Source organism: Fistularia commersonii, chromosome 34 (assembly GCF_037954325.1).
Source record: "Fistularia commersonii isolate RoL2024-O1a breed Wild chromosome 34, RoL_Fcom_v1.0, whole genome shotgun sequence".
In the NCBI taxonomy this organism is placed as follows: domain Eukaryota; kingdom Metazoa; phylum Chordata; class Actinopteri; order Syngnathiformes; family Fistulariidae; genus Fistularia; species Fistularia commersonii.
In genome coordinates this window covers 7,941,230-8,002,177 of record NC_141317.1, presented here as the reverse complement: position 1 = coordinate 8,002,177, position 60,948 = coordinate 7,941,230, and the positions used below count along the sequence as shown (strand labels likewise).

General features: G+C 43.0%; 3 protein-coding genes and 1 long non-coding RNA gene across 4 annotated transcripts; all 4 read left to right on the top strand.

Annotated features, from left to right (window-relative positions):
* Nucleotides 1-600: 600 nt before the first annotated feature.
* prpf6 (PRP6 pre-mRNA processing factor 6 homolog (S. cerevisiae)) lies at nt 601-11,304 on the top strand. The gene is made up of 21 exons (XM_086141421.1): nt 601-842; nt 1,331-1,493; nt 1,602-1,720; nt 1,812-1,890; nt 2,479-2,655; nt 3,325-3,453; nt 3,590-3,684; nt 3,773-3,929; nt 4,699-4,861; nt 5,868-5,986; nt 6,058-6,276; nt 6,656-6,778; nt 6,881-7,002; nt 7,193-7,331; nt 7,600-7,719; nt 8,372-8,548; nt 8,674-8,807; nt 8,965-9,056; nt 9,230-9,344; nt 9,496-9,622; nt 10,075-11,304. The coding sequence occupies exons 1-21, from the start codon at nt 655-657 to the stop codon at nt 10,225-10,227; spliced, it is 2,910 nt and encodes a 969-aa protein (XP_085997547.1). The 5' UTR covers nt 601-654; the 3' UTR covers nt 10,228-11,304.
* A 756-nt stretch (nt 11,305-12,060) lies between these two features.
* LOC147214467 (uncharacterized) lies at nt 12,061-15,980 on the top strand. Its single transcript, XM_086141897.1, has 5 exons — nt 12,061-12,144; nt 12,339-12,473; nt 12,716-12,772; nt 12,949-13,089; nt 14,575-15,980. The coding sequence occupies exons 1-5, from the start codon at nt 12,142-12,144 to the stop codon at nt 14,707-14,709; spliced, it is 471 nt and encodes a 156-aa protein (XP_085998023.1). The 5' UTR covers nt 12,061-12,141; the 3' UTR covers nt 14,710-15,980.
* Nucleotides 15,981-16,141: 161 nt separating this feature from the next.
* Nucleotides 16,142-22,084, top strand: aar2 (AAR2 splicing factor). Its single transcript, XM_086142007.1, has 3 exons — nt 16,142-17,269; nt 18,481-18,710; nt 19,271-22,084. The coding sequence occupies exons 1-3, from the start codon at nt 16,492-16,494 to the stop codon at nt 19,436-19,438; spliced, it is 1,176 nt and encodes a 391-aa protein (XP_085998133.1). The 5' UTR covers nt 16,142-16,491; the 3' UTR covers nt 19,439-22,084.
* A 1,837-nt stretch (nt 22,085-23,921) lies between these two features.
* On the top strand, nt 23,922-43,871 carry LOC147214465 (uncharacterized). The gene is made up of 3 exons (XR_015104352.1): nt 23,922-24,006; nt 24,090-24,212; nt 43,819-43,871. It is a non-coding gene; the product is annotated as an uncharacterized LOC147214465 (long non-coding RNA).
* The last annotated feature ends 17,077 nt before the right edge of the window (nt 43,872-60,948 follow it).

The window sequence follows — 60,948 nt, the reverse complement described above, 5'->3', positions numbered from 1 at the left end:
CACAGCCGGCGATTTCCAATGACAAATTTGCTAGTTTGCTACAAGAGTCATTATTTGTGCAACAGGTCCCTTTTTAACATTCCAACGGGCAAGTAAACAACTTAGATATAATGTGCATATTCCCCGATTAAATTCATTCAACAGGCTTAAGCATTATATCTAAAACCATGCTGCAATGATATAAAAAGACTCCTACTGTAAAATTATATTGGTATTGTGATATTAGAATAAAGCAACACTATAAAGTAATTTAATGGACTGATCATTAAAAATGGAGAAGCCCTGCATGTTGCACTCAGGCCACTGATGAGGCGCATCTCTATAATTCCATGTTGCAATGGCGCCTCCTTGTGGCCAAACGTGAAAAAAAGAAGAAAAAAAAAGGTTAGCTTACAATATTTGAGTCTTAACTCTTCTCAAATCTGAGATCTAAGATTCAGTCCCTTTTTTGACAAAATGGGCATTTTGAAACATATGCTCTTTTTTTAATTTTTTTATTAATACATACTTTGTGACGGAGGTGGTCTGGTCGTTGGGGGCGCTGTTACAAAAAACAGCGGATACTTCTGGAAGGACCGGGTCGCCGAGCAAGCTAGGAACGGATGTGCGATTGTTGTTTATCCGGCAGTTAGCGGGCGAGATATTGGAGCGAAAATGGCTAGCGGTGCGACAAAACAGGCGCCCAAATCCTCCTCTAAAGGGGCTTCGGGAGGCTCCGGGGCGGCGGGAGCGAGTGGTGGGCCCCCCATTATGCCCCTCGCTTCTCCGCTCATGGGGAAAAAGAAGAAGCCGTTTCTGGGGATGCCTGCCCCGCTGGGCTACGTACCCGGTCTGGGCAGAGGGTAAGCTAACTTGCTAGCTAAAAAAGGCATGTTGACTCCTTTAAGTGTGTGGAGAAGCAGACACCAGTGCTTGTTCTTTACATCATAATAAGTGCTTATTTATAATAAAACCTGTTATAATGCATTTTATATACGATTTGTTGATTGTTTACGCCTTCATTTTATTTATTTATTTATTTATTGCACATGGAATTGCCCTGTTGAAAGAGTTTTGTTCTTCAGTTAGCATTGCGTCGCTGTCAGTGTGCTATACTTTGAATAAGTAGTTCCCCACATTATTGTCTTACCAAGCAGAAAATACTTCAATTGTTTGTGTTTTATTCCATTTCTGTCCCCATTTGAATGTCAGTCTGGTCCCATTCTGTGAATTGCTGCAATCACCCTGTTTCCTCAGACTCAAACCACAGATTTACAAGAAGATTTTTAACCTGATTTGTGCTTGTGTGGGTGCCCATAATAGAACTTAAACAAATGACTTTTTCCCCCAGTGCCACTGGATTCACCACCCGATCCGATATTGGTCCTGCACGTGACGCCAACGACCCGGTGGACGACCGACATGCACCGCCAGGGAAGAGGACAGTTGGGGACCAAATGAAAAAGAATCAGGATGATGATGATGAAGATCTCAATGACACAAACTATGATGAGGTATGGCTCACAGATCGTCTCTGACTGTTGATATTGCAGTTTGATCCGTGTGAATTGCACTGAAATAACGAAATACAATCAAAAATCACTCATTGTGGTATCTGGTAGTTTAATGGTTATGCAGGAAGCTTGTTTTCAAGTGGACCGTATGAAAAAGACGATGAAGAAGCTGATGCTATATATGCAGCCCTGGACAAGAGGATGGATGAAAGACGCAAAGAAAGAAGGTTGCTTAAAGCACATTTATCCCTTATTGTTCAACCATATTTTATCTATTCTTTTGGATGCCAGTTTGATTTCTGTTTGATGTGCTTCTAGGGAGCTGAGAGAAAAGGAGGAAATTGAGAAATACCGTATGGAGCGACCCAAAATCCAACAACAGTTTTCAGATCTAAAGGTACGGGATCAGACAAGCTCTGTCAAATCTTTTACTCTCTCCTAACCATTGTACATCTTTTCCCTTTTGAACATACACATTTCTGACCGGCGTGAAAAACAAACACTTCCCAATTAAAACAATTCTACCAAAGACCAGTAAATGAGAAATGATGGATGCATAAACATTGTAATAAATAATTCCTAATAGTACCTCTAGCTTATATAACCTCAAGTTTTTCAGCACTTGACAGATTATATGATCATCCAAAAATTTCAAGCTGCTATAATTTTATAATTTTTTTTTTTAATTTTTACTTGTGAAGCGTCTTTGAGTGTCATGAAAAGCGCTATAAAAATCCCATGTATTATTATTATTTATTATTATAATCACTAATAACACGATTAATATAAATGCTAGAGGTATCCTTAAACTCAACCAATGTTATGAAAACACACCATGAGCAGATGCTAAGAACAAAACTACACAGCAACCACACTAATAGCAAATGTCATCTTTAACACACCCAGCACAAATTGGTCAATTTTATAGTTACTTCACTTTCTTCTGCACCCCTCGAATCCTTGAATTTTCTCCCTTTTGCCACAGAGAAAGTTGGCAGAGGTGTCTGAAGAGGAGTGGCTGAGCATCCCAGAGGTTGGAGACGCCAGGAACAAACGCCAGAGGAACCCACGCTACGAGAAGCTCACCCCTGTCCCGGATAGCTTTTTCTCCAAACATCTCCAGACAGGAGAGAACCACACCACTGTGGACCCTCTGCAGGGGGTCAGTATCCATGCAAGAGCCCTATTTGCATGCATGTAATTTCAGTTCAGACCAGCAGGAGTCAGAATATCTCACTTAACAAAGATAATAGTTTTACAATGCTATTTACGCCAGTAGAAAATTGTGCTTTTTTTTTAGTGTTTTTGAAGGGATATGGTGGAATCTGTGTAACAGGGCAACATTATGCAACATAATAATGGTGTGGTATTTTACCTTTCTTTTCCCTATAGGCCAATTATAAGCGCAGGTAAAAGCGTACAATACATACTCACAACTACGCTGCCAGCGCAGTTCGTGTGTATTTTAATATCATTGCAACCCATCGTAACTCCGAGTCATCGTTGACCGAGCAGTCATTAAGCGAGGACTATCTGTATCTGACTTTGCTAATTCTATGAAAAGGAGTAAACACAAATGGGCTTGGCAAGGGGAAAGCTAAGAAAAGCTTACAATTGAAAACAAATGTACCTGCAGAGTTATATCACGCTGACTTTTATGATTTTACAGTGACAAATTCGGCATGTATCAATGTAAAGTTCTTTAGTCCTAGTATGAAGAATTATCTATAACTAAGATATTAACTACCCTTAACAGGATTTGCTTATTGTAGATATTTGCAGAAAATAATAATTTCACTCTACTATCATCTTTTTTTCTTCTCGCAACAAGCTCGGCGGCTTGAATACACCTTACCCGGGAAGCATGACCCCGGGTCTGATGACACCAGGAACAGGGGAGCTTGATATGAGGAAAATTGGTCAGGCCAGGAACACACTCATGGACATGAGGCTCAGTCAGGTAAACGAATGCATCATCCTCAGACAAATTCAGTTGTGCGTTCTTCATTTTTTTTTTACTGAAGAACGATAATTTCACCACTGATAGATGTAATCGCAATAACAGCTCTCATATCAGATATTGTGATATGCTTCAGGTGTCTGACTCTGTCAGCGGACAGACGGTTGTGGATCCAAAAGGTTATTTGACAGATCTCAATTCCATGATCCCCACACATGGAGGAGACATCAGGTCGGCTCATACAGGCAACATATAAGGTCCAATATGCTAAAATTTATATTGAGAGCTTCATGGATTGTCTTTGCTTTACATCGTCCAGTGACATCAAAAAGGCTCGTCTGCTGTTAAAATCAGTGAGGGAGACCAATCCCCATCACCCACCTGCTTGGATTGCATCTGCCAGACTGGAAGAAGTGACCGGGAAACTTCAGGTGGCCCGAAATCTCATCATGAAAGGCACTGAAATGTGTCCAAAGGTAAAGATTCATGAAAAGAATCACAAATATTTAATGTGCTGTTTGAACCTGAGTGTCCATACGGCACACTTCAGCGTTTAGTTCCCAATGAGAGTTTACCGGAAACCCGGAACAGCCCACTGAAGTTGATCTGCACTCATACTGTACAGAAAGCTGTTCTGTTAAGGCCATCTAAATTGAAATTAGTGTAAGAAATAATTTTTTGCAATAGACACACGAATCCTTACATTCTCTGAAAAGTCTCATATGCGATAATCTGAAAATGTGGCCGTAATTAGCATGATATTGTCATAAATCTGGTTTTCAGAAGTATTACGCATCCGAAGTACGTGCAGCTACAAGCATCACTGGCTGAAAGGGCAACCGTAGAAAATTTATTCCAACTGTACCAGAAATACCAACTGCATTGTAAATCAGCATTTCCATGCATTAAAACTCTGGACGCCATATAATCTGAGCTGAATGTATCCCAACCTTATTTTCAATACATTGAAGGATATTGTAAAAAGATTTCTGAAGTCCTTGTTATCTTCTTCCCATAACTTTGTTTTTAAAGTTGGTTTTAAATCTCAAGTGAATTTATGGTTTTTGTTTACATTTATTACATTCTAGTGAAATTGTAGTTGTGTTTTGGCTACTTTTGTATCATACTTCATTATTAAGTACATATCACCTTCTACAGCTATTCATAGAAATTACTTAGAGACTCTTGAAGTTTGGAAAATCCTTTTCTTGCTAACATTGGTATATTTCTCTCTCTCTCCATCAGAGCGAGGATGTGTGGCTGGAGGCTGCCAGGCTCCAACCAGGTGATACAGCCAAAGCCGTCGTGGCCCAGGCTGTTCGGCACCTGCCGCAGTCTGTCCGAATCTATATCCGAGCAGCGGAACTGGAGACTGACGTCAGAGCAAAGAAACGAGTCCTCCGGAAAGGTAGGGGCGCCTATCTAAGTCTTAACGCACAACAACAGTCCTCCTGAAGTAACTTTTTGAAGTTTCTCTAATTTTCTTCTACCACAGCGCTGCTGTTTGTGCTGGTGATCTTGAGAAGAGAATAGCGAGACCGCATTTTCATTATCTAATGTATCATTTTTCACGGTTAAATACGCCAACATGTCGGATACCAACTCACACGACTTAGTTTCACTTTTTATTTTTAGAAATATCTGTACGCACCTTCCAACTGTATCCAAATGCCTTTCACAAACATTTAAAATGTATAGTTTGTCAGTTGACAGGGATTTTTTTTCCCCACAATTGTATTGCGGTTCATCATTATTAGGGGGATATTATACCAGTTTTAGATATATTGTTTACCCTGTTTCTGATTCTGAATCAGGGCATCAATTATGAATGATAAGTTGTAGTTTGGTCATGATAAATGAATGTATATGTAACATTCATTACAAAGTAATGGGTTTTCCGAGCCCTAGCAACCCACAAACTCCACTATTGAACTCATAAAGTTACAGAAAGTTTCCAAACAATTTCATCCCACAGCTGTGACTCTGGCTTTTGTTAAGGTCAGACGCCGCAGTGTCAATGCTCTGAACAAACCGAAACGTGTGCATGCTTATGTTTGTGTGCACAGACACACACACACAATCACACGCTCTCACACATACATAATATCCAACCCCTAGAGATAGATTTGCATCTTACTTGAGGGAAGAGCTCTGTCCCTGCATGTTCAGGATTATTGCTGTTCCTTTCTTCATTGACTGTTTTAACTTGTGTACTGACAGGAGCCTATGAAATATCCTCTTTTTTTTGTTTGCCATTGACCGCTGGTTTTTGTCAGCTTAAATGATTACTCTCAATTACTTCTCCATGTGTGACTTGAGAGATTCTGTAGCAAGCTACAAGTGTCCACTCACTGTACTTGAAATGGTATTTAAATTAAGTGATGTGTGGATTTACCTGTTACCCATTTACCCAGCTCTAGAGAATGTGTCCAAATCAGTTCGACTATGGAAAACAGCCGTTGAGCTGGAAGAGCCAGAAGATGCCAGGATCATGCTAAGCAGGGCCGTGGAGTGTTGCCCTACAAGCGTAGAGGTACATGGCGCCCCGTCATCACAATATTTGCTTTGACCGTCGCACTCACTTTTTCTGTTTGTCCTCCGTAGCTGTGGCTGGCATTGGCACGGCTGGAGACATACGAGAACGCTCGGCGTGTCCTGAATAAAGCTCGAGAGAATATCCCCACTGATCGCCACATCTGGATCACTGCTGCCAAGTTGGAGGAGGCCAACGGCAACACTCAAATGGTGGACAAGATCATTGACAGAGCAATAACATCTCTACGAGCTAACGGCGTGGAGATCAACAGAGAGCAGTGGATACAGGTCTACCCCTTTGCGTCTGTTGTCTGACTGAGCTTACAGGAGAGGGTGCAGTGCATCAGAAACAGGCCGCCCCCCCCGCTGGAAAATGATCCTTTTCCCTCCCTGACTCCCTAGAGCTGAAATTCAGATTCTATGTTCATCTGCTGCCTTCTTGTTTATGTAAATGATAGTAGATTTTAAATCTCTCACAACAATCATTTTTGTAAATTGGAATTTCCTTTTTTTGTTCTTTGAATCTAAGAAGTGTTGCTTGTCCATTTAAATTGGCTTATAACCAAGCAACTAAGATAAGGAACTCAGCCCATTATTGCCTTGTTTTCTTTATTTTTTAAACACGTACTACCCCTTTTCCTGGCTAATGTGCCTTCCTGTCCTGCAGGATGCTGAAGAGTGTGACAAAGCTGGCAGTGTAGCGACATGCCAGGCTGTGATAAGAGCAGTTATAGGAATTGGCATTGAAGAGGAGGACCGCAAACACACCTGGATGGAAGATTCAGAAAGTGTGAGTTCATGATTTTACCATGGGCGTTCTCAGACCTTTGCACCAGCGGGCCACCTTCACATTTATCGCCATTGGATTCAAACGTTGCATGTTGTGTTTCAGTGCGTGGCTCACGGAGCACTGGAGTGTGCCCGGGCCATCTACGCCCATGCTCTGCAGGTATTCCCAAGCAAAAAAAGTGTGTGGCTCCGTGCAGCCTACTTTGAGAAAAGCCACGGCACGAGGTAACCGTATCATTTTACATATATATGTAAAAACTATATATATATATATGTGTGTGTATGATGAGCAAAATTCTTTGAAAGTAGTTGTAATGCGCATTTTTGTTTACCCCTTTTTGTTACCCCTTTATTCCCCACTGGATTCATTCATTTTTTTTGTATATAATCATGACTTGTCTTTGTGCCTGTCAAGGGAGTCTTTGGAGGCCCTGCTGCAGAGGGCTGTGGCTCACTGTCCCAAGGCTGAAGTCCTGTGGCTAATGGGGGCTAAATCCAAGTGGCTTGCTGAGGATGTGCCTGCCGCCAGAAGTATTCTCGCTCTGGCCTTCCAGGTGATCCATTTCATTTACGGAAGTCAGACATGAGATGGTTATGTGCACAAAATCAGAGGTCTTTTGTTGAAGACCACTGAAACAGAGGTCTTCAACAAATGGTCCGCGTAGCCACTGCAAGGGGATTGTGTCAAATTTGGTTGATAAGCCTCTAGTCTAATTCTAGCCTGTGTCAGACTAATGAATTGAGTGCACTTGTGAAATGCAATATGCCACTACAGTTGTTGTCACCCATGTAACTCCATACTTGTGTCTGTATTCTGTTTAGGCCAACCCTAACAGTGAGGAGATCTGGCTGGCTGCTGTCAAGCTAGAGTCTGAGAACAACGAGTATGAGAGAGCACGTCGTCTATTGGCTAAGGCTCGCAGCAGTGCTCCCACGGCGAGGGTGAGTGTGTGGCTCACACAGTATGCAAGGAACAGGAGTTTCCTTGTTTCAGAAACATGGAGGGTAACAGCTGTTTTTTTTTTTTTGGGGGGGGGGGGGGGGTGACATTCAACACGAGCCCGGATTCAAACACTTGTCTCAGAGTTTATTAGATGAATTGCTTTGGTCCAGGATTATCCTTCTCCTATATGCTATTTTTTCTCTAAAAGTTGCTCCCCCTTTAATTTTTTTCTTAGTCTTCACGTTTTTCCCTTAAACCCTTGTCAGGTTCAGGCTCGCCATATCTGTTTTGAAACGCCTTGGGTGACAGATGATTTCAGCCTTGTTCATAAATTATCAACCTTGCTATCTGGTTGTCTGGCCCTCATTTGCCTGTATGATTCCTGTTGCCATATACACATAGAGCGTCTTCTCAAATATTGGCTCCACAGATGGTTCTGTCAGATAAGCCCTGTTTCATGCCAATGAGGCAGTTAAAACATTTGGTTATGCCATAGGAAGAAGGTATTTGATGATTTTGAAGGAAGGTATTCGGATTGCATGTTTTAATTTGTAAATGTCAGGAGATTGCTTAAGCACAGTGGCTTTTCAGAAGGAAGTCTATTTTATTTCTCCATCCTGCTGAAAAGTGTGCTTTGTTTTTATTCTGTAGGTGTTCATGAAGTCAGTGAAGCTGGAGTGGGTGTTGGGAAACATCGAGGCCGCTCAGGAATTGTGCACCGAGGCCCTGAAACATTATGAGGACTTCCCCAAGCTCTGGATGATGAGAGGCCAGATCGAGGAGCAGTGTGAATTCATGGACAAGGCGAGGGAGGCCTACAATCAAGGGGTGAGGAAGAGGAGTTTGTGTTTATATGTTGAGACTGCACTAAAATAAATGTTATTCCTTTTGCGCTTTGGAAGGAAATTAGTTCTCAATTGCACTGACAACCGGCTGCTGTCTTGTTACTGTAGTTGAAAAAGTGCCCCCACTCGGTGCCGCTGTGGTTGCTGCTGTCTCATCTAGAAGAAAGAGTTGGACAGTTGACTAGAGCCAGATCAATCCTGGAGAAAGCAAGACTCAAAAATCCTGAGAGCCCTGAGCTATGGTGAGAAAACATACACAACTACAGTAAAATGCTTTCTTCACTTATGAAACATAATGTTTCTCAATTGCATTTAAAAAAAAAAGAACATATTTCTCAAACTACCTCTTGAACCATGACATAAAATGTAAATTAGAAAACAAAATGCCTGATTTACCAGGTTGGAGTCGGTCAAGCTGGAGTTCCGGGCTGGGCTGAAGAATATTGCAAACACACTGATGGCCAAAGCACTGCAGAAATGCCCAAATTCAGGTGAGCACGTTACCATTTTCACCGAGACTGAATTTAGCAAAGCAAGTCCCTATTAAAATAGATTTTTATTTTTTTTTCCCATGCAAACATTCATAAATGTATCCCATGAGTAAAGACACTATTTCTGTTACTTATACTTCAGATTGGGCTAATTTTTTTTTCCTTTTTGCAAGGTATCCTGTGGGCTGAGGCAGTGTTTTTGGAGGCCAGGCCACAAAGGAAGACAAAAAGTGTGGATGCACTGAAGAAGTGTGAACACGATCCTCATGTCCTGCTCGCTGTAGCAAAGTACGGCCGAGCTAATGTTTTCACATCACCCTCTCAGCGATGCACCGTCTTTGTGCAGATTCGAATTCTATCGCCCCCTGCATTTCTACTCGTACCGTCTGCCGCGTTTTTGTTTTTTTTTTTCCGTTAACATTTTCTGTGCTCACTTCAGGTTGTTCTGGAGTGAGCGCAAGATCACCAAAGCCAGAGAGTGGTTCCTCCGAACAGTAAAGATCGAGCCAGATCTGGGAGACGCCTGGGCTCTGTTCTACAAATTTGAACTCCAGCATGGCACAGAAGTAAGAACCCATTGTTGTCGGTCTCAAACGGTGCGTGTCAATGCTCCAGTTTGTTTACTCATCAGTCCATATCTTAAAGAGGAGTAACAGGGCCTCCCTCTAAAAAAGACAATCATTTTGTTTTTAACCAACTTTTCCCACTAACCTGGACTTTTCTATTAAAATAGCTCCAGAAACAGGCAAACAAACCAAGGTCATGACAGCCAATACAAATTTCAATTTTCCTTTTTTTTTTTAAATATTTTCCCATACTTTGTATGCGACTGTGTTTTTAATGTATAATATTTATAACTTACCTACCTCCGCTGCACTGTCCACTTCTTGCCGTGCGAATTCAAATTTCCCCATTGTCGGGCAAATAAATGCACTTTCTATTCATTTTTTAAGAAACAAAGTCTCAAATTCATACCTTACATCACATCTCTCTGACCCCGCTGTCCTCCATTTGTCAGGAACAACAAGAAGAGGTACGGAAGCGCTGCGAGAATGCTGAGCCGCGTCACGGAGAGCTGTGGTGCGCCGAGTCCAAACATGTCTTGAACTGGCAAAAGAAGACAGGAGAGATTTTAGCGCAGGTAGCCAGCAAGATCAAGAACACATTCTGAATTTGGGGAGTCGGACAGACGCTTGACTAGTTGTCAGCCAGTGTTGCAGGGAACAGCCGTGGACACACACACACACACACACATACACACACGACTGCCGCGGACACAAGTATTTCAATGGAAATGTTGCTTTTCTTTATTTTTATCGTTGTTTTCATTGAGTAATTGCTGGGGTTAATTTCAGACATTTGTCAAAGACCCACTTTGTTTATCAAGCGGTAACGGAATTTGAAACAACAAATCGATACACATTTTGAGTGATTAGAATCGAGTCGTCGACCTGATCCTGTGGTCTTTGAAAGCTCCTTTGTATGGTGTCCGTGAGAAGCACAGATTCGATTCTCTTGCCAAGCTTTGTAGCTTTTAAGAAGTCCTGGTGCTCTGTGAATATTTTCTTTCTCCTGTTTTTTAATGAGAGTAAGGCCACAGAGCCCCCCCACCAACAATTGTTACAATTGTTGCTTTCTGTCATAAACCGCTTTTTTTTTTCAGTTCTTACCAAAAATCTGTGGTTCCCATGGCTCCGCGTGGGGAAGGCTTCATGTTACTGTTTTATGCGAAGTGTGTGTGTGTGTGTGTGTGGCGTGTCAGGTTTGACACTGAAAATCCTGTCAGCTGATTAAAACCCTCCTGTACAACTTTAGTTTCCGTCTTTTAAAGCTGGTTATAATTCTAGTTGTTTGTGTTCTGACTGTCAGCGGCCATGCAGCTATGATTTTAGACACAAAACAATTTTACTGTGTTTGTCAAATAGAAGGAGAATAATGTTTTTTGGTTTATGTCAGAAATAGCTCTTGGTAATCGCAAGCAGCTTGTTTTGAGTTTTGCAGGGTGAGATAAAATTAATCCAGTCCTCCAAACCGCCGAGGACCAAGTGAGTTTTACAAGCCCGCTCGTAACACAAACCTATCCTGGTCTCAGTGTTAAATCTAACTTTGACCGAAATCAGGTGTTTCCAGAACTGATGTACAATGTTTTTCATATATTTGTACTTGATTCCTCGCAATCTCTGTTTACTTTGACATAGTTTGTTGTTTGTTTTTTTTTTTTTTTTACCATTAAAAAGGATAATGAGTGGTCTGTCTCATTTAACTCATTAAATAACCCAAGAACAAAAAATTAACAAAAGAACAAGTCCTGTAAATGTGAAAACATCTGGCAAAGTCAGAATCAAGCGGAGCGATCTGGTTTCGCCACCGCTTGTTTGACACCGCGGCTGTTACCAAACTTTTTGACAGATTTTCATTTTCTCTCATGTTGTAGTAATAATCTACAACTCGGTAAACAAAAGCTTGTTTCACAATTCGTGTGTCCCAACAATTTGCATTTCCAAGTGGAAAAGCAGTCTGCAATACTGTTGTAGTCAAGGATTTGAACCATCAACTGCAGTTCCCATGCATGCTTGCAACTGCAAGTTAGATTCCGTTATTACTTTTATTAATGCACTGAAAACTGTGCAGGCTACTTTTTTTTTCCTGTTTGTTTTTCTTGACATTTGTTCATTCAGTCCATCCAAATATAGTCCCAGTTTAAAAAACAAAGTTTTGCATTGAAAGTGCACCACTTGAACCCTCTCCTGACTCAGATCCTCAGCGAAACCGGATGAAGGCCCGTGATTGATAGCTGAAGATTTTTCCCTCGACTTGATACAAGTGAGAGTTGGGGTTTTTTTTTCTCCATTTTTTTTTGAAATCCTTACTAAGCGGTCAGTAGTCCATGACGGGCCGTGAAACAAGAGAGGCTGTGGTCTGGGTGATGCCGGGAAGCGCAGCGTCGGAAGGTTCAACCGATCCACAGGGGGGTGGGTGTATAACTGACCAAAAAAAAAAAAAAGGGAATAACTTGCAGCTGGATCGGATATTCACTGCAGAGATGGATTCAGTTGCCTGAGGATCCCGCAGCAGAACATGATAAATGGTAAGTGCAAACACGTTTGGTTAATGGATTGGAAAAGAAAACATTGGTGATCGATCGGTGACGCACCGAGATTTGTCGGTGAGCCGATATGTGGAGTCCTAAGCGGGCTTCCCGATGCCGTGGAGCCCTGAGAACCCTGTCAAAAAGTGTGTGTGTGTGTGTGTGTGTTTTTTTTCCATCTCTCCCTTTCGTAGTGTCTGAACGGAGCTCTTCTCCGTGGTGTCCTGGTGCTGCTTCTGCTGGACAACTCCGGCGCTAAACTCCGATGCGACTACGAGGAGATCCTGGACTCCTACGGCGCGGTCATCCTCGTTGAGCTGCAGAATCTGGTAATCGATTGTTTTCAATTTTTTGTTGTTGTTTTGCAGAGTTATCTATTGCTAGTGCTGTGTCCTGGCAGGTCTGCGCTCCTAAAGCGTGTTGTAGGCTGCCATCCAGCGTTGGCCACTGCATGAGTCGGGCCACAAGAGCTGATGCTTTTAAACGCACTTGCAATTCATTTATTTACCCCCAACACTAAAGTAACCACTTGCTCGTTTTTTTGTTTTTTGTTTTGGTTTTTGTTTTGCAGAATCTGACTGGCTCGGCCGGTGCACCCAAAGACAGAGACCGTTGTCCCTCAGGAAAGGTGAAGAGCATTTCAGCACTATGGATAGTGTCCACATCTTTACTTTGCAGTCGTTTTCACCTGAGCTTGCGTTGGGTTTGCATGCAGAGGGAGACTTTCCCGCAGAAATCCCCCCACACACACACCTCCTAAAACGCAGCCTCACTTTCCCTAAATTGTAACTGTTTGGATGGCAGGCACGGCGCATCCTCGGTTCCATCTATGCCATGACGCAGCAGGTGCAGTGTAAGACCGCTGGCAAACACCAGGGAGACCTGAAAAGACCACTGGAGAGCATGGAGCAGCTCATCATCCATTACTGCAGCCCTGCTTACCTGGTGAGGCGCAAGAAACTGGATAGTTTTTAATGTTTTTAATGCTTCTGGTTTACAGTTTCCCCTTAATAATCGTAGAAGGATGCAATAACACTTTATAGCCTTACTTTGACACTATATTTTATTCTCTCTCCTTCCTACTATTACCTAATATTGTTATGTTTTACTTGAAACTCTGGCACAACAATTTCCTTCGGGATGAATAAAGTTGTTCTTATTGTTATTCTTAACAAATAACAGAAAGTTAATTATGAGTTAAAGCTGTCTCCCAGTTTTTTTTTTTTTTGTTTGTTTTTTTTGTTTTTTTTTTGCATGTGTCGTAGCAGTGCTTCTCAAATAGTGGGGCGATGCCGGGGGGGGCGGGCAAGTGTGACCCCAGAGAACATGATTATGGTGGATCATCAGCTTTTTGGTGTCTTTTGGTGTTTGTTTTTGCACCGAGCACGCGTATACTCAGCACAGAGCAGGAGATATGAAGTGCAGTGAACAAACCTTCAAGAGACACCATGGGAAAATATTTCACAGGGATGATAAGAAAGGCAGGGAGAGACTGAGATGACCAGACAAACGAAAGTCGCCCAAAAGTTAAGACGAGGAAAAGCAGCGAAAACGTGCCGAATATTGCCAACAACCATCCCGCTTTGTGGAAGCTACTCCAGTAAACCAGCGAGCACTGTTATGTTAAGAAATGTTAATACAGTTATTCCTTGTCGTAAGTTGATTTATATTTCTTTCTTTTTTCTTTTCTTTAATGTTGATAAGGATGCAGTGTTGTGCAGAGATGTAGATAGAACATCTTTATCTCTATTCTAATTCTTCAAACTATAGTCTTTAAATTTGCAGATTGCCTTTTGAATTGAGGTCCGTTGTCCGTCAAAAAGGCTTTATTTCACATTCTGTCAGTTTAAGTTGGGCTCACTAATCATTAAATAATCAATTTCTGAATGAACATTTTGTTCTACAAGCATCACCTGAAACCTCACAAATATTTAAAGGCAAATAATGAACAGATGTTCACGATGTATAAACCAAATGTAACACATTGAGACTATAAGGGGAAGGCATTTTGCATACAGCATTTTAATGGATATAATTAAATATCACATTTTAAGAAATCCTAGATGTCAATGAGTGAACAGCATTTTCTCTGTATTTAGGAATTTCATTGAAATACTATTGAAGACACACATGTTGTAGTTAAGTGTTTTTGCATGTTATATATTCATATGTATGATCATATTTATAATAATTTTTACACTCTTCCTATCAGCACATATCCAAATGTACTGTGGAAAGCAAAGTAGGAATTTCACTGTACAGGGAAACACACTTCTACTCTGTACATGTGACAATAAACGCTTTGAATCTTGAATGTTATACTTCAGGTGTGGGGGATCTTCAACAGTTTGTGCCACATCACAATATCGCTGGATATTAGATGATGCTTTTCAGCCTGACAATACTTTTCCTCTGAATATGTGCTTTCAGGGGAAGAGAGCCTCTTGCTTGGCAGACCGGAAACTACAGGGAAACAAGAGAAAGAGGATTTGGTTGACCAAGGTTATCAAGGCACTGATTACCTGTTGGGAAAAACTTCGGAGTGTCTATATGCCAAAAGAGTAGGGAAAACCCGTGGGGGCTTCATTTATACAACTGTGAGGGAGGTTCATGTTATCAAAGTTGCTTACTTTAGCACATTAAGAAACACAGCGCAGCTGGTCCCACTTCACTTCCACAGCACTTTAACTTGCTCATTCACGATCTGGCCGGAGATGTCCTCCTGCAGATCATTCTTTGTTTCCATTCTTTGTATCTGGATTCAACGAGAGACAGTCAATGCAATGCATTAAATATCTACTGTACAACGATCAATAGTCATGATAATCTCTTTAAGTATATATAATGTTTAGAATTAAGATCCACGCTAGTGTATTTCAAAGCTGGCCATTTGAATAGTTTTTTTTTTTTAATTAAATCCATCAGATGCTACTTTCCAACATTGTTTTATAAAAGATTTATGTTAACCATATATAAGCTAAACTTGTTGAGGATGCATCTGGTAAGTTCAACAATGCGCATGCATTTAGAAGGTATGTCTTTTTTTGTTTTTAGTTTTTTTTTTATAATTGCATACGTGTTGTTTTAATTTTCATGATGTAATATCTGTGAAATATTAATGTGTCAGTTATTTTGCTGAACACCGTAAATGCTATATAATTAACATGTGTTTAGAATTTGTATTAGAATTTAGTATGCGCATGCGCACACACACACACACACACACACACACACACACACACACACACACACACACACACACACACACACACACACACACACACACACACACACACACACATATATGAGTGTGTGCGTGTTCACAGAAAAATTCACCTCTACTACTTTTGAAGAACAATTTCTGTTATTTACTGCTACTGCTATTATTTCCAGTACAACTATGAATGGTAGTTCTACAGCAGACATGCATAATGTCAGACTTTATGTTTTTAAATGACCTGCTAGAAATGTCAAATTGATTTTTTTTTTTCTATAAAACTTTCAAAATACTGTCCCTTGACATCTAGGTGGTGGCACACCTCCAACTCCAATCATGCTTTGTGACCTATGTGACATTTTATGCATCTTTATCGCTGCATAACTCAAAACAAGACATTTAAAGCTAAGTGCAGGAAAAAGCTGGATGGATGATGGATGAATTAAGTCATTTTTAAATTGAACATGAGATAAAGATTTAATCTGAGTGTCTGCTTCAGATATTACACACAAACATTTCGATGTTATCCAATGTGTAAGAAAGTTAGACTGATTCGGGTACACACACACATTTTAAAAAGAAAATATGACGTGTGTAATATGAAAAGAAATAAATTTGTAATGGAACAGTGTATTTGTATGGAAAGTTTATTGCTGAAAAATATCGGAGGGAAATCACACCACTTTTGTTGGAAATAAGTTTTGCGCGTGAGGAAGCGGAACTCTTCTACGCTGTTGTTTCCAGACGGAACAAAATAAAAGGTGCACAAAGACACCCGCCGTGACTTCCGGTTGAGGCACAACCGTTCTTTCCCCGCTTTCATTCTAGGGATTCACAAGCAAAACGTCAGACGAGGTAAAGTCGCGGGTAACAGTTTTAACCGGCATTTCGTTGTTAAAGTGATTTTGTTTGAAATGTTCTGTCATATTTAATATTATTATCAAGTCAAAGGCGCACGGAGGAAACCATGCTAGCCGAACGTTAAACGTCAACTGACGTTCACATGTGAGGGAAACTATTTACAAATTCTGAATATTCAGAATTTGTAAAGTGAAAAGCGACGGTTAGTTTGTTTATTGTTTTATTATTATTTCTTTTATTTTTTGGGGGGGAGTATTCCAAATTCAGACATGGCGAGTAGTAGTAGTAGCAGCAGCACCACGGACATGGATCCTGATGTAGCCCGGAGGCTGTTCGAGGAGGGGGCCACCCTGGTGCTGCTCGGGGTCCCCCAGGGCACACACTTCGGAATCGACTGCAAAAGCTGGCAGGTCGGTCCCCGTTTCAGGGGGGTCAAGATGATCCCTCCGGGTCTACACTTTATCAACTATTGCTCCGTCAATTCGCCAAGCTGCGGGGGAGAAATCGGCCCCAAGACGGGTCTCTTCCTCAACCTCAAACGCAGAGACATCCTGCTGGCCCAGTGGGATCCCAAAGAGGAAGACCTGGACTTCTCGGACTCCCAGAATGAAGAGGAAGTGAGCAAAATCAGGGCGAACCTCCAAGATCTGGACCCTTTCCTGGGACCTTATCCCTACGAGGTGATGAGGAAGTGGGTGTCTCTAACTGGCCATCTCAGCAATGAAGTGGCCACCAGCTTGCAGCCGCTCTCTGGTCGTGTATGTGCCTTCAGCGATGTCATTCCCGAGATTCCGTTCAGACACACCAAAGACCGGGAAGAGCATCCCAGAAACGACACGGCCTGCCAGAGCATGAAAGAGGGCCTCGAGAGGCTCCCAAAGATGAAACAAAGGGAGGGAACCGAGCTGCGCTTCTCTGTCATCCCTGAGCAGACCTACCCTCCCGGGGCTACTCCTGCAGAAATCACTCAGTGGAGCCTGGACCAGAGCTACGCCCTGGGAAATGTGCTGGAGAAGAATCACAAGCTGCAGCCCCTCAACCTGCTGGGTCAGTAGCTTTTATGTTTTCGAGTGTGATCGAAATGAGGCGACGAAACTCGTTCGGGCAGGTTGGAACGGGTGTCAGGTGTGATAAAACGGTATCAGCCGGAGTGAAAGGAAAGTCAGAGAAGATGGAGGCCAGAGCAGCAATGGTGGCTGATTTGGAGACACTGAGGAGAGGACAGATGCAGAGGTGAAGATGCGGAGGCTCACTTTGGGAATGAGAGGGATGGATGGGAACAGGACAGCACATGTTAGATGTTCTGGAGATAAAGTCAGACTGAGATGGTTCAGACCTACAGAGGAGGGATAGTGAAGCTCTGGGTAGAAGGTTGGAACTGCAAGGCAGGAGGCCTGGAGGAAGACCAGAGAGGTTTGAGGATGGAGGAAGCTAGTTGGTGTGAGAGGAGGGGATGCAGAGGAGAGGGTCAGATACAGTCAGATGTTTGGCTCCTGTGACCCCGAGCGGGATCGGGTGAAATTAAAAAGCCTAAATGAAGTTTATGATACAATTGACAAAATTAAACAATGCAGCGACTGCAGAAGCATCGTGAATTTTACTTTCCTGAGAAAACACAACAGATGGCGAACAAACAGTGTGTAACATCACTCACCTGCGTCTTTGATTCCCACAAATGTTCCATTACTGTAAAACTGTCCTGTTGAAGTCATTAAATGTCCCAGTAATGCCATTTAACATTCAGGCCACACAGGTGGAGTCTATGCTTTTGCTGGATATGTTTTAATGCCACTCAAGTGGGCTGCCAGTTTAAAGCAGTTAAAAGCAGTGACACAAGATGTATTTTTGGACATTTGCTGGTGAAAATGTTGGTTCTGTGACAAGAAGAGACTTTAGTCATTTTGTGAGCGTTTGTAAAAACAACTGCAGAATTCAACCTTGTTAGAGATAGCATTGTGAATGAATTTTTATGATCAGCTTATAGCTGAGTCTTGAATGTCCTGTTTTTATGCAGCTGTTTTCACAAAAATCCCATTCTAGTAGTCTGAATTATTGCCATTTTATGAAAATGAATTTGAGTGCATTTTTCAATTGTGTATCATAACAAGAAGGGCGAATTCCTACTCATTCAGTTTTCATTGCATAATGGCTCAAAATGCATCTACATCTGCACGACTACTGTCGTGTTATGACATACAAACCGTGACAGACACAAGATACAAAAGATTAACTTATATCTCTCCTTTTTCTTTTCCCAGGTGAGCTGCAGTTCGCCTTTGTCTGTTTCATTTTCGGGAACGTGTACGAAGGCTTCGAGCACTGGAAGCGCCTGCTGGCTCTCCTCTGCCGCTCCGAGACGGCCATGCGCGAGCGCAAAGACCTCTATCTGGGGCTCATCGTGGTTCTCTACCACCAGCTGGGAGAAATCCCCCCCGACTTCTTCGTGGACATCGTGTCTCAGAACAACTTCCTCACCTCCACGCTGCAGGTACATAAATCCGTACAGTCATTTAAATGTTGCTCATCGCTGTGATGATATGAAACATAACCAATACGAAATAGTCCATCAAAGATTGCATAATTAAATTTACATGATTAGAAAGTGGCGTGCCTTTTGAAAAACATCATTTGAATAATTTGAAAAACACATATTCCTGCTCGTTTTCTTTTTAAGTGCTTTCTAAAGTCCTAAAGGCTTTTTTTTTTTTTTTTTCCTTTTTTTATTACATTTTTTTTTGATAAGCCAAGGATTTGCACCTGGACGTTGACAAGAAAATCACAGCATGAATTTTTCGAACGTAATAAATCACAATGTCGTATCGCGGTCAGATGTTTGAAATCGTTCCCTGCCTCACACACACGTATAAACCGTAAGAGTCCAGACTGTTTTAAGATTTAAATCAAACAAAGAGCTATCTTGCTCTTAAAATGCTGCGAGATACGAGCGACTTGGTCAGCAAACGGAGCGTGTCAATGCATCACCACGTCGTTTCTCCAAAGAGGCCCAAACAGAACCAGCCTCACCGTCATCTCTTTATTTTCACGCAGGACTTCTTCCAGTTTGCCAGCGGACCCGGAGTGGACGGCACGCTCCGCAAAAGGGCCGAGAAGTTCAAGGCGCACCTCACCAAGAAGTTCCGCTGGGATTTTGAGGTAGACCTGGACGAGTGCGCTCCTGTCGTGGTCGAGCTGCCCGAAGGTGTAACAGTTGACTGAAATGGATCGATCTGGATTTAGTATTCGGAGCATTGAGGAAGGGGAGGTGGAGCAGCAGATTCTAATGTTTCATGAGAACGTCCCGGCCAGTCCTGTGACCCAGGTCTCTTAACAGATTTCATTTCAGGACGTCATTTGTTGTCTCACAAAACACATACGCGCACACACACGGCTCCTCTGTATAATCTGTGCTCATTTGTTATTTTAGATCCTAATAAACCTCTTACACTAACCTAAGTGTTGTCGCCTTTGGAAAATATTGTATTTGGGGCAGCGGCGCACTCTGGTGGTCACTTTCCTCAAAATTCATCAGACAAGTTCAGCCTGCTAAGAAGTTATGGAGAGCCGCAAATCCTACCTGACTCGTTGCATTGTAACATGTGTGGATGATGTGTCTCTTCAAGATTTAATCAAGTGTCATTAGTATTATGCATGAATGGACATATTGCCTTACTAAATGTCAAAATATTGTGAATTAATTGAGGAAATTTAATTTGAAATGGTCGCGGTACCTTATTCATCCTGAGTGCTGATAATTTTTCAATCAAAGTCTTCAAATGCCAAATTTTAATCCTGCACAATTTAGAGATTTTAGAATCTTTTTCAGGTTCTCGACCCCCAAAATAAAACCAATCCGTGGCGCCAGATGTGGGTTTTGATGCATGGAATATTCCCATCGTACCAAATGGTTTGGTGCCGTATGTAATACCGTTTCTCAAACCGCATGTAATTGATCAATTGTAATTGTAAGGGTCCTCTTATTTATTCATTCTTTCACGTGTTGAGAAGCAGGTGTTAACCAGGACCGGTCGCTAGTCGACTCTGACGTCTTACCAACTTGGTCTTCTATTAATCTATCGCGTGCTTTGGAACCGTGGGAGGAAACCGGGGAACCTGGAGAGAACCCAGGCATGGGCCTCACGTCTCCACTAGATGGGGGTCACGGACTTATCATCAGGATTTGCGACTTGATTTATCATTCTTTTTATTGAGTGTTTACAATACTCAGTGCATTAGGAATTAAGAGTTACAGCTCTCAGTGTTAGAAAGACCAAGGATCTTGTTGGACTTGGCCGCGGCTTTCGTTTCCAAGGTCGGGGAGTAAACCTTCCCTAAACTTTCTCTGATCTCAATGTGTTCTAATGCAAAGCAGCTGCAGCAGGCGAGCCCGAACAACAGCACAAATAAGATTTGTGAGAAATATTATTAGGGGGAACTTGAAGGATGTGCATACAACTGCTAGATCAATTGCACAACATAATTGCACGCAATTTATTGTGTGTGTGCGGGTGCCGGTGATGGATGGGACAAGCCTTGCATTTGTCCATCATTGCATTCACATGTTAATTACTCTTCTACCCCACCCAAGTTTTCTGCTTGAATTCTTTTTTTTTTTTTTTTTTTTTTTGCTCTGGTATATCCCCTGCTCCATCAACTTGTGCAAATTGTGTAAATAAAGCTGCGGTGAAAAGGAGCACAGCTAGTCAAAAGCATAGCATATAGCGGCGCAGATGGAGGGCCAAATACCAATATGTGAAATCCCCTCTCTGGCCAGGAGACTGATGGCGTTGTAAATTCGATGTTATCTCTCAGCTTTATCATAAGCTTCCCCGTGTGAAATAAATTCATCTCGTGACTATCTTTGTATTTGCGGTTCCCTCTGAGACCACGGAGGCGCTGTGCTGGTTGTTATTTTCCCCTTTGCATGCAATTAGATAGAGAAAAATGGCTTGGAACGCATGGCGGAAACTTATCGGCGCAACATGGAGGGAAACGCGCACCAATTATTCTGTGGACTCGTTTTTCCTTTCTATAGAAGTCCCAGAAATGACTCCCGGGATGTCCTTGGCGGTTCCAGCCCCTCCATTACCGCTGAAATTACAGTGAAAGAGCAAGTTAGCGGATGACTCATTAGATATCCGTACACGCACGTACTTACGCTAAACACCCCTGCCCTGTTTGCGGCATGGCAACCATTTTCTTTTAATCTCCCTCATTTGCTTTGGTGAGGCTGCCCAGGGGTCTGAGGCACGTTGGGAAACAGGCCGCGTTGATTTGTGCCGGACCACCAAAACAAGCGGTCCCTGTCAGTCATGCCGAAGCCGTGTCATCCATTAGATATGTGCCGGCCTTTTCCGTTGGGCAAACGCACAAACGCCGTTGGCGCCGCTCGCGCGAACGCTTTCTTCATCGCTCACCTGCTGCTCTCCGTCTTAACATCAGCAAGTGTGCGTGAGGGTGGGAGTTCTCACCAGAGCACTAAATCCAATTGTAATATTCAGATCGGATATTTTAGCACGCGCGCCCACTCTTTGTAGGGTTGCGAAATAGGCTTTCGCGCATGGCGTAGGGAAAATGCATCCGCCATGTTTCGTCAAGGTTTCTCCGAAAAAGGAAATGAGAAAGAGAACGCAGAATAATATTATTGCTGTTTTCTTTTTTTTTTGCCTTTTGAATGTATTCCTATCCCCCACCACCACCCAAAAAAAAAACAAAAACAATGCAATTCCTTTACTTGTTTGGAACCTCCTGGTAAGGATTCATTCAAATAGCAACAAGAGGCAACTGAAAGCTCTTTGTGCTGGAAAACACGCGGGAATTAGAGTGAATATAAAGTGACATTTTAAGTGTTCTTTTGATTGGATTTGGAAGAAGATAAATGATAAACATTCTTCGACAAAGAATTTCTCATCGTTTTGGTGCGTTTCATCTTCCGTTTCTTAGCTCAGATGTCGGATTGTGTCCGGGAGCAGCTGGGCGACGGGCGTTAGCGCCAAGAAACCGACAAGTTAGCTCTGAACTCTAGCTGGTTTTCTGCTTCTCTTACGATTATTGATCTCTCACAATGGGTTGATTCATTTGTACTTTTTGGGTGGAAGAAATTACTGATGAAATGAAGTATTTATTTGTGAAACAACAAATGATATGAAATAGTCTTATAATACAGTCATCAAACAAGCTAATCCGATTCTAAAATCATGGAAAACACAGAAAGCAGAATGGAATCCAAGTTTAGTTTTAATATAGACTTGTGTTGTTTGATACCAGATTTCTGTTTTCACTGCCCGATAGCAGCTTCCTCTTGATTTTTTTTTCTGGAAAACTCTTGCAAACCAATTCAGCGGTGACAGTTATGCGTTCACTGCCAGGTAACTATAACCACTTGAAGACGTCGGTTGGAACTGGTTTTGGCAGTTCTCGCGCCGTCTCGCTGGTGTGGGTGTTTACAAACATCTTGCAGCGCGGGTCAGTCGGAGGTGAATTTATCAGTGAAATAATTCTCCCCCTAAGTATGATCTCACAAATTAAATATGGTAGAAATAACTGCTGTATATCCAGCCGGGAGGGTTTCGCACCTCGCAGCTTCGGAGTTTCACGTTGCCGCGTGTGCCGGTGACCAGGTTTCTATTCCCTTTCTGTTTCGGTACCGGGGGGACTTCACATGTCTGACTCACATGACCCAAAAGTGAGGGAGGCACGTGTATTTTTCCAGAACGTGCACACGAGTGCGCACTATTTTTTTTTTTTTTTTTTTTTTGCGCGCATTTAGAAGTTCGGTGCCCAGACATATGGACGGGGTGGGGGTGGTGGGGGGATGCGTGTGCTAAAAGCGGGGATGGACGAAGTTAAAAATGCCTCCTGGAAATTTCATACACACTGGGGGAGAAAGAGTGTGTGTGTGTGTGTGAGCGTGTGAACAATATGTTCTGTTAAAGTGATCTGCTCAAGTGATTAAAAGCAGGAGCTAAAAACAAGGCGGTAGACCTTTGAGGTCTGGTCAGCAGGCGTGTTTGTGACCGCGTGTCCGCCTCCTTGATGGTGCGCGGCAGAAGGACACGGCAGCTGGCCGGTAAAATTCCAGATCCGAGCGATTGTTAAAGGTGAAACAAGCACGGGCTATGATTAGCTCGCACCAGGATAATAACCTCCGTCGCCACGTTCCCCTGATCTCGCAGGGCCGGTGAACCTGCGAGGTCTCCTCAGGAGGTTAACCAAACACTAGACGTGCACGGTTTAGACAGGACACATGTCTATTAGTCCCTATTCTCGGTCTCATCTATCAGATTTTTTTTTCGGACCCACCTGCCCGTCAGATGACTGAGCTGTGACTTGTATTTAACAATGTGTCTGTGCGCGCTCACGTTCACGTGCACATGCTGTGGCACTCATCGCATGAACTCCGATAGACCTTGTTACAGCAGAAAGGATGTGACCCCTGACAATATGGGCTTGCAAGCATGTGAGTACACACACACACACACACACACACACACACACACAAACGTACATTCCAGCTCTCACATGCTCACCATTTCTTACTACCTCTGCTCTCTCAGCTGTGTGTGTTTGCACGAGGGGTTTTGAGGTGAAAGCGGACCCGTTCCAGGCCCAGGGGAGACCCTCGCTGGATTGATGACGAGGAAGAGGAAGAAAGGGCTTGAGAGAAAACAAGAGCAGAACATACTTAGGAGGTTTTTGTTCACCGAATACAACTTTTGATTTTCATCTCTATTTTCCAGGCTACTCCTCATCCTCTGGCGCTTCACCTTGCGAACGGAGAAAAGCGGGTATTCGCGTCGGCCCCGTGCGTTTGCGCGCACGTTCTCGACACCTTTCTTAATAATTCAGTGATTTTTCTTGTATTATTCAGACAGCTTCTCCTCACATGCTGTGATGATGGTGATAAAATGGCGGAAACTCTTCCCACCCCACCCCCGTTCCCCAGTAGCATCTGGTGTGAGCAGCTGCTAATAGCGCCGCTGCAGAATTAACAGTAAGTGTTATTTCCTTTATGGGGTTTTTCTTGAAGCCAGTCCAAATGATCCTGTTTCACTAAATGACTTAATGTGTTTTTGCACTGTCAGAAAAAGGTAAGTGCAATGTATAATATCATATAATACAATGTAAAATCATATAGGCAAGGTGGTTAGCGCTTCCGTCGCGCAGCTGGATGGTCCCCGGTTCGATTCCGGGCCTTTCCGTGCGGAGTTTTCACGAGAGGGCGAATGGTTGAATGTCTCTTTATGCGGCCCTGCGGGTGCCAGGCGGCGGTGCACGGTGAACCCCGCCTCTCGTGCAAAGACAGCTGGTGCAGGCTGCAGAACCCCCTTCATCTGAGTGCAGGATAAGCAGTATAGATAATGGATGAATTGATCATCTGATATTATAATATAGATAATTTTGCCATAATAACTCATTTTAATTTGTGAGGAAACATTCTGTTATCCATTTTTATCCTTGCTGTTGTCTTGGTACTTCTAATTTTCTCTTATATTTGTATTTGTTGTTGTTGTTGCTCTCGTGACAAGCAAATGATCTTATTCATAATTATCTTAATAACAAAATGGAGGAAAACCCATGAACATTCCCTTTCTCTCCTCAGACAAAACAACACAACATCTCACATCGAAATGCGTTTCGAGCGATTCAGTATAATTGAATTTCAGCTCGGCATGTTGAATAACCGCGCGCCTCTAAATCAGACGGGCTTTTGAGGAGTTATCGGAACGGTTCGGGTTTTAACCTTGCAGGGAAAGATCGCCGATGACCAAACACGTGAATTCAGAACACCGCGAGTCCAACTTTACCCATGTGGGTTTTTATTCAGCCTCTCGTCGTGTCTTTATGACACCCCCTCCTCCCAGTTCTCTATTTTTACAGCTCCCTTGCTTTCCTCCCCCTCGGCAGGCGGCGCAGGTGCGTACGGTCCTCTCCCACAAGCGCGCGGGGGATTTCGTCGTGACACGGGGAGCTCTTAAAAAGCTGCAGGAAAATACCCACAACCCTTTCTTTTATTCCCACATCTCTCTAATACAACAGTAAATCTCCCTTTTCCTGTCTGCTCTGTGTAATGTTTCCACATCCCACTCTTTCCTACTGTATGCGCTCCCTCCATCGCCTCTTGCCTCTCCTCCGTCAAGGTTTGTTGAGCCGCATTTTGTAATAACAGTGCATTTTGTAATCGAATTTGCTGCATTTGAGAAGATTATTACAAAATGCACTTGCAACTTTTTTATTCTCTAGGAAATGAAATAACATGGAATTTATAGAATATTCTCTGTTAATGCAACCTTTGATAGTAATTGCAAAGTACTGCTACCAGGCTAATACAGTGATACTAATAATAGGCCTAGCTTTTACGAATACTTTAAAGCAAAATAAAATACAATTAACAATCAAACTATGCTTTAGAATTGTTATTACATAATGCACCATGTTATTACATTTCCTAGAGTAAAAAAGTTGCAAGTGCATTCTGTAATAGTCTTCTCGATATGTAATAACTTATTACATAATGTGGCAAAATTTTTTACAAAATGCGTTGGGGCAGTTTATTACAAAATGCGGTAGTTTATTACAAAATGCGGCTTTATTACAAAATGAAATGAAAAAAAGTTATTACATTTTGAACGTTTATTACAAAATGCAACGTTATTGCAAAATGCGGCTCAACAAGGTTTCGAAATGAGTTACAGCAGCGGCATCCAGAGAAAACGAGCAGGAAGTATCAGGTCTGATCTGGTTTGGGTATTCTTCTCCTCGTTTCGTCCTCCCGGTTCATCTTTCTCAAATGCGTCGTCAATTATTGGTATCAGAGCAGACGTCGACATCGGGCGGGGAAATGCACGGGCCGTACGTGGAATTTGTCCGCCCCTCTCGCTGGGGCGGCTGGCCAGAATCCCAGACGGTCCCTTATCGCCGTCTCCCGTCCCGTTCCGCAGCTGTCACCGCCGCAATTAAAAACGGCCTAATTGGGCCGGAGTCTGTCGGCGTGCGCGAGGGACACGTACGTCTGCGGCCCCGCGTTACGGCCAGTCTCGCTGGAGCCGCGGGCGACCATATGTTTCGATCAAAAGGGGTCGGCCGTCGGAAACAAACAAAGCCGTTTGAGTCTCGGCGCGCGAGGCTTAACGGAATGCCAAAGTTGGCGACAGATGCACGGAAAGATGGAAGCGGCGGTTTCGCCCGACAGAAAGCCTGGGTGCAGATAGCGTCATGACTCTTGAAAGTCATCGGCTTCGAATTGGCCGGCTCTCTGGTGTGTGGGTTGGGTCTCGACGATGACATGGGAGAGGTTTAAAAAGTTGGGAACGTAGAAGCCCTCATTACAGACAAACATGACACGACGTCAAATCATCCTATTCGGCTCCCTCGGCTCGAGTACGGACGCAGCGACGTGTTAGGTGTGGTATTAATCGTGGTATGTCGGTTAAAGGGGCTCGAGTCTCTCAACGCAAATCGCTAACAACTTGCAGGAGCCGCTGCTATGATGTCACTAAAGCAACAGATGATTTTTCATCCCTAAGCATTCCGGCAAACAATGGGCTCTGCAGTGAAACCCAGAAGGAGTGTAATGCATTTGTTTCCACAAATATAACTACGTCTCTCTGCCAGCCTCTTCTGCCCCCCTCCCTCCCCCCTTTTTATTCTCCGTTGTGGCTTTGTTCGGTGCCGCTGGTGATGTTTGCCTCTCTGACCCGCGGTGTCTGCCAGCAAACACACACTGGCCCTGTTTCTGAATTGGACCGGCCCCATGGATCTGCTCTGGGGTGTCTCCATATCCACATTACCACTGAACCACAGCTGGCTAATGAAACTCAGGCCTCGAGTATCCGACAAACGCCTGCGCACAAACTACCGGAGTGACCCGGGGAGAAGCCACGGGACTTCTACTGTGAATTTGCGGCCCGTCGGACGGGAACGGTGAAATATCGAGACGGCGTTCCGCTCAGAATATCAAAACACGTTCAGGACGGCTCGCAAATAAAACGTAGTCGTACAGAGAAAACATTATTTTAACATTAATATTCAACTACGTCTCAGACCGCAGCTTCCGGCCCGGCTCTATCCTCCCTTCAACTGTTATGTCTTCAGCCTTTGTATATGAACGTGATATATTGCTTTTAAAATGTCTACGCATGTATGATTTGTTATTTTGCATGTATGAGCAGGTGTGCTCGGAACATGCACTTTGGGAAACGTCCGCGTTGCCGGGCGCCGTGTTCAAATCAAACAGACGGGATCCACCAGTTTTCAGATTCGGGGTGTCTTGTTCATGTAGGTTCCTTAAGGGAAGGCGTTCCGGCCAAAGAAAACATTGGATCTGAGAGCTCACTCAGTCACATGCAGCTGGCTCCAAAGGAGGCCTCGGCCATATGTTGAGTTTGCATAGATATGCGAGGCGAAGATCTGCCTTATAGCCAGTGATATTCTATTCTCACACAATCCGGTCCACGTCCCTTTGAGTGCCCCATTGTCAGGGCTGCCAGAATTCATGCATAGACAAACAACATTCTGCACTGAGACAGAAACACGTGCAGATACGGTCATATTCACCGGCTGCGCAGAGGAAAGGGGAGGTTTTTTTTTTTTTTTCTTTCCAGTGGATGATTGTTGCTGAAACTTCCAATCCAAAAATTAGTCACATTCTTGCAAGATATCTGACCTGCAGCTTTTTTCCCCCCTCTTCTTCTTTCTTGAGTTTATAGGAACCGATGTCTTGCATTAACAACCTGGAGCGATATCACCCACGTTGTTGCGGTGCACTTTCAAATTTTCAATCATCCACTGAACATTTAGACCCGAAAATTAGATTTTTAATGAACTCGACAAAGTCCAAAACCACTTGTAACTCCTCTTCAACACCGCTGTTTCCCCGCTTGTGACTCGGAAATCATGACTCACTTCGACAGGGCCTTAATCAAAATAAAGCAAAAAAAACTCAAAAATGCCCAAATTAGCTTCAGAATAAACTTTGACTTCCATGCAGAAGCTTATATTTTGGACACTTCAACACACAGACAGGAGGAGCATTCAACTATCCACCATCCGATCGTCCGCCTCCCCAACCTCTACCAACTCTCCGAAAAGAACATTTTGCATTTCCGCCATTACTCCCAACAAAAGCGCATAAGAGAAGCTCTTAGAACGGAAAATAGCCACAGTTTTGCATGAGCTCGCCGTACGGATCTCTCTCGCCGCTCTTGTCAGGCACCGACATGCTGCCGCCAGACCGAGTGCTGACAGCGGGACGTCACCGTACACGATAACGCATCTTTAAACGAAACTGCGAACAAAGGCGGCGACGGAACAAACACGTCGTTGGTTTTGTAATTCGTTCGCCAATTTCTGTTTTACAGCCGACTCTCGTTTAAGAGCGAAATCCCTCGCAGTAACGGGGAAAACAATCCCGCTCAGAAAGCGAGTCTTTCCTAATTTCCTAATTGGCGACAACAACAAGGCATCGACCGCAGCAACTTCATAGGTTCGCACTCGCCCCCTTTACACCCCGACTCTCCGATTTAGGAATTCTTTTCAGCTTGTTGTTGGGAAAGTGACCGCCGACCACATCCCTGCCTCCTTCTTCTGCTTGCAAAGAGGAGACATGTTGAGGCAATGAGGCCGGGGTCAGTCCAGGGTTGGATATGGCATGCAAGGCTTAGCCAGGGAAGACGTTGCTTGTGATGTGGATGAATATATGTGGCCAAACCCCAACAGAAGCAGGATCCATAAACCATCAAATCCATCCCTTAAAATCCCTTACAATATATATTTTTTGTTTACAACTGCATATTGTATTGATTAGTATTCTGTAATTCTACTTTGTTTTGGTCGCTGAAAAGCCAGCAGTGGAAAAACGTACTAAAAACTGCACATAAAGCACATTTAGTGTGTTGTTGCCGCTTTAAAAGAGTAATTCAAATGGGTTTTCCTGCCAAAATGTGTGGATTGTTTGGATTCGACAGAAGAGTCTTTTTTTTTTTTTTTTTTTTTTTACCCCCCCCCGATGTTTGTTTGTGTGACTTTTCTCTCAAACATTGCTTGTCGCCCTTCAAGCTTCACTCCGAAACAGTCGCAACGATTCACGTTCTCCCCGCGTTTGCGTGGGTTTCCCTTGTGTTTTCCGGTTTCCTCCCACGGTCCAAAAATCATGCGGTAGATCCGACATCGTCGAGACCTGTGAGACAAAGAGAGGTTCAATGTCTGTATATACACCGCTCCAAAAAATAAACCCAACATTTAAACAACACAATGTTACTCCAAGTCAGTCACACAACTGTCCGCTTAGGAAGCAACACTCATTCACTCTGACTTGTATTAAGGACATTACATCCAAGTTGGATCCGCCAGTAATGTGTTTTTACACTTTCATTTTGCGTGTGACTCCAAAACTAGACCTCCACGATCAATACTTTGGATTTCCATTCATAATTTTGGTGTGATTTTGTTGTCCGCACCTTCAAGTCTTTAAAGAACAAAGTATTTGATAAGTATATTTCATTCATTCAGGTCTAGGATGTGTAATTGTAAGTGTTCCCTTTATTTTTTTTTGAGCAGTGCATAATTGTGTGAGGAATAAAGAAAGGCACACAAATACAAAAAATAAAGCCAATGATTTCAAATAATAGATAACACTGATCATACAACAATAAATTGACTTCACATGCACTTTGGCTTCAGTTAAAAAAAAACAACATCTTTCTGTTTTTACCTTTGTTGGGATCGACTCCAAAGTATTCAGATTAGGAAACCTTGGTACCACAATTACAGGATTCATCCATTATGGGAGTGAAACTTGTAAATATTTAACAAAAGCTGTGTGAATGAGAAGGCGAATGGTTGAATGCGTCTACACGTGACCCCGTGATGGACCGGCAACCGGTCCAGGTCGACCCCCCTCTGGTCCCCAATGACCGCTGGGATGGAGTCCAACGCCCCCGTGACCCCGAGTGCGGAATGAGAAGCGGCGTAGATAACAAATAAACGAACGTATGAGGTCTACAATCCAACGCTTGGACGCGTTTGATAAAAAAAAAAAAAAGAGCGGAATGGCTCATTCGGTCATTACGTCAACTCGTTTCTTCATTTCGCTCTTGATGTTTTTTTTCCCCCCCCTTCAGGTTATTTCAGCTGGGTTTTTATCTTTGCATTCGTCCGTCGGGCCTTTTGTTCCGTCTCATTTGATTTTGAAACGCGCTGTTCCGCTCTGCTTTTAGGTCGGGAGCCGTGTCAGTCTCATAAAAGCACCGGCGATCGGCAAAATCGGCGTCCCGTCACACCCGATTCATTCGGGAGATCCGGCTTTTCACGCCATCTTTTTCTCACGCGCCCGGGAGAGACCTTTCGGACGTGGAGGGGGGGGGACGTTGCTTGGTTTGTGACGATTTCAAGGTCGGTGAATGGAACATTCGCAACGAAACATCTGCCCCCTCTGGGATTCACCGTTCGGCGCCTTCCACTTTTGTCCGCTGGAATTCCCAACCGGTTCAACTGGGAATTCCGCTAGTCTTGGCCGCATCATTTGGGGATTAGTGCCGCGGGGTTAGCAGTAGATAAAATCTGTCTTAAGTTTAATATTAGAGGGGATTCATCGATGCACAAATGCTTACCTTAATATCCGATAGGCTGTGAAAACACGAGGCAGTCCGAAGTGTCGGTATGTCCCAGATCCAAACCACCCAAATATACTTCTATCCAAACCTCCCCCCCAACACACACACACACACACACACGTGTTTGCCTGGCACATGTTCTGTGATTGCTGTGGCAGATATCCTTCATATCCTGTCCCGTATGGAGCGGAGGTTTGTTAGTCTTTGGGATTCCTGGATGAGAAGCTAAATCCATACTGTCACTGCTCTGGGAGACTGATGATTTTTTTTTTTTTTTCCACTAAACAAAATCATCTGCTGTGTTCACGATGTAAAGAAAAAAAAATGTAAAAGAAAGGGAGAGGGAAAGAGAGAGAGAGGAAGCCACAGGGGGACACAACAAATTTTACTTTTGGAGAAATAATGGAGGAAATATAGCGGCAGCGGGGAGAGATATTTCTTTTTTTGACAGCATGGATTTCTCCTTAATATGCTCAGCGTACCAGAAGGTTTTGGCCATTAAATTGTCGAGAGCTGTAAATAAAACCAAGGACTACTGAGGATGGGACGTGGAATTTGAATAAACCTAAGAGGCTGTTCATTAGTACCTCATGTTTCTTGGACTCCGTCCACCCGAGTAAGCATGAAGGTATTCCGCATGAAAATGGAGGGCTTTGGGTCACGTGAGAAACGTGACGTTTTCTCGTTTTTGATTGGCTGTAACGTACAGGTCACGCAAAGGAGAAGTTAGAAAGTTTTAAACTTTGAGTCGATGGTTTCGTTCCGTGTCCGCGGTGCCTGGTGTTTGTTTTTTATCTCATTTAGCTGACAATAGAATTTAATTGTCTGAATTCCAAGAATTTCTATAGTCTTGTTTGCTTCGATACAAAAGAGCCCCGCCATATGTAACTGCTTTATGTCCGTGTCGGAGTCGTAATGTTCCTGCATATTTGACTTCCAACGTATGCAGAAGGATTAATTATATTCAACACAGTTAAATATAGACAGAATTATCAGTGGAAATGGGAGGATATTTAATAACTTTAGTTATGTCTGGCTCTTGACTGAGTTCAGTGCTGAGACTTTTAGCAAAGTTAGATAAAGAGGTCAGGGTTAATGAGGATTTGTGCCATTCAAATGTGCGGTTATTGTTTTATCAGGTCTTACCAGGTCCCTGGTTTAATTCCAATATATCAGGGGTGTCAAATTTACTTTGGTCCGGTGCCCACATACGGCCTAATTTGTTGTCAACGGGGCCGGAGCGGTAAAATCATGGCGTAATTACCTAGAAGTAGCACGCAGTCCAAATTTCTCCTTTGTTTTCGTGTAAAGTAGAACAGGTAAATGATAAAACTCTTTATATGTAATGAACTGTTCCTTTAAAACATACAAGACAAACAACATGAGATTTTTAAAGAAAAGTAAGTTCAATTTTAACAACACTATGCCTCATTTCTTTTTTTCTCAGTTCTCCGTGCATTTGGTTGTATTTTGCGCCATGGCGAGTTTCATAGTGGCACTGAAACTTGTTGCATCCACAGCAAGCATACAGTTTTCTCATTAATCTCAACAAACAAATAAAAGTTGTCAATTTTTTTTTTGAAAACACTACTCTTTATTTCCACTTTTCTCTTTTTTGACAATGGTATCTCAATGGAAAAGCGGGTCGATTTCTAACTATAAGGCAAAATGCTAACTACAGACCCGGAAGCTGTGAGTCACAGTTGCTAACACTGACAAAAACAGTGTGCCCAAGCAGACAATAGAGGAAGTGCATTCTTATTTTAAAAAAGTAGTTCATGATTTTTATGCATTTATCCCACGGGCCGGATTGGACCCCCCTGGCGGGCCAGTACCGGCCCGCGGGCCGTACGTTTGACATTCCCGGGAAATAAACTCCCCATGTCTGAATGGGTTTTCTCCAGTTTCTTCCCACCATCCAAATAATGCACGAATTTCATCGGAGAAAATAAATTGCCCGGATGGTGTGAATGACAGTGAACGGTTGTATGTCTCTATATGTGGCCTTGTGATTGGCTGGCGCCTCTTGACAAATGAAAGCCAGGACCGGCTCAAGCGACCTTGAGCGCAGGATAAGTGATGTGGATAATGAATGAATGAATGTTGGATGTTAATTTTGCACAAACCTTCCTGTCCGTAAAGCATACAGACATTAACTCGTTTGTGTCGAAAATGAATTCATCTTTTGTTATATAGTGCATAACAGAAATGCATGTTTGGACGGCAGACAGTTATAACTCACACGTCAGTCTTTTGTAGTTTTAAAAACACTGCGTTTGGGGTGTGCGTTCCTCTCTGCATCACACCCAATCCAGGCCTGGTCTTTTTGCCTTCTGGAGAAGAATTCCCATCTTTATTAAAATGTGAGATTTGTTTGGCTAGTACTGTGTCATATGAAGGATTAAGCTGCCAGACAAGAGTCTGTTTAAACCTCCTGGGCCTAAAGCTCCCCTTTAAACCACGACGTTCCAGCTCTCATGCTCTGATTCTGCAGTTCATTATAGATTTATTGACACTGATCCACCTATCAAACATGATTGGATTCCAAGTTTTATTATGGCAACAGTCTATTTGCACTCTGTCAAACCCAAGTGGGAGGCTAAATAGTTCCCTTGGAAATTATCTCTATGTGCATAAATGCATGCTTAGAATATTTCAACACTACATTGATTTTCAGTGATAGTAGTGTGCCGAACTGATGCGCTTGCAGCAGCCGATTGGTGCTTTGTATGTCTTCCGTGTATCACGGTCTACTGTATTTAAAAGCACTTTAAGAACGGCACAAAAACCAGTTCACTTAAAGTATATGGACACTGTAGAATGCTGACCTCCACCAAGCTGAATGTTTTTTTTTTTTTTCTTTTCTCAATATTCAACAGATCCGTTCCCCAAATTAAGTGGTTTCTATCTTGGCTCATGCAATAACTCTGCCCCAAGCTTCCTTTCTTTTTTTTTTTTTGCTTTCCAGCGCAGCATAAAACCATGGGTAATTACTCAAATTACCAGTGAAATAATTGGAATGATCTCATATACAGTAGATTCTCCAAAACAACTACAATCACTGGCATAATATGCCACAGTATTGCGATGATGTTATTCAGATTGGACTCATCATGTGCATCAGAACCACTGGAAGTGAGTTCATACTCAATCCAAAGATATATTTGTGTCCGCATGTTGTGGACAAAAACATTTGTGCTTTTATTTTCGTACCTGAACTGTAAAGAGCATTTGGGCTAAAGTACGTCTTACGTGCTGTACGTCATTTTAATTATTTTCCATTCTGTTGTCCATTCTTATCCATGATGTTGTTGTTCTTCTTCTTATCTGCTATCCATTTATCTATGGATGTCTTTTGCTATTTTCCTGTAATTATCTCTCTATTTATATTCATATACATATTTATTGACACCACAATCGTTACAGCTGTGACAAAAGAATGGGGGATCAATAAAGTTTATCTTATCTCATCTCATATTATCTTATCTTATCTTATCTTGTCTTGTATTATCTTATCTTACATCTCATCATATCTTATCTCATCTATATCTCATCTCATCTTATCTATCTTCTCTTATATCTTATCTATCTTATCATATATCTTATATAATCTCATCTCATCTCGTCTTATGTATCTTATATCTCATCTTATCTTATTTTATCTTATCTTATATCTTATCTTATCTTATCTTATATCTCATCTCATCTGATCTTATCAATCTTATCTTGAATCTTATCTATCTTATCTATCTTATATCTTCTCTCATCTTATCTTATCTTATCTTATATCTCATCTCATCTTATCTTATATTATCTAATCTTACATCATATCTATCTTATCAAATGTATCTTATCTTATATCTCATCTTATCTTATCTTATCTTATATCTCATCTCATCTCATCTTATCTTATTAATCTTATATCTTATTAATCTTATCTTATATCTTATCTATCTTATCATATATCTTATCTAATCTCATCTCATCTCATCTTATCTATCTTATCATATCTCATCTTATCTTATCTCATCTCATTTTATCTTATCTTATCGGTTCATCGGTTGTTGTGTGGATCTAAAAGAAAAGCATATGACAAACTGTGCTTGTGGAGGAAGTGTGGGGCGGCAGAGGGTTTTGTTAGCGTGGTGCAGGACATGTACGAGAGCTGCGAGACAGTGGCGAGGTGAAGAGATGCGGAGGAGGGAGTGCATCAGGGATCGGCTCCGAGACCCCTTCAGAGATTAGACAGGAATCTCCAAAGATGTTTGCTGATGAGATCGCGGAGGGAACACACGGTTCTATTTGGGAGCGATGAGGATGGATAGGATCAGGAATGAGTCCATCAGAGGGAAAGCGTGTGTTAGATATTCTGGAGATAAAGTCAGACTGAGATGATTTGGACGTAGACAGAGGAGGGACGGTGAAGATCTGCGTAGAAGGAGGTTGAAACGATCAGGCAGGAGGACGACCCGAGAGGAGATTTATGGATGGAAGGAAACAAGATAGGAAATTAGTTTGTGCGTTAGTTTCTCTTTCTGTCTTATTTCTCCCTCCGCTCAATACGCTCTACAAATTTAGGCTTACAAACGCATCACTGAGAAGCCGTTGATTTAAAAGAAAGCTTTCTGGAAAGGACGTTTTCAGGAATGATTTAAGGGTTGATGCTGATACACCATTTTGGAGGTCCACAAACCCTGGCAGCAAACACTCACTTCCCTTGAGTCTTTCCTCCAGAGGCGGGAAAAGCCCAAACCATGACGGTCTTTTAAAGGAATATCCGAAAGCGACACCTGAAATGAATGAACGGCTCCTAAATTGATTGTTTTTTTTCTCACTGGAAGGAAACTACCAAACTGCTAAGCCACTGCTGGCTATCAGTAACTTAAAATACATGATGCCATTTTATTTGCACAATACAGAACAAGGAACCGTCTCTGACAAGGAACTGAACACACCCAGGTTGAATTTAAGCAGATTTGGTACGGACCAAGATCAATATTGACTATATTAAATGTCAGGGTTGGGTAATTGGGTAATTGTTAATTGCAATGCGTTTGAATCTCACTGGTCGCCGGGTCATTTGCAAATGTCTTTTTTCGTCTCCAACACCATCCCTCTCCAATCGCTCCTTTCCGTTGGTGGGTCGGACTTCCGAACCGTAACATTAATAGCTTATTGAACCAAGTATTGACATTGCATTAAGAAAAGTACCATCTAAAGCAATCAGATGCTCCCTGTGAACCAATTAAAAACAAATGTGGCAATACACGTTTGTCTCATAGATAGCATTATGTGTCACACTCCGGTTGCGTAAGTCAAACTTTCATGCTTGATCCAAGCCCTTTTGTGACACGTGTTTCCTCTTTTACCGCATAACCCGCCTTCAGAAAAGAAAAATCTGTATTCCTAAGGTGATGAAAACACGAACGTCTCATTAAACGCTAATCGAGTCGGAGTATATTTCTCTGATGGTTGTCGCATGACGGTGTTCATGTGTTTCTCGTAACTCGCACGAGTGTCAAAGAGGACACCAAAGCTCCAGGCAGTGGATTTGATATTAAGTGCAGATGCAGGGACTAGATGTTTGGAGGTATGTTGCAATAACAGACAATCAGGACCCCAGAAAAATAAGAGAAATAATACCCATTGTTTCTAAAAATCACCATCACACAAAAACAACTTTATGATGGTTTACATTCTTAAATTCTGAACTTTAATCTAACTTCTAACACGGAAAAAATGGGAAGAAGACAATTGTGTGTGTGTGTGTGTGTGTGTGTGTGTGTATATATATGATGCATTCACTTCCATGTTATGATGCATTCAAGGTTTTCATTTCGCATTCATGATATGATGCGTTCAGGTTCATATAACGATGCATCCGTGTTCTGGTGTTCAAACTCATTTACATAATCCAACCCAGAGTTCAAGCCTCCATGAGACAGATTTTGACGAAATCCCCCGCAGATTGTGGCAAACATCCCGTACCTCCAACGGACAACGACCTCAGAGGTAAAACGGACAGTATCTATTCAATTTTTTTTGCCAATAACATCGGCAGATAACTGGTAACAAGCACAGGAATGGAACAGACTACGAGTTTTATGATCAGCATACCCAAGGCTCCGACAGCTACGGCAGGACACTGGCTCCAGAACTGCATATGTAGCTGGACAAAGGCTACTTCCACCCTCGGCCTGAAGATACACCAGGGCAAGAAAGGGTGCCTGAAGAAGGGTCAACAGGGATGCCGCATCCACAGCTACTTTTTGAGAAGCAGGCCGAGTCAGTGGACTGAAGTCCAGCAGCAGGACACACAGCACAGTCTGCAGGACATCAATGCCCTTGTAATGGAGAAGGAAGAGCGAGGCACAAGAAAGGAACCTGAACCCAACACAGCAGGTCCGTCAGCAGAGAAGAAGCTCCCGGGGTGAAGGCCATAAGTCAAGTGGCGAAAGTCCTGCGACAAGTCGCTGTGGAAGGAAATCAACACTGTTCTCAACATCTAGGCTACCTGGGGAGAAGGGAGTACAAGGACACTCTAGGGAGTGAACCTGGGACGCTGGGATTCACTGCTGAACCCTCTGGAGATGTCGTGGGCCATTCAGCGAAACATCCATGAAGGAGGGCGCCCACTTGACAACCCGAAGGAAGCCACCACTCTCTTGAACACCACAGAGTCTCATCGGTGCCTTCGGTATGCTTTCATCGAGGGATATCAACACCTAGTCCTACACAACAGATCCAGCCACGGAGACCAAACCACTTGTGACAAGCAGCACACCTGCAACACGGAAGTAATAATCGTTTAACTTAGTTTGTCTGAGCTCTTTGTCGTTTAGATCGCTGGCATTGTTTCCATCCTTCTGCTTATTAGCTCCACGACGGTTGCTAAACATCCCCGATACGGTAAAATACCGATCCTGTATTGTGAAGGCAGATCATGGCAGTAATAATGGAAACCTTTAGATTTTAATCGCATAAAACCACAAACAGAGCTAAGAGGACAACACGGATCATAAGTCATTTCCGGAATGGGCGTGGCTCGCAGCAGCTCATTTTTGGCTACGGGCACACATGACGGTGTAAAGAAATCCTGCTTGCATTTCATACAACTTGACCCTAAACCACAGAAGAGGGAGAATAAGGTTGATGTGACACCTTTTGTTATGTTCAGTACATTTCATAAGATTTAAGAGGTTGTGTGCATTTTTATCGTTTTTACTGGTGGCTAAAGGATTGAATCATACGTGTGTCAGATGTCCCACATCCTTTTGTAAGGAATGAGGGGCAAAGTGTGTTATTTACCAGCTGTATCTTTGATGATATTTTTGCCATAATACTGCCAACATATGACCCGAAGTGTCGAGATTAAATGTTTAGCATAGAAATAAAAAAAAATGCAGTTGCTATGTGGACCTCTCTTCTTATCTCCAAATACAAAACCTTACCTGCTCCCAATTTTCACTTAATCGGAACCACAACTCCCGCAATCTTGAGCGGTATTCAAAATATTTTGCCTCACATGTATCGTATACATCGTCTGTTTGGTTATTTGGTCGTTTCCCGGTAGCTCCATCTCAAACTTTAACCTCATCAATGCAGCCTATCGTAACTCTTCAACATTTTCACGATTGAATTGATTTTTAGACATAAACCTCTCCTCAAGTCCACGCCCTCCGAACTTGACGGACACGGACACATGTGTGCGTGCACACGTACGTGCAAGCCATTGGATTGGACCAGCACTCTTCAGAGCTTTTCTCTCCGTTCTGATCCTGTGCCAGAATCTGTGAAACCATATTATCACGTGTGAAATGAAGACCCCTCTTATCTCTTATGATCCACGCTTGACAAATCGGGGTCAAAGACAGACGATAGGGCCGATGAAAGATAACCGTAGGCTAATGCAGCCCGAGGGGGGCACAAAAGTGGACCGAACTCTCTCCTATGAGCACATCTATCTTTCTTTGTCGCCCAAAGAAGGGAAGATCCAATCGGTCATAAGGACGACGAAGGCGTAACAATCTCCTCCTTCCGTCGTAAGCGATCGCAGGTTGAACAAACATTTGTCCGGGTGTGAATTGCGGTCGTCGCCCCCTAACCCGTGACTCCCCTAGGTTGCAGCCCCTCGCACCGGCTAGCGGTCTCCTCCGCAGCGACATTCCCTGCATACCTGCGTTCTCGACTCACAAGGGCACATGCACCGGTCACAGGGCCACAACGGGGAGTGGATGTACGCGTATTATCGCAAATCTCCAGTGACAAGCCCACTTTCCTGTTACTGCGGATTAATCTTTCCCAGGCTGGAGAGGCGTAAGGGAATATAGGTCACGCTGCCGAGTGAAGGGAGGTTGAAAGATCAGGGGTGCGGGTATTTGAGCGAGAAGTTTCAACCTTGGTCTAATGTGACCTTTGACTTTTTGATGTGAACCTCAGGCGAGCACAGCAGGAGTTGACCTCCTCTGACGGGCTAATTAGCACGTACAATAACGTACAAATAGCTGCAGTTGGATTAGCTCGAACTCATCTAATAAAGGGTTGCGGTGCGCCGAGTGGCTCAGTGAAGCGCTCAGGTTCGGGGACGATACGAACTCTTTCATATTTTAATAACAGGCACAATTTTTCTTCGCTCACACATCTCTTGCACAATATCTGCAGCTACCGGCTGTCTACCGAGCCAAATTTCAAGAGTGGATTGACAATAAAAAACCCTCGAATCCTCGATTGCCATTATAGTGAGGTATGTAGTTCTGGATTTGAATACTAGCAATAAAAAAAAAAAAAAACAACGTTTTTTTGAGTTGTATTTCTCGGTCTGCTGTCGTTTAAGTTGTCTGTTTTCTTCTTCTGAACGCATGTGCAAAGAGTTTGCTCATCAGTATGTCATCTATTTGTTGGCGTATTATTGATTTTGACGGTGTGATGCAGCTGGTGATATCCTTCGTATGCCTTAAGTCTGTCACAATTTTAATTTTAACACAGTTATTCGGTTGAAGAAGGCGAATGCCAAAAGAGATATGATACTCTTTATCTTCCCATTTGTTTGCTCTTTGCGGTCTTGTCACGTAATGTAAGAATTTTAAGTGCGCAAATGGTTTCGAGTCAAAAATCGATGTGATGTTGTTTGTGTTATGGCAGATGTTCGTTGCAGGGCTTTTTCTTGTTTTTCCCAAGTCTGGATAATTAAACAGATTCCTAACTTGTTTCTGTTTAATATATCTGTCATGTATATTTAATACATGATGCTAATCCAACAGAGGATCGAGCATAAGTTCGGTTGCCAGTTGAAACCACAACAAGAAATCATTGTTTTGGTGTTTTGGACTAAACCTGTATCCTGCGTCCTGTTCGTTCACTAGGAGTTGCAAGACCTGCGGCTTTTCTGACAGTTGTCTGACAATTTCTGACAGTTGTTACCGTTACATCATTGTGGTTTCTGATTCATAAAGATGAAGTTCTTCCAAAGCTCAGTGAGTTGTCGTCACTCCATATCATGGTTCATTACCTTGACGCTGATTGGACGTCAGCTTAATCCAGCTTTAGGATGGTTAAAGAAAACCACGCAATGTCATTGTTCTCATGCGACGACAGTAAAACCTTGCAAAGTTGTCTTTCCTATTTGGACACCAAAAAAAAAAAAACGCCCAGATCTGGTGCGTAATCGATAAAGAGTTTACGGTTTTGAAAATTGAAGCTACCTTACCACTACTGGCCTTCTGCTCAGTGGAAAAAACAGGCAGGCCGTTGTGATTTATCATATTAAAGTTACTTTATCTATAGAAAGGAGCCCAATATACACCTGCCTCATTTTTTGTGTTAAACATAATATCCCCGTCTTCTTCTCATCACCTCAAATCCTTTCAGAGGCCATAATCAGAGGGAATAATCTGGATGACAACACCAATTTTTTTTCACCTGCAAGTAAGAAATCCTAACAAGCGGGCTGGCGGGCAAGAATGTTCGTGCTTTCTTTTTTTTTTTTTTCTTTTTTTTTTTCCCCCAGACTCCAAAATCCCAACCCCACAGGCGCCCCGCTAGCGTGGTAATCAGTTGTGTTCTATTAGGCCGAAAACAAAAGCCGCATTGCACTCAACTGAACTTGGATCTCTTCTGCGGTAATTGGCTTATTTTTCCATGTGCCATGTATCTCATCCCAGCTTATTGCCAATTTATAAGTAATCCAAAAAGAGAGACCCCCGGACATCCACAGGAAATACTTTAAAATAAACTGTACCATATTGTATTTTGCCACTAATCTAATGTTCTCCGCTAACCGCTATGATGAGTTTGACATATATGATAAGGTGAAAACACTGACAGCTCGGTTCCAGTGGCTATTAAGCCTTTTTTTTTCTACCGACTGACTGATTGCATCACTTAACATTGGCTTTTGCGGAGCCGATTCCTGCATTATTAGGAGAACCAAGTGGACTCCGGACCTTTGTTTGCCAGCCTCTGGAGAGGCCTCATATTTTTGTTGTCTTCAGCTCCTGACCGCCATCCAACAAACTGAGGCTCCCCTTTCTTCTTCCTTTGTGGGCAGAAGAGAATCCCCGGACGGGATCCACTTGATTGATTTCGAATGTTTTGCAGCACCGGACGCTCAACTTTTCTCCGTTAGCATGTTACATAATCAATACTGTACGTCTCTAAACAAAGGGATTAGTAACATAAACCGAAATTTTTTTTGATCAAGCGAGTAACCGCATTGAAAAATACCGCATTAAGAAGAAAATAAATAAAAATGTGATTAAACTTAACCGCGGGAGATGATGGTTCTGACAATCTCTCCTGGCTTCCTGTTTGATTAGGAACGAAACGTGAGCATTCAATTGTATTTTTTCTGAACGCCGTAGTCGAATTGTTGAGATATTGCGGATGCGTACCGATTGTCCATTCGAATTATTGATGTTGTTCTTGCTCTTTTTTTTCTTCTTTTGCTATATTCAACTGGTCTCTCCAGTTATATTTATATTCCTATTTATTGACAATTATAATTGTTACGCTGCTGTGACAAAAGTATTTCCCCTATGGGGATCAATAAAGTTTATCTTATCATATCTTACACACACTAACCTTGGCTGAGAAAACCTATTCAGATACATCCAGATACATTTTACATTTCTCAGATATTAATCTCAGTGTTTTTGTAACAGTAAAGATTTTAACCTGTTTTCTACATTTATTGACATTATTTCCAGCTCCCCCAGTGGATCTCATGAACCCTGAGGTTTTTTTTTTTCCATTGTGGATGTCTTTTGCTATTTTTTAATTGTCAGTATTTATATCTATATTCATATTTTTGTGACAAATACAACTGTTAACGCTGCTGTGACAAAAGAATTTCCCCTATGGGGGATCAATATAGTTGACCTAATCTTAAATCGTGGGAAAGGTGATCGAGGCATCCCATGAGAATGAAGCAAACAGGATATTTATCCACGCAAAAAGTGCAATTTTATAAGAATATGAGCGCAGGGGAGGACGAACCTCCGATCCTCCCGATTGGTGAGGATGAAATTGTTTCCATCCCTCCATCACTTACGTTCAGTTACAGAGGACTCAGCTGTTTGTTGTTACGCTGACTGGCCTTACAATGTATTACACCTTCAGATATTATTTTATATTAATGTTGAATGGACGTCATTACGAGCGCAGGATGTTGCAATCCATGATTTGGGTTATAAAATAGTGTTCAGTGGGGTAAGAAACTGAAAGTAGACTCCCGTCTACTTGGCGGATATAAAGGAAATTTATCCACAACTACTGCATGACATATCGTCATTGATTTTCTTGTTTAATAGCCTTGACTTCCATAAAGTACATTCATTAGCTAGATTTGGGACCCAGGATTGTTATTTATAGGCATATATATCAGAGCATTTCATAAATTAAGTTTATACGGGCTGGAGGAGGTCGCCGTTTCGCTACAAGACGGTAAATCAAGGTATGGCTGGATTCAATTTGATCATTTGGGCTGTAAAACAGACACGGCGTAACGAGATCACGAACCTGTAATGTGAAAATGAAATAGCGGTTAAATGAGAAAATCCGCCGAAGACAAACGGAGCCGGCGACGTCGCCTCGGCTGCTTCTCATCGACACCAACAAATCTGAATTTTCTCATCGGCAGACACCATATAAACATGAATCCTGTGACTTTTTATCGCCGTCTTATCTTATCTCACCTTATCTCGACTGGTCGGAAAGCCTTCGCAAAGTCGTCTTTTCTTCTCGGAGACCGAAAAAAAGGCGCCGGCGTCTTGTGCGTTTTATATGTAAATCCGGTTCTGGTGCGTAACGGGTTCCTCTGCGGAGAGTTTACCACGTTACATGGACAGTAACCGCGCATCTCTCGGTCTGACGGAGGTTCAACGGGTGCACGATTCTCCCTGACTGACCGGACGGAACATGTTTGGATTTCTTGGCCGACCACCAAGAGAGAAGAGAGCGTTTTTTATTTTCACGATCACAATTATACATCTTATTATTGTATGTCATCATATTGGCAGGGGGACACTGACATTAAATATGGAAATCATTTGTTGTTTTCCTCCCGGAACACCCGGAGAGCGTTTCAACAATGCTACTTTTTGGGCCGTTTTGTTGTGTGATTTCACGAGACGACTTTTTGAAAAGAAAGCAAAATCATCCAAACGCGATGGTTAATTGAAAGCTCTAAAGACAGAAAAAAGTCGTGCATGCACAAATCGCTTCGGTAATACGCTCACACACACACACACTCTATGTATCACATGTTAATGTGTTTCCAATCAACACACACAAACATACATCCCTTGAGCTGTTGAATGGGATTTCAATGGCAGACTTTCTGAGCGGAAAGGACAGGAGGATATTGCAGGGCTGTTATGATTTGTTTGGCCGGTAGCCTTTGTTAGGACGTTTTGTGCGGCGCTGTAGAAGTGACCGCAGAGATTTTTCGCTGATGTTCATTTCCAATTTAGCTTTTTCATGTTGCTCCAGGACTTATGTAACAGCCTGGCTGGCGAGCGCTGTTACATCAGCTAAAACAGGACAGTGATGTCCTTGGAGTTGGGAGCAGTGCTGAAGTCACTCCTCGGAGCACATGTTGGGGCATTGCACAGAACTGAAAGGTGATTGAATTTTTTTTTTTTTTTTTTTTTTTTTTCCTGCAATTTGGACCAATTTGGGGATTTATTTTAACTGTCTTCTTTCCCTGTTGGGTAGGTCCAGAGGTTAAAATCATAATCATGATGATTTGGATTTCTTGTTTGGCTTGCGATAAGCTTGGAAGCACACAGTCGTAGAAAAAAAAAAAAAAAAAGAAAGAAGTTCTTAAACCTCTTGTCGTGAACCTTGAATAAGGTTAATAAATAACGCAGGAAATAAAATGGGAAGCATCTGGCTCTTGTTTGACCAGCAGGGCCAAAGAGCTGGTATTTTAGTCCTCGCGTATCGCCCGGTCTTGTTTATCTGCTCAGTTTACTTCCACATTGCCCTCATAAATGGCCAGCTGTGTCAATAGATGCGAGCTTTTATGTTTGGCTATCAATGAAAATGTGTCACCCTCGACCGTGTTTGTGCAACTCCGATGCGCATCGGGGAAAACGTCCTCCGAGCCCAAAACAAATATTAGCTTTGGGTTGAAACGCATCCCCGGCGACAAACATCTGATCTCCTCCGTGTATTCCGCTCAATCCAGTCGATTTTGATGCATTTTCCGTCGGTTGCTGATGATCTCAACCGACGATTGGAAATGTTTTGAGGAGAAATAGGAGGCGGTGAGCAGCTTTATGCTCGGCGTAACGCACTTTAATACCAAACTGCCGTGCAGCCGTTGTGCATTCGAGACCATGTACACGCGCAACATCAACTTTGTGTAAATACAACATTTATTTTTGCTCAAAAGGCTGCAAAACAGAAATATTTATGTATATATTTCTTTATAAAGATATTGCATGGATGGATATTTCTACGGACTTGTTTGAAACTGAGATGATATCTTGCTCCAAACTTTCAGGTGGACGTGTCGTGGATCCCGATGCCCCGATGCGCAGTACAACCAGGTGAGCGTGACTCTTTTCACTTTCCGTTAAAAGCCACCCTGACGTTAGAGGCGATAAAACCTCCGAAACCGTTCGCTTGACATTAGACGACCGCTTATTTATATTCACTTTACGCAACCGGCCTCTGATCTGAGACAAAGGGTCCGTTGTAAGAAGCGGTAGTTCGGAGGACGGTTTTACGTCGAGCAAATGCCTTTTCGAGTTGCTCTCACATCCCGTTAAGATCGCAGTTCATTGATGGGTCCTTTTATTACTCTGAGGTCAGACATGTCTTTCGTATTAAATGTTGACGAAGAGGGGTTCTGGAGGGGGGGGGGGGACTTGAAATTGATGTCACTACTGCCCCGAAACACAGAATAACCACAAAACAAACTTTAATACAGAGACCAGATGTACTGGTAATATTATTCATATTTCTTTGCCAGTGGTTCACTCTCCTTCATTTTTTGTGACACAAGATTTACAGTGTGTGTGCACTTTGTAAGACCTCAATAATGCTACTCTAATGAGTCTCAGCCTTTCCATTCACTCGCGTTCACCACGCAGCCCCACTCCATCATGCACACACATGTTGAAGCCGTTCCAAATCGCACCGAGATCTCGGGAATACCTGCTCGGATAATTAGAAATTCCTCGAAGCAAGGGTCCGTGCGGGGGCACGAGTAGTGCATCATTATACTGTCATCTGAATAACGGATCGGCTTAACCTTCGACTAAAAAGAAGAGAGATGGCAAAGCGCTGCAATGCCTGTGGTCGCTGTTACACCATAGCAACTGTAAGATGTGGGGAAACACAACAGAAGACTTTGCGCTTTGTCCAAAACCAGCGCTACAACAAACGGTCTCTTTCAAAGAATTTGGAGACTTAAGAGAGAAAAGCAAACATTTACAAATGTGGAAGGAGGCCATAGTATTTAGCGCTGATATGGGAGGGAGAGACACAAAGAACAAGCGAGCGTCGAACAGCCCGCGAGGAGATGGATGCGATCGTTCCGGCGTGGAGGAAATGACAAGAAATCGCCGGCTCACGGCATCACGGGCAAGAAAGTGAAAAATAAGATGCGATAGGACCCTGGATACATGCTAATTATCTGTAATTAGTAAAATGAGCTTTGCGTACGTCGTGTTGCATTGAGCGAGAAAGGGGAATCTGAAAGTAGCTGAGCAGGTCATGAGTTGTTTGCGAGTCAGTGAGCTGTGAGACAGTGATCCTAACAGCAGCTCTGCAGGCCGCGGCTCCACCTGTGACTTTCATATGGCAGCAGTTGCCGAAATGAACGCTCTCAAAAAGACTCCTCTGAGCTACGAGCCGCGAGGCCGCGGGCGGATAGAAAAACACCGAGATAAAAATATTTCCTGGGATGAAAGAGAATTTTTTTTTTTTTTTTTTTTTTAAATCTGGAATTCCAGGCTTCCCAGAGCGGCTTGAGAGCGACAGGAAGCGGATTTTTTTTTTTTTTTGTCTCAAAAGTGAACAAGATGGTGCAAAGTTTGCCTCCTCAGGCTATTTGCATCCATGGGAAAAGAGATTTATGCGTAAATTCGATGTCCGGGAGAAGATTTCTAAGTGACGTGGGTTCAGCTCTTTGACCTCCCGTAACCCAAAACAGAGATTGACGCTGAAAACTCGCTGAGTTTTTTCCGCAAACAGAAATGAGTGCTGTGCATTTTCTCCAAATTAGGTCCGGGTTTTAGCCTCGTGGGGGATGTTTTCCACGGCGGGCGTCGACGAGCGGAGGTGACTGCGGCCGCTCCCGTCGATCACCCGAAATCAACGATTCCGCTTTTTTTTCGTCCTTTTTCCATCGACTTTTTTACGACATCGCGCAGTTTGGAGTCAATTTTATATTGATTCTGTAAACATAAGTTAGATTGGATGGTCTGGCTTCATTAAAAGCCCCCCTGATATTTCACCAAGATAAGTATAGTAATGCAAACCGGGGAGCGATGATGATTAAATGGCCTGAAACCGGCGTTTTCTCGACTCGAATCCAAACCGTGATGCCTTTCATGGAATAATGAGAAACATAAGGGCTCAGCGAGCGCATCAGGATTTGCTGTATCGCAAGTCAATTTTGAAATACAATGGGAATAAAAGTATTTTATGGTTAAGATGGATTTGTATCATAAATATTAGCCTCCCTGTCTCTCATCTTCCTCATGCTTCCAACTCCAGGGTGAGACTCTGGGTTTCTGCGGTTTGGTTTGAAAGAAAAGAATTCCTCACGGAGCTGCTCACAAACAAACTTTGAATTATTTCGCGTAGCTCGGCCATGATTTCTGAACTTGAAATCATGTAGGCGGTAAGTTTTCAATTCTATTTTGTTTGAGGTTTGGGCACGGCTCAAGAAATGCCTTCGTATTATATTCCAAGGATTAGCGCTGACTGCCGTCGGGCAGGGATCTCCTAAACTGGACGACCGACTCTAAAATCAGACGAATGCATCGCGTTATTGGCTGAAGGCGCAGAGTTGTAGGGTGTGCGGGGTTATCGGTGGGGATTCGGCAAGAGTTTTGAAATAAATACCGAAAAGATAGTTATCTTCTCTGCAGAGAACCACGTAGGGAGTCCCGAGTTAGACGGCAGCAGCACCTGAGAAGGATCTTTGCAGCGACTGGGACGTTGGATCTGGTCCTGGTCAGGATAGGACTTTTTTGCATTAAACCCCGAGACCATCACGCCAAATGTCGTATGAAAAATACGGTTTAACAGCAGAAAAAGACGTTGGATTGGAAATGATTTACTCATTTGAAAAAAAAAAAAAAAAAAAATCCTTACAAATTTCCCGACACCCGACTGCCTCGTTTTACAATTAATCACGAGGTAATTATGTACGACTGCGGCGCGGCTCAGAGAGGCTTGTATCAACAGAAATAAATTGTGTTTTTAAACAGCTTGGATTAAGAGTTTTTGAACCCTGCTGTTGCTAAATCTCTTAGTAGCTCTGCGGTTAAGTGGGGTGGTCCTTTTATGACACTTGCACATACCAGATCTCCCTTCTGCAAGGCAGCCCATGTGCAACAGGAGTGCGTTAACTCAGCCTTTTTCATTTTTCAGAAGTAATTACTACAGGCTTCAAGCATGCTGTGCACTCTCCGACAGCAACGGGTCACCGTATTGGATAGCGTCCTCGCAGCACGGTTTTTGATTATTTGGCAGGTATGCAAAAGAAAAACAAAATCTACAACATGAGGATGACATAATACAATAATGCACTACAACCAGGGGGAAACCAGGGGGAAACCAGGGGGACCGGACGATGGCTGAGAACACACTGTCTGGGAACCGCGAGGACCTGCAGAGCAGAATGAGGTCATCCAATAAATACGATACAAACACAACAGCTAATTCAGCTGAGACAATGGGTGTTGATGCATCATTATGATCGTCAGTCCGGGCTCTTATTTGATTGTTACTACGCATTGTTTTCAAGAAATAGCTGCATTACCGGCCGTGGACGGATTGTGTTTTACTGTTGCGATGCTAAGTTTTTTTGGCGCTGTCTACAGCGTGAGCATATATAGTGGCTGGATTGCAGCAGGGGCCTCAGGAGGAGAGTCCCGGTATAAACTCCGCAACTCCATTCAGCCCATTTTACCGATAACTCGGGGCACTTATCCAGCATATGGAAGCATCATGTGAAAAAATAGTTGGGGTTTTGCAGCAGATACAATGGGGGGAATGAAATGTGAAATAAAAATGAAGCAATAAACTCAGAACCCAAACGCTGGGTTTAAGAAAAGGTCACGAATCCCATTTCATACGTGACTTTGGTGATGGGCATCGGCGAGGATCCGTGAACATGAGATTTATGAGAACGTATTACATTTCATATAACATCGAATAACATAAGGTTGGGTTTCTGTGTGTGTGTGTGTGTGTGTGTGTGTGCATACTGGCAAATGTAGGGCTTGCCTGTTGAAATGTGTGTGTGTGCATAGTTGAAATTCATTGTGTTTTGCTCAGCTTTCCCTGGGTGGACCCTGCTCTCTGGCAGAGATGATGAATATTGTTCCTTTAAAAACATTGAAAGCCAACACTACCATCTCCAACTGCCCACAGTTCAAACCCCTAAAGACGAGTATTGTTTACACGAGGTCTAGCTTTTATCGTTGTCATCGGCTTTTCGCAGTGGGATTTGTCGGTTTGGAATTACTTTCGGGTGCCGGGGCCAAATGATAGTCTCGGCGTGTCCAAAAAACACTTATCAAATTATGACCGCGGTTTACTTCTTTTAAACCCCGTTCATGCCGAGTCGGGTTTTTTTCGTATCGGTCGTCCCGTCTCCGCCTCGGCGTTCGGTGGGACCGACGCTCCGAGCAAAGCAGGTGCCGTCCCGAAGCGAGGCAGGTGCCTTCGGACGGAAGCCGTCAGAGGGCAGGGATTGAAAAGTATTTTCGCCTGTTTTTCCTACGCATTTCTACTTCCTGTCTGAAAATAGCTAAGCATAAAGGGATTTTCGGGGGGACCGACATGTCCAAATATTCTCATCAGCAAACTGCAGCTGTCAGACTACGTTAGAGTCACTCTCTCTCCCCGAACACATGTGTCCTGCTACATTAAGCTCCAAATCTATCCATGGGCTTTTTCAGACCGATGCCTGTCCGCGCTTGTTTTAACCTGTCCGCAGATGTCCACTGTTAATTAATGTTAGTTTGAAGGCGGGGCGAGGCTGCTGGAAAAGGGGGTTTGCGGTGAGTTCCACCGGCTAAGTCAATAATGTCGTATCCTTGAGCTACTGTCTGAAAAATTGAGAATAGCTCAGAAGCCGGTCTTTGAACTGTAGGTCATACGGGCAAACTCAAAAAGCAAGATTTAATGCCCTGGGATGTGTCAAATGAAAGACTGAGAAGGGACGTCTTCACACAGTGAGGGACTTTATCAGTAGAGTTCAACCCCGACTCCTTGTTTTTTAAAAATAATTAAGCTTACGCTTAAAGCGATGGGTCTGCAAAACAACAGGCCTCAAAGTAAATCTAAAAGTTGGTGAAAGATTCAAAGAATATATAAGATCTGCAGTTTTTCACGCTCGTTTTTAAAGGTTAATCTTAAATACTTGTACTTTGTCCCGGTGCAAATTCCCTTTCAAGCTGCATGCCGCATAATATAATATAAAATAAGTCACCTTTTGACTTTTTTTTTTTTTGGCTAAATCAGCTCCTGATCAACATATGCCTCCGTTTTTTTTTTGGTGTTTTCTGAATAACTTGACTTGTATTTTTTTCAAGAAGGCGATGATATACTCTAGATTAGCTTTGAGACCCCGTTCTGTGATAATAAAGGCCATTCTGGCAGAGAGGAATCTGTTTTTCCCCCTCAAATATTCCATTAATTTAATCCCTCCTCTCCTTTGGTGGCTGGAGGGCACAAACGACGGTTTGAAGTTTGCTTGCCGGCCGGGGCAAACTTTGAAACGACACATCAGAAACGAGTACTGTCCCGTTCCTGCAGCTGTCTCGTTCCGCTCTTTTTGGCGTAATTGCCGCAAAAACCAGGAGCAGATAAGACTCCAGGAGAGCTTTGCACTGAAATCTGAGCAATGATATCAAAGAGGTGGAAAGGCCGCCGATGATTCATTTTTTTTTCCCCACCGATTTAATGATATGAACCAAATAATTCCATTTGATATGATAACTTATTTTTAGTTCTTTCTGTCTTTTTTGTGGTGGACAATTTTGCCATGCCAAAGCGGGAGAACCAGAGTTGAATTGAGGACGCCGGTAATGTCTGCGTTCAACTTGACGACAGATGAAACGATGTCCTGAACACATAATGTATGAACCCGGGATCAGTTCACACGAGGTTTGTTTTTTTTTTGAGAAATGATCCTGTCATGTTGTTTTTTTTTCCCGGCTGCAACTTCCCTCATTTGTCTCGAGTGACAAGTCGGACTGTTAACAGTGACGCACAAAGGAAGTGGAAGGCATCAAACTAATATTTGCCGGCTAAACCGCAATTGAGTGATGGTTATTTGACTCGTTGTAGGATTGGTGAGCTGGTTTGCATTCATCTATTAGTTATGTGCTGGGATTGTCACTGGGCGAGGGACGTCCAACATGCACTCTGTCATTCGCACGTCTGGCCAATATAGGGTCGCCAATGAACCTCCTGGTTGTTTTTGGATTGCAGGAGGAAGCTGGAGCACCCGCAGAAAAACCCTCTCAGACATGGTGAGAAAATGAAAACCCCATGCAGAAATCTCCCTCCCCCATAATGATTGCTGTGAGGCGGAAAGCGCTAACAATGTGACTTTGGAGGTTCTCGGTCACCTGGATGACCGAGAACCTGGTGAATTTTCGTCGAAATCTTCTTGTCTCGGCAACTGGATTTGAATTTCTTCGCTTGAAGAGGTTTCACCCCTCATCTGAGAGACTTCTTCAGTTCGTGAAGCTCGTCGGGCGCAGGAGGTTGACCAGGGGTGGGCAAACCACGGCCCGCGAGCCACATCTGGCCCGTTGGTCTTTTTAATCCGGCCCGCCAAGGATTGGTACAGAACTCATACTCGATGTGAATGTGGGAGCTCAAAGGGGGGATTATTTTATTTTTGGAGCTCCTATTTTGGAGTTAAATCACATTGGTTTTGTGATTTAGCCTTAACTGTGGACGTACTGTAAAACATGAATGAGCTGGATGTGAAGCAACAAGGGAAAAAACAGTTTGTGCAGGAAATCCAAGCAAACGTCAGAGGCTTCAAAACCAAGCTAGTTTTATTTTCAAAGCAAATGTCAGACGAGTCTGATATGTACTATTAACAAATGAGTTTTTTTTTTTGTTTTAATATGTATTGTATCTTGTGCCTACCCGGCTCGTCTCTCAAATTTTAAACGTTAATGCGGCCCCTGAGCCAAAAAGTTTGGCCAACCCTGAGGTAGACTAATCGTCTTTGGAGCTGAACATTCCCGGTTCCATTCCCGGCTCCTCCTAGTAAGTCCAAGTGTTGTTGACCGATTATATAACTGAAGAAGCCTCTTGGATGAGGCGTCAAATGTCTTCAAGTGAAGAAATTCAAGTCCGGACGCCAAGACAAGAAGATTTTGACAAGAAAGCGCTCCACAGCTCTTAGCTAATTTTCTTAAATCTTAATCCTGAAACACTTGATTGTCCTCAAGACAATCAGGCCAGCAGCGACTAGCCTCATCATGACAACCTTCTGACATCACATGGAGTAGCACAATCGCTCCTCATTTTACGACAATGATCCGTTCAAACGACCACGTGGTTCAGCGAAGTCGTCGTTAAGCGAATAATCCCCTTTATGTCAACTCAAATGGCCATATATAAGTAGTATACCGCATAGCCTTACGGTAGGCTAGCCTACAGTAGCCTTAAAGTTAACCTGCTGTCGGTGAAAAGTTACAAGCTAGCCTCACCCAGGGGTGAGCAAACTTTTTGGCTCAGGGGCCGCATTGACTTTTAAAATTTGACAGACGGGCCGGGTCACCGCAAGACGAGATACATATTAAAAAAACAAACATTTGTTAACAGTACATATCAGCCTTATCTTACATTTGCTTTGAAAAAAAAATAGCTACGTTTTGAAGGCTTTGACGTTTGCTTACATTTCATGCACAGACCGGTTTTTCCCTTGTAGCTTCAGATCCAGCTCATTCATGTGTGTCAGTTTGTCCACAGTAAAGGCTAAATCACAAAACCAATCTGTCATTCAGCTCAGGAAAATTCCCAAGTGTACTCAAGTAGCTCCAAAAATGAAATAATGTCCCGTTTGAGCTCCCGCATTCATTGATCCAATTATTCACATCAAGTGTGAATTCTGTACCAATCTTTGGCGGGCCGGAGTAAGAAGACCAACGGGCCGGATGTGGCCCCCGGGCCATAGTTTGCCCGCCCCTGGCCTACCCTAATGTTGATGATAGAGTTGGTGTTATTGCTATAGATCTTTTATGATACCATAATCTTCCAATTCATACTGGTATACCTTTTTCTTTCTTGTTTGGACTTTACTACCTTCCTCATGTCGCTTGATGATCTTAGGCTTCGTTTCTAAATCAGTCGCTCACCTTTGCGTCTTGGTAGAAGATCCATGAGCGGTGCTAGTTGGCTTTCTTTTTCACGACGCCTTCGGGGGATATAAAGTATCGAAAGTGCTGTAGAAATGGTGACTGGATGAGACTTAGTGACTGAAGGAGAGAAGATGCTGGCGGTACCTCCGCGCTGCCAGTTGCCTGAGCCCAACTTAGCGTACACCGCTACATTCGGGTACACTTACACCCGACTGCGCTGGCACCGTACTCGACCCATGTACGTTGACGTCGCAACTTTGCGATATTTTCGTTAAATGAATACTGGTCAAAGTCGTAAAGCTCGTGGCAACTCTGAGTTGTCGTTAACCGAGTACCTTGTCAAGTGAGGAGTGACTGTTGCTCCAAAGGTTACATTGGAGAAGTGTTCTATAGATTTTGTGTCCTGTGATTTACTTTGGCCCTTGAAGGAAGTAATAAAGGGCTCCCCACCCCTGCTCTACATCAAATGTACTTCACATTTGCACAGTTTAGCATTATTAAGTGTGAGTCACTGCCTCTCCTGCACTGCCTTTCCTGAATGGAACTTTGGATTAGCACAAAGTTCAGGGCAGGTCAAGTGACAGATATACCCTACTTGAAAGATCTTTGAGTCTCCAGTGTTCCGAAGGTCCCATCCTCCTCCTCCTCCTCTTCCTCCTCCCTCCTCCTCTTCCTCCCTCTCCCCGCTCTTTCCCAGGTCGTCCAATGACTCCCAGATGTCTCATGCTGGCTTGGCAGAGTCCTTGTTGGCTCGGAGTGCATGGTTAAGGGACACACTGAGAGAAACAGGAAAAAAAAAAAATCGAAAAATCCAGAAAGAATCAAAAGCTCTCGCCAAAGTCGGATACCTCTAAACGTCTCATGCTGGCATTTTATAGTTTATCTGTTTCAGCCAGGTCCAAATGCTACTCACAACACCCTAGTGAAAACAGGCACGAGTGATGTTTACCTCTCAAGGCTTTCACTTTTGGTTATTATCACGCGGACTCACAGCTCCGACGAGGACCGTACCGTATTTGTGCAACGTACGCGAGCTGTTTTTAATTTTTCTTTAGCGAGAGATGAGGTATTTGTGCGTCTCCCAAAAAAACCTGCACACAGTCATTACCCACGCCGCCATGCTCAGCTTAGCACTCAAGCCTTGTTTGCAAATCCTACAATGGCATGGGCCGTGGTGTTCTACTTCTAATCTAGCGTAAAAAAAAATGTGTCTGGGAAAGGCTGCGCCTGCAGGTTGCAGTGGCCGGCAGCTGCCCCTGGTCAGCGCAGTTGTGGTGATTCACTGAAAAAACAGCGGGAGATTATACGCTCCTCGGTGTTTCTAGAGCGCCGGGCATCAGCGAATCCTTTTTGTGTTTCTAGTCTGGGGGTTAAAATTTAGCTAAAAGAGCAAACAGAACCAAACACAAAACTGGAAGGGGAGCAGCTGCAGTCGGTGGGACTTATTGAAACCAGAGTTTCTCAAAGAGGGAGAAAGAAATAGATGTGCTTGTTTCCATTATAGGTCCTATGGTCTGCAAATGTGTGTCCAAACTGATTTGAAAGTGCTGCAGCTTCTCCGGTGGACCTGTTTACAACCCGTCCAGGTTGCTCTCGTTATAGACGCTGCTGGTTAGCAGCCGCCTTCATCATCGTCCATGTTGCGTGCGGTAGCCTTCACACCCGTTTGTATTTCACTGTCCGCTTTCCCCGAGGGATAACCGCGGCTGAAATTTAGCAAACGGTTTCAAGGAAAAGATTGACCAACAGCTTTGAGCATAAGATAAGATAAGATAAGATAAGAACAACTTTATTAATCCCGAAGGAAATTGTTGTGCCAGAGTTACAGAAAATATAACAGTAATAAATAATAAAAAGAAAAAGGCAGAATTAGAAATAAAAATAAACTAAAACTATAAAGTGTCTCAGTGAAACTATAAAGTGTCTTAGTAAACAAGGGATAAAACTATAAGTGTCTTAGTAACAAGTGAGGTAAGGAGTGCACAATAGTATGATAACCAGAGAAATTACATGCAGAAATTAGATTCTTCAAGCACGTGTCAAGCAACATCATTCGTAAAGCTACGCGTATCGTCGGGATGAACCCGGGGGGTTTGATGCGGAAGAAGGAATCGGACTTTTGATGACGAGGAACATGAAACGTCGGCGAAGCCGGTTCGGCGAAGCAGCGCAAGCAGCATCGCGAGTGTGGCCTTGTTTGCGCAGACGTTTTGCTCAGAAAAAAGTCAGAAAATAGAAAATCTAGACCAAAGTCCAGGATTAAAGGTGATAGATATTTATACATTTGTAATTTAATTTCAAGTTTTCCCACTTGACGAAAGTAGCGGTTGCGGGTGGGTGTTGTTTTTATTAAATCCAGTAAGTAAGAGGTAGTAGATTTTCAGTTTCCCATTGTTGTTCTTCCCAGGAGAAAGAGACCGCCTGCTTCCAGAGCCTTGTCACATTGACTTTACCTCCTCACCAATGATCTCCCTCACCTTTGCGTCACATAAAACTGCACAACGTGCACACTCTTTTATGCAGTTAGCTGACGTCCCAGGTGCCTTCGTCTCAGACACACATTTAAATTTGTCTTTTGGGGATGAGATCCATTCCATATTTCATACGGCACTGATGTTTTTTTTTTTTCCATTAGACATAAAAAATCAGCCCAACTCCACCGTAGGCTATAGAAGTTGGGAAAACAGAAATAAAATGTGCTGATTAGCAATGCGTTGCGAACATTTTAGCCCCAGACCAGCAGGTACAACAACATATCTATTCTTGTCATTGCTATAGTCACTGTGTTTATGTTGTCCTTTAGTTTTAGTTGTCTATTTTTTTTTTCTCCTTCTTTTGCTATTTTCTCTTTTGCCATTTTCTCATTGTCTCTTTATCTATATTTATATTCATATTTATTGACACTCATAACTTTCGCTGCTGTGACAAAAGCACTTTCCCTATGGGGATCAATAAACTTTATCTTATCTTATCTTATCTTATCTTACACACACTAGCCTTGGTTGAGCAAACCGATTCAGATACATTCATATTTTACGTCTCTAAGATATAAAACTCTGTGTTTTTGTAACAGTAAAAATTTTACCTGTTTTCTACATTTATTGACATTGTTTTCCAGCTCCCCTCAGGGGGAATTTAACCCATTTAGGGGAAACTGCTTTTAGGGAGGGGACTCTCACAGCAGCTTTCTCCTCTGCAGCAACGGCATCTGCTCTCGACGAGACCTTTTCGATCAAACGCTTCAATCTCAAAATTTTTGATGCGTAGCTGTTGCCGTGGCTACTCCTGCACTGACAAAGGAAAACAAAGATTTCGCCCATCCATCCGTTTGATTTCTCTTTGTTTGTTTATCGATGACTCTTGCGTGAGAAACTGCAAGGAACGCCACAAGTGAATTCAGTTTTTCCCCCTTTTCTGCTCAAGTGATATTGTGCAGAAGCAGACAATCAGTTTGGCATCGTGTGAAAAGTTCAGACAGAAACCTGTTTATTTAGAAATGAATACTAACACACATTGCTGCTGTTTTTAGCAACATTACATTGCACCAAAAGCTAGTATAGTTGTTGTCTCATCTTATTATTTGTCTCATGCTGCTAATATAACACTTTTCGCATTGTTCTCAGTGCCCAATTGAATAAAGCTGAAGGTTATGCAATCCAGAGTTTTTATGTGGATATTTTCCATCTTAAGAAATCATTTAAAAACTACCAGCCCTCGTTATTTGGAAATTGTTGTCGGTTTTTTATCCAGTCGAACAGCGAGCGAATGTTTTGGGAGAAATGGAAAGTTCTCGTGCCTCTTGGGTTTCATCTCTCCTATTTAATGTCTTAATTTCTTATTTATTGTCTCTGTCCTTTTAATGTCTTTTGATACCCGTCCTCTTGCCCTGTGCTGCTGTGGCGCTCCAATTTCCCCAGTGGGAGTCAATGAAGTATTATCTTATGTTAAACCCACGCGACGATTGATTTTTTTTAAATTTTTTTTTAAATCAGCCAAATGTAAGAATAATCGGAGCCGTCATCTCTTACAGGCGTTGCAATACTTGATGCCACAGATGCCAAACTCTGGCCCGCGGGACAATTTGCCCCGCAGTTTAATGAATTTTGCCCACGAAGCCAAACCAAATGACAATTAGAGCTGCCTACGGCGCATGTACCGCTAATACTACAAATCCCAGAATGCTCTGCTGGTGTTTTGACGTGACCTAATGCTAATACTGTGCTGCCCATCCAAAAAAATGGCGAAAAAAAAAAGGTTGAAGTAGAAAGGCAGAGTAGATCAGTGAGTAGCATCTGAGCTATGATTCATGTTTTTTTTAATTAACTTTTTCTTGCTACTCCAAGACACAGGCTTGAATGGTTTCACGTTCATTGAAGAATATTATTATTATCGGTTAATTGGTTTATTATTATTTTATTTTTACATTTATCATCAGCCTGTGACAAAAGGTTAATGTTGAAATTGAATTCAGAAGGCTGTAAAAACTAAGCGGCAATTTTGATTTTTTTATGAAAAACAACAAATGCTTTTGATGTGTTTTTTAATTTGAATTTCGATTTCGCATGTGTGCAATATTAAGTTATTTATTCTATAATTACATCACATTGCATTACATTACATTACATTACATTGCATTTGGCAGACGCTTTTATCCAAAGCAACTTACAATAGATAATATTAAGCTTTGCTTGTTCTATATTCAGTTTTTTAAGCAAAACTTGTTTGGGTCTGGATGAAAAGGTCAATTGTTATATTTGGGGATTTTTTTTTCAGTAAATATCAACGGCTGCCTGCGATTTTGTCCCAGTTTTGAATTTTGAGTTTGACACCCTCGCTCTATGGTATAATATAAATTCAGAAACTTTGGATGAAAACCTTTTATTTCGGATGCTATCTTGATGTATTACAACATGCTCCTGAAGCCGGTTAATCCACTTGCGTGAGTTATTTGCACGAGTTAAAATAATGTATTTTCATATTTCCAAAGATGAAATACGATCTAATATGTACACACAGGCGTGTATATCTATATAAGGCGGAGAGAGAGCTCAAAATCAGGTGCGGGAAAAGAAAAGTCACATCAACGCCGATCCATCAGAAACACTGCAGTTGTTGTTTCAGTTGAGGCAATAAAAGGAAACACAAACAAGGCGAAGGAACGCAGAAGATGTACAGATTCCTGAGATCACATGTTGCTGTAAGCAGCGGCTGCATGTGTGAAAGAGCTCTTTGTCTGCAGCCCAGGTTTCTTGGGTTCAACTAATCAAATGGATTAGAGACAGCTTTGAAAGTCCACCCACTGGAATTGGCCATCCGCAGAAAAACAAACACACTCCAGTGGCTGCAGCCGTCCACTTTCACCCACCAACATGTTTGTGTTTGCGCGTGTGTGAGTCTGCATATCAACGCGTTCGGCGTCTTCGGTCGTCCCGTCCGGTCTTTGCTTCCGACCTCCCGAAAGCGCATCGGGAAGCGTGTTATTTAAATTCCGACATCTGTTTAATTCCTTTTTCATGCGAGCGAAGACAGCGGTGACGGATAGGAGCATCGTGCTGTTTCTTTACTGCCCAAACCGGTGCTTCATTCCAATGTGTGCTTGTATCAGTTTCTGGCATTTAGTCGTAGCCAGATCTAATTATTCTCCTTTGCTTCTGATGATTCAAGTGCTTCATCAGTTTGTATAGTGATGTCAAAGCAAATCAGCGTTATAATGTGCAGCTTAAGCAAGCCCACACAACGGAGTTTACTGTCTTGGGTCCCGGGTGTTCAATCTGTGGTTCATACCGTGTGATTGAGCGGCGACTACATCGCTCACCTTGATGAGTCTCAAGGTCGCGGGGAAAAAAAACAACCCAAAACGTTCGTTTCGCAGAATCTTTAATCCCAAAACGAGGCGCCTTGAAGAAACAAACGTTAAATACCATTTTCTTTTTTCCAGTTTCAGCGCGCGAAAAGTCCGATTTCAGTTCGTCTTCACGTACAAACGATGCCGATTTATTTATTCGAAAAAAAAAAAAAACACCCGTCTGATTGATTTGTGTTCGCTGAAGAACATCTTGCCGTTTCCTTTTTCCTCATTTTCAAACACGCCAGTGAATCACAGTTGCATTTCCGTGCCCAGATCGTTTCTACTCCGATAACCGGTTTTGTTTAGGGATGGATTTATGTTATTTTAGGAGGAGCTGGAGAAAAATGCGGCGCGGTTGGTCCCGACACGACGTGAAGTCAGGAGGCCAGAAAATGATAAGCTACGATGGAAAAATGTTCAGCTTATCAGTGAGGATGCAGACTTTTCACACTCCTTGTGATCCAGAGGTTTGATTACTTAGCCCTTGAGGTCTTACCACTTGATCTTCTCCATATGCATGTATGTTTGTATTTCCTTCTCACAGCGTGGAAGAGTTTCCACTGAGTGTTTTTTTAAGAGAGGAAAAGGTCATATCGCGCCGGTCCGATGAAGAACTCGCCCTTGACTTTCATACAATCGCAAATGTTTTTGTCCTTTCCGTTAATCTCTGGGGTGCCTTTGCGTGTCGGACGCCCTCGGACGTACGGTGCGTGCATGCGAGAACCCGCGGTAACCCTAACACATACATAAACACCACTCGACACCCTCGGTTCCCAGGGGGCGGGCTTTCAGCCTGGATGTTAAAGTAGGGAGGACCCTTGAAAAAAAAAAACAAAACAAAACAAAGGAATTGAGTGACACGTACTACACATTATATTGGACTGAAGCAAGCGCTCACGTGCAAACACACACATCCTCCCCTCAGATGGGAGGCGACCTCTTATCTTATTGCAAAAGAGTCTTTCATACCAACTTACAACCGGGCTTCCAAACACAACAATAGCCCTTTTTTTTTTTTCCCCACAAAGATTACTGCTGTTTATTTTTGCGTTTTATTTTAAAGCTATTGAGAAATGACTATCGGAAAACCGGAAAACGACGGCGAGCGTTTGACGTGGCGGCACAGCGCGCCGTTTGGCCTGCCGCGCCCTCGTGTCATCGCCGCAAAGGTTGAGTAAACTCTGTCTCTCCAATGTGGTGATCTTTTGAGGACGTTACCGACCGCTACGTCTGCGTCGAATCAGCTAGCCTTACGTAACGGCGTGATTTATAGTTGATTGCTACTTTTTTTTGCTGCCATCTTTATTTCCAGCGCGTGACGCAAGACTGCCGTTAATGAAATCCTGCAAGGACCAGAAGATAACGTTTTCACTTTCTGTCTCATGAGTGATCGCCGGACGCGGCGACATAATATGTAGCCCGGCTTCCCTCCCCGATGTTTTTATCGTCGCTCGTCGGTGTATCTGCTCGGCACATGTGAGTTTCGGTCGACGTGGGTTCGTCCGTACGGCTTGCTTTCGTGACGTCTGTCAACCCGACCAAGTGCTCGGGGCGAAGGCAGGGCTTAACCACATAAACGGACCCAAACGTTCTCGTCTTGGCTATGATACCGGTAGCCGTTCCGGAGACGGTATAAACTTTGTGGGTTTAAAGTGCAGTTTCCTATTATTTTAAGACTTTTATATAAGGAGACAACGCTTAATGCAAAACAAGAAGAGCACAAAGATTAAACGAACCCCGAAATGTCGTAGAGAATAAAATCCAACCCTTCAAGGTCACGGCAACCGTCGACTTTTTTCGAAATAGGAAATTCAATCTCCGTCGAGCGATGGTTAATGTTTAAGCGTCACACTTTTAGCGTAATTGCATACATCTACAATAATTTAGCTAAAATTCAGCAAGTGCGGGATGCAAGCGTGTTTTCACATGAACTGAAACGGCTAAAAAGCACTCAATTATGTAAAAGCAACACACGATGAGCTCATAAAAGCACAAACGCCCCGAGCTTACCCAGTGTACATACAGTCACTTCGACACAGACGCAAACCGCGCTCGGTGCCAGACAGTTTATGTAGAGCTTTTCGGGGGCTTTGCAGGCGCCAGATCGGACAATTTGCTCCGAGTGAAGTAATCTGTCGAGACATCCAGAGATCCTGACGCGGTCCTATGGGTAAGAATCCAGAGCGGTGAAGTATT

Bases quoted from the DNA above. Each gene is read 5' to 3' on its own strand.
- prpf6 (XM_086141421.1), top strand. From the start codon at position 655: ATGGCTAGCGGTGCGACAAAACAGGCGCCCAAATCCTCCTCTAAAGGG. The intron at 1,494-1,601 runs GTATGGCTCACA...GGTATCTGGTAG, and splicing joins ATGACACAAACTATGATGAG to TTTAATGGTTATGCAGGAAG. The intron at 5,987-6,057 runs GTACATGGCGCC...TGTCCTCCGTAG, and splicing joins GTTGCCCTACAAGCGTAGAG to CTGTGGCTGGCATTGGCACG.
- LOC147214467 (XM_086141897.1), top strand. The intron at 12,474-12,715 runs GTAATCGATTGT...TTTGTTTTGCAG, and splicing joins TCGTTGAGCTGCAGAATCTG to AATCTGACTGGCTCGGCCGG. The intron at 13,090-14,574 runs GTGAGGCGCAAG...ATGTGCTTTCAG, and splicing joins ACTGCAGCCCTGCTTACCTG to GGGAAGAGAGCCTCTTGCTT.
- aar2 (XM_086142007.1), top strand. From the start codon at position 16,492: ATGGCGAGTAGTAGTAGTAGCAGCAGCACCACGGACATGGATCCTGAT. The intron at 17,270-18,480 runs GTCAGTAGCTTT...TTCTTTTCCCAG, and splicing joins GCAGCCCCTCAACCTGCTGG to GTGAGCTGCAGTTCGCCTTT. The intron at 18,711-19,270 runs GTACATAAATCC...ATTTTCACGCAG, and splicing joins TCCTCACCTCCACGCTGCAG to GACTTCTTCCAGTTTGCCAG.